Below are 60,948 nucleotides of genomic sequence, written 5' to 3' on the forward strand. Positions count from 1 at the left end.
TCAGTCTTCTAGAAACTTTGAAGTTACCTTTGATTTTTTTTAAATCTTCTTTTTATTTTTAGATCTCCCCCCTTCATAATATCTCTGGTGTTCATCCTTTCTGTATTAGAGTTCTCCAGACTTGGAACGATTATGGTATACACATAGAGCAATTTTAAGAAATGAACTGTGTGATGGTGGGGACAGGCAAGCCCCAAATCTGTAGGGCAGGCCAGTGGGCTGGAAATTCAGGTCAGAGTTGACGTTGCAGCCTTGGGTCTGAATTCCAGAGGGCACCAGGCTAGAAACCCAGGCACAGTTTCTATGTTTCCTGCTTGAGAATGATTCTTCTTTGGTACATCTCAGTCTTTGATCTTGAGGCCTTCAGCTGACTGGATGATGCTCATCCACATCATATAGAGTCATCTGCTTTACTCAAGGCCTACTGATGTCAATGTTTTAAGTGTTATTCACATCTAAAAATATCTTAACAGCAACTCTAGCCTGATGTTTGTCCAAATAATTGGGTACTATAGCCTAGCCAAATTAACACACAAAATTAACCATCACACTTTACTTCCGTTTCTATACCTATCTTCAACCCAGGCTCTCATCACCTCATACGTGAAATTATTAAATCAGACCCGCACCCACCCCAGGCTAGTTGCCCTCCATTTTTCAACTCACCTTTCTTACGGTATTGCCATATTCCTATAATATTTTTTTTTTCTTGAAGTTCTTCATTATCTCACCCAGGCTACTAACCTGATTCCCAGCTACTCATGTACTCGCCCTTCTATTCATGGTGATTCTTACTCTTCTCCATGTGAGTGGCTCATTCTGTCCTGGTCTCATTATAGTTGGGCTGCCATGCTTCCTCCTTTAATTTTCTAATACTCTTTCTACTATGGTTTATTCAAATTATATATGCTCCAATTCCCCTGGTGATCTTATGTCTCTGGAGCATGTTATCCATCCATCACTAGTAGCTTCTGGTTTGGCAATTAGTTGTTCTCTAGTTGTTTGATATATGTTATCTTTGTCCTCTTAATGAAATTGTAAGATACTTGAATTAGGAATTGTGTTTCATTTTTCTTGTATGCGCCACATCACCTGGCACAGTGCTAACCATTGGTTGCATGAAGGATATAACTGGGTCATTAATTGATTTTGGCAAAAGAAATCTGTAACATTGTGCAATTTAAGCTTAAATTATACATTAAAAAATGCAGCTGGGAACTAAAATAATATATAATTCTAGGTCCTACCTTTGAACTACTGAATTAGAACCTCTGAGGGTGAGCCCAGGAAACTATTTTAAACTATATTTTTAAAAACTTTCCCAAGATGAATTTGATTTTGCAAGTGTGAACACTGGTATTCAGGAATTACTAGAAATGTTTAAAATTGGTCTTTTTAAAGACTAGCCCCAGAAGGCAACTAGGTCTCTGAGATTGAAGCTTCTGATAGTGAAGAGCTGGGGCTCTATTCTGATTCTTCCAGGAAGTTCAACCAGGTTCTAAATAGAGGAGTGCCTGGGCTATATTAACCTCCAACGGAAAACTAGGCAAGCCTATATAGGAAAGCCTTCCTTCAGACAAAGTTCCTGAAGTTTTCAGGATGTCCAAGGAGAAATATCCACTCTAAGAGAGCATATCTATCCCTAATTAGGCAAGGACCCTTTAAAATTCTGGAGTTCGACACAAGGTAGCTCATAGCACAAATTTAATGTCCATTAAAGGAGCACATCTACATAATTTTATCATTAAATAGTCTAAACACTAGGCATTTACAAAGTATGTCTGATTTAATAATCTTTGAAAGTGAAATTGACTTGGTATTATGATTTAAAACTTTATTTAATGTTTTAATATAAATTAAAACTAATGTTTTATTCAAGATGTGCCATTGAGTTATGAAAAATGGCATATATTTTACCTTGAATATTGAGTTCTTCTAATCGATAAAATTACTTTTCTTAATTACTCTATTGAGAATCACATAGTATGTCAATTTATTAAACTAAAGGGAAATCAATAGAAATTAGATAATTAATGATATATGAAACTGTAAATGAAAATTTATGACTTCACACAAGTGGCAGCTGATTTTGATTACAAACATGAGTAAGAATGAGACCTAAAAATTAACTTGTCTTAACTGTAGTGTAATATGATAAACTTAATATTAATATGTTGAAATGTAATTAGGATTTATTACATTCATTAACAGTACATTTACATAATATAATTTATAGAGGACAGCTGGAGCAATGTTATTAAAGTAAGAGAGAGGAAAATTATATATATCCAAATGCCAGCATTGGAATTGAAGCTAACAACATTATATACTTCTCCACAAAGGATTTCCATTGGCTAGCTATTTTAGAATAGCATTGCTATAGTTAGCTAGTTACTATTCACAACCATCTCTGCTGATCTCTTGGGCTAATGTTCATAGCTTTTTTTCTTTTCCTTTACTATATCATTTCACTCCTTTAAAGAAAGCCTATTTTAATATTAGAAGGATACAGGGTTTCATTATAATAAACATATGTTACTGGTAATATTTAAAAAGACGTATATATGTACATATATATGTATATGTATATACACACACACATGGTGGAACAAAAGTAGATTTATAGTTGTGAGCATGCAAAACACAGAGATTATTCTTATATTATTATTATTTATTAATTATTGTATCATTTTCCATATGATCAACTATAAACCTACTTTTGCCACACCCTGTTTGTATATTCCCTACTATATTAAGTAGATACAGAGAATTAAAGTGAGTCAGGTATTTTGGACCTGTATTATGAGAGGAGGAACTGCTTTGCACTAGAGGTCACAATCAATGGCCATATGGAAAACTGTACAGTAAGATGACTGACTCTCCAGAAGTTTTAAGAGGGAATCTGTAGACCTTCCATCTTCCGGGAGATGATGGTTCTGAGTGACCTCACCCTTTATGCTTGGATATTATTGAAGCACACTAGAGAAAAAAAGTGACCTGACATTAGACAAGACAGAAATGGAGAGGTGTCCAAGAAAGAGTTAAAGGGAGGAAAAAAAGCAGGGATAAACAAACATGTGGGCATGTATATATATACACTGAGTGGCCAGATTATTATGATCTCTGAACACATAATAATCTGGCCACTGAGTGTATATCCTATATAATAAAAGGCTAATATGCAGATTGTCCCCTCGACCAGGAGTTCGACCAGCAGGCAGGCCAGCCAACCGCCCATGTCCCTTCCCCCTGGCCAGGCCGGCTGGACCCCACCCATGCATGAATTCATGCACTGGGCCTCTATTCAGAGATCATAATAATCTGGCCACTCAGTATATATATATTTCATCATGTGATAAGGGCTATGGAGAAAAAATAAATATCTAAAGGGTTTGGGGACCTCGATGTTGGTATGTACATAATTTTTTATAGGGTGATCAGGGAAGGTCTTTCTGGGAGGATGACTTGACAACAAAACCCTGAAGGATGTGAGTGAAATAAGGCATGCAGACAAGATGCAGAGTTTACTGGCAGAGGCAACAGCAAAATGGCCTGCTTAATATTGAGGAACTCTACCAGCCAGTGTGGCAACAGCAGAAAGAGCACGGGGGAAAGTTGAAAGAGAGGAAATCGGAGAGGTAGCATGATTCTCGATTGTGTAGGACCTTGTGAGTCAGCACAAGGACATAGAATTCTGGCTGCAATGGGAAGCCATTTATAAGGTACGGAGGCAGCAGGGAGAAACTTATCTGACCTACAGTTAATAGGATCACTCGGTGCTGTGTTGAGAATATGTTATAATAACAGTAAGGGCAAAGCAAAAGCAGAAAGAGCAGTCAAAAAGCTCTTGAAATAGTTTGGTGAGGGATTCAAATAGCGTAGATTCGGGTAGAGGTGGTGAGAGGTGATCGTTTCAAAGGGTTTGCTATCTGATTGAATGCAGGGTGAGAAAGAGCAGAACTCCAAGATTTTGTCCTCAGCAATTGGAAAGATGTAATTACCATGACCCAAAATGGGGAAGGCTGGAGTGAAAAGTTATGAAGGAAGATCAGTAGCTGAGTTTTAGGGCATGTCCATTTTGAGATACCTGTTAGGCATCCAAGTGAAGAGATTGAATAAAGAGTTGAACTTGAGACTAGAGTTTATTAGTGATCAATAATAAATGATGTTTTTAAAAGCATTTCAGCTTGCCAACTTTTTATTTTACCTATTTTCTTCTTCAGCCAATTATAGGAAAACACATTCAAAATAATTTACTATTAGTGGAAGGCTTTTTATGTACAAACAAATTTACAAGTACAAGTGCATCTGCTCATCATGATACCCTCCTGTGGCTACCATATACTAGCCAAGCATCTCCAGGCAAAGTATGCAGTATTCATTGCATTGCACTCAGTTTACCAAGTTAGTCCTCACGTGATATCCATCAACTTTACACCCCCACCCACTTCTTGCCAGAGGAATGGAGTCTTAAGGTTTTTCTTACTAACATTTTCGTTTTACACATATGGACAATGCTTACTTTAAAAAAATCACAGATGAAGAATAATTTCATTCCTTAGTCCTGGACTGTGGCACTAACTTGTGTCATAAAAGCGTTTATTGTACCTTGAAAATGGTAGGAATCCTGCTGCCAGATTTTTTTTTTTTATACTGTTGAATTTCCAATGTGCTTTTGGATGGTTCTCTCTCTTAATAATACCTATTAATCATTCCATCTCAAGCCAAGTCCCAGAAATTTTGCCAGCTTCCTCTTCTGTTCCTTGGACTTTAAATTTAGTTGTACTTTAAATTATTAATGGAAAATTATTTTCTTGGAAAGAAAGTCGGTATGCCGATCTATCCCTAAATTTGCCATAACTATTTCCGAGCACACATTGCTACACAGATGATGCTCCAACCAACTGAGCCACCCAGCCAGGGGTGATTTACTCTAGTCAAAGTAGCTGGTCAGAAGGCTTTGAAAACTTCTATTTAGTTTTGTTATCTGCTTTAAAAAACAAAGAATTCTATCATGGTACCAATTATCCAATACATTTTTATGGCCTATTAGGGGTGAAATATTTCATACTCTTCATCTTATAGATGTAAAAGGCAAGCTGCTGATAAGTTAAATTCTTTATAAAAAAGAACTACTTTTCAATAGAACTACATCTCTGCCTACTACTCAATAAATGAGGCCCCCTACCTTGCTTTGGCTTTAGAACCTTTTTGGGATGCTATAGAGGTAATTTCTAAGAAAAAAAAAAAAAAAAGGCGGGAGTGGGGGGCAGGTATTGAAAAAGATGCCTGAAGATGAGGCTATGATTTCACTCCTCTTCCAGATTTGCTAACATTCCAACTGAGTGATCTCAGCAGTGTTTATTATTTAAAGGACCTCTTGTTATTGACATTTTTTCTTTGTTGAGAGAGTCATTTTCTGAACCAAAATAGAATAAAATTGGATATCTACATCGTGTGTATTTATGTGCGCAAGTGGCATTTTAGAGTTCTTTTGAAAAGGCTGTTTTTAAATGTTTTTCAAGAAGTCAGAATGGTCATGAAGGAAAGTCAGGAAGCAGATGGTATATTCATGGAGACCACGAAGGAATGCAGAATTAACATAGGGTAAAGGAAAAGTATGCATACATACAACTATAGAGGTAAGAAAAATGATTATATATTTTCTGTGGTAAAGTATATATCTCAGTCAAAACATAGGGCAGGGCAAAATTTCTCAGCCCTAGACACACAAGAGAATCATCTGGGGAGCTTTAAAAAATCCAGTACCTGAACCGCACTCTACCCAAATACATCACTATGAGATAGGGATGGGACTTGGGCATTAGAGCATGTTTTTAAAGTTCCACAGGTGATTCTGACGGGTTGACAGGCTGAGAGCTAGCAGAGAAGGACAGTAAAAGAAACCCAAAAGTGTAAATGTTTGGAATGAAAGAATAGCAACTCATTCCTCAACTGGAAAGGTAAAAATGGGCCTGTCTTAATCTCCAGAGAAGGACTGAGTTTCTCTCTTGATTTTTTAGGATCTATTATTTTTCCTCACCAAACAGGAAAAATAGAAGATTTTGAGCAAGTGAACAGGCTATCGGGGGCAGTTAATTCTGTACCACTTTGGGGAGAAGTCCTTTCCCAAACTACCTCCTCTTTTATTCCCAATAGCTTGGTTCTTCTCTACTTTCTAGGCATTTCCCCCTTTAACACCCTTATCACAGACAGGATTTACAGTCATTGCATTCTTTTGGTATCTAGTCTAGAACATCATTTATAAACCACTTTTGCTTTACCTGGGCATGTGTTGCCTTTAGCTTTGCTGAAGAAAGCATTTTCATTCATTCATCAAATATTTAATGAATACTTACTATGCGCCAGGCACTACTCTAGGTGATGGGGTATAGCAGTGAAGAAAATAGACAAAAATTGTCATCATGCAGCACTTAACATTTTATTTATTCTTTTAATTATTTGATTGACATAGGCATAGGTTTGTACATTTTGTAGCTATCTGGAGAAAAATCTCTCAATAGTTGCTCCTGAATATCTTATGTTGTTTGTTTGTTTTTTAAATCAGAAAACTTTTCATTTTGTTTGTGATCAAAAAGGGTTTCCTTGGTGATATTTGGGCCAGAGTCACTCAGGTTGCCTCCCATCACCCAGAGCCAAGGAGGTAGAAGTGGGTAAAGCAGGATAAGTGGTGATTGAAGGAGATTTGACTTTGGGTGTTGAACACACAATACAATATACAGATGATGTACAATAGAATTGTACACTTGAAACCTATATAATTTTATTAACCAATGTCACCCCAATAAGTTCAATATTTTTTTAAAAAGAGTCTATGCCCAACCAGTGTGGCTCAATGGTTGAGCATCAACCCATAAACCAGGAGATCATGGTTTGATTCCCGGTGAGAGTGCATACCCTGGTGTGGGCTTGATCCCTGTAGGGGTGTGCAGGAGGCAGCTGGTAGATGATTCTCTCTCATCATTAATGTATCTCTCTCTCTCCATTCCTCTCTCTGAAATCAATAAAACATTTTTAAAAATTAAAATTAAAAAAGTCTATGGCAGAGAGAATCAGACGAGGTCTGCTTAGACTGGCTTGAGTAATTTCAAATGCTAAGCTAGATCTTTCAGGGAAAATGAAGTTCCAGAAGGGAATTTTCCTAGAAGTGGCATTACTTTAAATTATACTTACATTTACATGCAGTAGGCAAGAAAATGTTACATAGCCAACAGACTTTTTTTTTTTTTACTTTCTGGAACTATTGCAGCTAAATGTGAACAGGCATCTTTTGAAGAATCATGGTGTGTTTTAGCTGCAGGAAGGGGAAAGCTTTGAAATAGAAATGGGGCAAATGAAAGCTCTCAGCTTCAGGGTTTTAAAATATGCTATGAGGATAGTGGTTCTCAGCTGGGCACCTTGTCCTGCTCCACTCAGATCCATGGAATTAAATAGTCCCTGCCATTAGGCAGAAGGCAAGACAGAGATCAGGGCAGCCTCACTGAAAAGGCAAGTTGAATTGAACAACTTGACTCAAGCAATCAAGGTAGCAAGGAAGATGACATGACTAGGAAGGAAGGAAGGAAGGTCACTGATTCTGCTGCCACCTGGTTGGCTCCTGATGATGGGGGATGAGGAGGATGTCTGTGAGGCATCTGGGTGACCTGGACCTGTATTAGAAAGTATAAATTCAGAGCAGTGAGTATGGCAGCTTTGTGGTACCAAGGAGAGCTGAGCTCAGAATAATATAGTGAGATGTAAATTGTGAAAAGGTTAGAGATAAAAGAAAGCAAGAAAAAATAATTACCATGAAAATGGTGCCTCTCAACTGAAAATGCCTTGAACTCAAGTCTTCTTTTATTTATCTTTGAGTTTTTGCATAGTGCACAAAACAAAGATGCACAGTTAATATTTGCAGAATAGATGAAGAGCAGCAGCAAAAATGGCAAGAGCTGAAACAAGCTGGACTCTGAACATGGCATAGTATTCGTGCAGCTCAATTTTTGGACACCAGAATGAATGACAAGCCCCTGGCAATGGCAGGGTGGCCCCATCCTAATGACCCTTGAGGGTAATTTTGAACGTTATGTATGAGGTACTTTCCATCTTACTTCCCAACCCTAACCCTCCATTTACGATGTGGCTCACCTACAGTGAAGCGATAGACACTGACTTAATCTCCGTAGTTAGAGTTTGCCTCCCAAAACGTGATGAGTTCCCAGAGAAACTTGAATGTGTAACCTGTTTATCGGTGCACCTTTCAAAAGAGGTTCCAGGCTCCTTGAGTTGGGAGTCATATCTCATTTATTCTTATCCTCCTCCAAATGTTTTGAGCAATTTTGAGTACATAGCAAGTACTCAAAGCATACTTATTGAATGAATTGGTAAATAATGAATAATTGACTCTAAAACAGGAATAATGACTATAGTGAACTTATTATAATTTTTAGTACATTTTTATGTTTACCCATGGTATGATTGATTTTTCCTAAAACCTGTTGTTACAAAGATTTCAAATAAAATGTCCTATGGTATAGTATTATAGTAGAATTAATGATCTGAATCCAGAAGGGCCCATGTAGGCATTAATCAAAATGCTGGTTTGCAGCAACTGGGCTGAAAAACAAAAGCCCTGGTGGAATAGCTACACAAAGATTTTAACAACAGGGACTCTGTCATATTAACAGCACCAGAAGAATAGCAGGTCATTAAAAAAGTGCCTAAATTGGCTTTTCCTGCCTGTTACCCACTGGTTAGAAATTTGAGGATGCTATATAAAAACTAGAGTTTCATCAGGAATGAGAAACCAGAGTGTCCCTTTCCAATTACCCAAGACAAAAAACAAAACAAAACACAAAAGAGTTCAACCTCCATTTCTGACTTCCATGTCTTCAGCCAGTGAAGGTATAGGACAGCTCAGAGGACACATGCTTTAATGCTATCTTGGGTAACTTTTTCTCATGTATAGTGTATGTAGTATAGTGAAGTAAGCATGGCATAACAGCACAGCATGGCATAGTGTAAATAGTGTAATAAAGTATAGCATAGTGTAGTATAGTATACCATAAAATAGTATAGTGTAGTATCCTATATAATAAAAGGCTAATATGCAAATAGACCAAACTGTGGAACGACCAGTTGCTATGACACACCCTGACCACCAGAGGGCAGACGCTCAATGCAGGAGCTGCCCCCTGATGGTCAGTGTGCTCCCACAGAGGGAGCACCGCTCAGCCAGAAGCTGGGCTCACAGCTGGCAAATGCAGCAGCAGTGATGGGAGCCTCTCCAACTCTGCTGCAGCACTAAGGATGTCTGACTGATGGCTTAGGGAGCGGGCCTAAGCCATCAGTCTGACATCTCCCAAGGGCTCCCAGCTGACCTACGTGGGACTGAGGGACGCCCCCACACACACCCCTGAGTGCATGAATTTCATGCACCGGGCCTCTAGTAGTATAATATAGCATAGAATAGTATAGAATAGTATAGTTTCAGTTTTCCCTCTATATTAAGTGGAGGCAGGTGATATTTAATAATCCTCTCTCATGCTCAATATGTTTATGAAAATTATGGTTTTACTTTTAAAAAATTAATCAGATAAAGTATGTTGGCTTTTTAATTCTTCCTTCTTATGGTTCCTCAACATACCTAGTGGTGAACTGGTGGAAAAAAGAGTGATGTTCTAGAATTTGACTGATTTCCTTTGGAAGCGTCAATAAAGACCAGTATTGGCTATCCACTGCACATGAGGCAATACACATGAGGCAATACACTAAGTTCGTCAGTAAAAGTGGAAAGCAAATAAGAAAAAACTGCAAGGAAGTTTGGAAACCTATAATTATCAAAAACAATGCCATGTAGTCCAAGTACATGCATATTAAGAGGCTTCATAATAAACACCCGATTTGGGATAAGAAAGTCTTAGTGAGGGAAAGACCCGCTGGTAGAGGTATCCTGTGAATCCTCTTTTGACGAGGTCAGGAGTATGCGTTAGGCAAGTAAAGGGACACAGTTTTGCTAGGTAGAGGCATCGCATGTGCAAAGGCACAGAGGCACACACATTGCATGTAAAGATGACTAGTGGAGGAGTAAATTTCAACCATTGCTTAGTCATTTGGGAAAATATAAGAAATGTTCTAAGCCAGACAGAGCTCCCTCATTCCCTGTGCCTGGTGCCGGCACCCCTATCATTCCTGACTGATATGCAGCAGTTACAATGATGTCATCTCACCCAAGCTACCCTGCCCTATCAGGATTGATTTCCTTGCCCTTTTCAAAGCACCTTCATGACTGGACAAGAGAATGCAGCTACCACTGCCAGGGCTCAGCCAGCCCTGAATCCCCTCACTGATCGCACACACTGTCTGCAAAACAAGCAAACAGATGCCCCGGTTCTTTCAAAACGAACACATGTCGGAGACAGAACCCTTATCAACTGCTCCAAAATTGCATTTTCACCTGAGTCTGTGGAATGTGTTCCTCTTGTTTAGGAGGAAATTATTCTGAATATTGTTTAGGGGCTGTCTGTCATCAGAACCAGTCTTTCCTTTCCTTTCCTTCCTCCCCAGTGATCTCATTTGCTACCTCTACCAAGAATTCACCGCATAAGTGACCAAGTTACTGATCTAGTCCTGCCTGCTTTCAACACGATTGATCAAGAGTTGTTTCTCAGCTGTGCCGCCTCTGCAAGGAAGTGGCTCCAGCTCTCATAGGTTGCTTGCTTGGAGCACCAGAATTTGCTCTCTCTAGTAGTGTCGGGAATCAGGATCATCTTCTCCAGAGGATTCTGAATTGTAGCATCCTTTCTCATTACAGAAAATCTTGTTGGGGAAGGAAGAGGAGCAGTGAACAGAAAATGTATGGAGCCAGAGTCAGGGGTTAGTGGAAGGAGCTCTGAACGGAAGCAGGCCACTTGCAGTCCATTACTAATAGTAATTAACTAGCCGCCAGGCAAGTCCATTCTCATCTCTGGATCTTACTAAAAAGTCTGTAAAATGAGATATTTGGGACTACATAATTTTTTAAAAATACGTTTTTATTGATTTCAGAGAGGAAAGGAGAGGGAGAGAGAGATAGAAACATCAGTGATGAGAGAGAATCATTGATCAGCTGTCTCCTGTGGACTGTGGAAATGAACCTTGACCTCCTGGTTCATAGGTTGATGTTCAACCACTATGCCACACTGGCCGGGCTGGACTACATAATTTTAAAAAGATGTTCTACCTCTAAAATGCTATGACGTTACTTCTTTCTAGATAACAAGAAAGCTCCCAGAAAACAGACTCACTGAAAACACATATTTGTTCTGAAGTTATTTTTGAATTTTCCCATTAGTGCCCTACAGGTACACGAAGGAGCAAAATATTTGGAAAGAGGAGACCCAGGATCCCTAATAAAGGTCTTGTGATTTGCTCTAAATGGGTCCTATTTAACATGCTTTCTGTCTCTCCATAGAGGCAAAGTTACAAAGAGAGGACTCAAACAATATAGTACAATTTCTTTTTAAATCTGCCTCGTTGTTTTCTAACTGTTCTGTTGGAATCAAATGCCTTAGCTGGAAATTGAAGTACTGTTATCATTAAGAAAAAATGCTGCTTTTCTATCCTGTGACAAATATTTAAGAAAAATAGTTGTTTACCCAATCAGCAGCTGAATTCATTATAAAATGGCATGAGTAATTATGGCAATTTAGGAATCTTTCTTTCTTCCTTTTTTTACTTATTTTTAGCTCAGTGGTAATTGTAGATAAACTGGTATAGAAAATGTAACATGGAACCAAAACAACTGATATAGTTCTATATTTATGGGAGGCCACATTGAGTTAGAAATGGGATTTAAAAATCTGCTAATATAAGTGTTTTTTAGAAAAGATATATGTTTTTAATAGTCTTTGAGCCAGCTGTAATGAAATATCAGGGAAAAAAAACACTTAACCTCATTACATCTCTAAAATTAGTCTCAATTTGTCCTAAGTATAGCTAAATATTCTTAGGTATTGGTGCCATCTTTCTCTGTAAAATAGGAACATGGAACTAATTAACTTTATACAGTCTATACAAGAAGACGGTTACAAAATGTGCTAGTAACAATTTATGAAAAGAAATACTGAGCAATGCAAGCATTTACAAACAAGAACAAACAGAATCCCAAGCAGGTTGAGTTCTATCCAGTAACAGAACCCTTATGTTTATCTGAGTTAAGCCAATTGCTGGTTACTAACATCAGCCATTCACAATAAGGTAAAGCCAGTTGGGTGGTTTTTCCAATGGGACACTAAGTCCTAGGTCTGTTAAGTGATGGCGGTGTGTCCTAGCTTTTGTTACTTTAGCTATGTCTTTGCTATTGCAAATCATAAAACTTGAAGAAAATCTCAGATATGTTAAAATAAGTTACTTGATTAAATTTAAATTATTTGAAATAGTGTTTAAGTAAGCAAATAGTTAATATACATTCATTTCATTATAAGAACAAAAATATACAGTGAAACCCCTCCCCCCATCTGCCAAATTCCTAGCTTCACCTTGTCCCCAAGTGAATTCTGAAGCTTAACCAATTTTTAACTGAATTCACACAAGCCTGTTTGTATGCTTAGACAACTCACTTTGTCTTTTTCAACTTGTTTTATAGAAATGTTGCTTTCTAGTGAGTGTAGGAGAGAAAAAATACTGCAGAAGTAGAAAATATCTTGTCCTGTTAGCAGTGAAAATATATTTCTTTATTTTTATAAAGAAAAGAACAATTCTCTATATAAAAAAAAATACAAACCTCAAACATTGTCTTCTTAGCAATTACACAGTTGGAAATAACTGACTTAACAGGATAATAGGAAATTACTAAATCTTGGCAGAAAAGTCGATCACTATAATTGATTTTATTTGTATATCTGTTATTTTATAATGTTTAGTAATCAATTAAAATTAGAAGCCTATTATGAAATTAACTTGAGCTGTTGGGAAAACTGTGTAGTATGATATCTGAAAATACAAACAGCTGTAGGCATTTGTATTCTATGATTTTTAAAATGTACACTGGAAACTGTGATTAGTCTTGATAAGGAATAGGGTTGTCTTTGTTTTTGAAGAGCCAGAAGTGGAAAAGACTTGAGCTAAGCATGGTTTTAGGGGTATGGTGTGGTGTGTATTTGCAGTGTGGACGGTTTAAGGTTATATAAAAATTGGTTCTAGTGCCTTTATTTTGAAGCAGGCAAAAGGTAGTCTGCTGGTTTAAGGAAATAGTGCATCTCTCCTGGAGGTGCCTCTTGCCTGATTCTGGAGAATTCACGCCCATTGGAGATTGTCTTGTCTTAGATAAAAATACATCTTAAGTTCAAATGGATGAACTAGAAGGTTAGGTTTCTTCTCTATGATGGACCTGTTTTCAGAGGACTTTCATTCTCAGGAATCATTTGAGAGAAATCCTGTTGACACCTTTGAAATTAAATAAAAAACCTGCCTCTTACCTGCTTCCACCTCAGGCCAAGGGAATGGGTTTGATCCATTTGAATGTTTTCCCCTTTGCTTATTCTGCTTTGGAATGTCCTTTGAATGATTTCTTCACAACAATAAGATCTTTTAGCTTATTTTTGCCTTGTTTTTAGTCTTAAATTGTATTGATCATTTATTCTTAGATTTTATTTATTTATCCTTCTACATTTATTAATTTTTCCTTGCATTTTATCTTGTATATTAATACTTTATATTATTTAACATTTTTATCTCACTTCATCGTTCTTTGCTATTCTTTTTATTTTTCACATTGTATTTATTTTTCCTATTCTTTATTTTGTATTTTTATCTTGGTTTTATAGTATTTGATCTTACTGTTTTAGGTAGGATTTTTTTCTAGCCAATTAGACTTATTTAATTTTTAATAGATTCTTTGATGTTTAAGCAGGAAATTAAAAAAGTAGGGACTTCTTTTCTTTCATTCCACATTTGGCACTGAGCAGATAATCTACAATTGTTGTTTTACCTAATTGCTTATTATATCTAGCCTCAAAACCAATCAGACTAGCTCAGTAGATACATTTAGTCTCACTTTTTTGATTCATGTTTCAAAAATAACTATTTACTTGGAGATTAAAAATATTATGACAACTGAATTGCGGTTTTTGTTAAATAGTTGTTTTTGGTGTATTGTTCTTTTGCTTGTTACCATTATTGAAACTGAAAAATAAGTTTCAATTCTGGAAATATTTGAACATATGGCATCACCAGAATAATTCAAGTTTATTATAATATGAAATTGTGAGCTAATGTGATAAAGTGGGGAGCAGGGGGAATGGTTACATTGTCAGAATTATAATATTTAAGCATTTCCCACAAGAAAAAAATGAAAAGTCTTTCACACAGTCAGGGAAACTATGTAGATTAAAAAAAAAATAGAGGTATTGAAAAATGGTTCATGGACCCAGAGTGGCTCATGGACCCTTTCTTAAGGGTCAGACTTCTCATTTTTTCATACAGTAAATAAAATGCTTAGCATACTTTTGAGATCCTAGCACAGCAGCAATCTCAAATAAGTATACAAAACATAATACTTTCAGCTCGGCCTTTGATTGTCCAAACAGATTTTTAAATGATTTTGTCTTTATTTTAATAAGAATTTATTGCCAGCTTTATAGGATAATTTTAAAAAATAATTGGAAGTTGGATTTTTTGTTTGTTTCTAACATTTATGTCAATTTCTTGGGAGTTTAACTTACCAATTGCATATATGTAAGTTAAAGATTTTTTAAAAATATATACAATTGTGTAGTCACCATCACTATCATGATATAAAACACATCTATCATTCCCAAAACTTTCCAGTGTTCTCCAACCCCTCCCATTAATCACTCACTCACTTTCTATCATTATAGTTTGGTCTGTTCTAGAATTTTATATAAATGGAATCATGTGGAATGAAATCCTTTTAATTTAATTCTTTGACTGAACATTATGATATTGATATTTGTTCATGTTGTGGGTGTATCAGTAGTTCTTTTCCTGCATGAAAATGTGAACAATAAGTCAACAGAGAAGTGTAAAAATGCCATGCTCTTTAGTGACAGTAAACATTTTGGAACAACTATACTAAGGAGTTCAGAAGTGTTAACTCATAGTCCTACTTTCAGCTAAAGCATCGACAGAGACATGAGCTCATTGTTGTACAAGGAAATAACCAGAAAGATTAATTGCGCTTAAACAAATTCATCTTAATTTCTATTACTCCTCCAGCATAGACCTGTTTGTTTTTTGGCACTAAATTCATTTTAAAAGGTCTCTAGTGCTTCCACTATGTGTATGTTTTGCTTCTAAAGTAGTTAAACAGCTTTTAAGAAATTCTTTCTGGGAAATGAATGGAAAAATGCTCTTCCTGGGACTATTAACAGGAACTCAGTCACCCTTTTCATTGCTTATCCTGCGGTTCTTATTAAGTAGTAGAGACAACTACGCTTACCTACACTGTATTTGTTTTATAGTATAACATTTTCTACTGCTAATGACTTAACATACAGTGAAGGTACATGCCTGGATTTCATAGGGAATGAAATTGTTAGTCAAGCTGCATAAATGCTATTAAAACAAAAACACACACACACAAAGTTATTACAATGAGAAAACAATAGACCAGTGTTTATTCTTTCATTCTTAAGTATTTACTCAAGAGCAATAATAGTGTATGTTCACACAAAAATGTGTACATGATTGTTCAAAGTAGCTTTATTCATAATAGACCCCAAATGAAAATGACTTAAATGTCCATCAATGGTTGAATGGATAAACAAAATGTGAACACTGCTCAGCAGTGAAGAGGAAAAGAAGTGAAGTAACAAGACACACAGAGCACATAAGTCATAATTCTATTTATTTTAGAGAATTCAAACTCATTTATAGTGGCAAAAATGAGATCAGTGATTGCCTGGGAAGGGGTTGAGATATGAGGAGTTGGCTACAGAGAGCCATGAGGGACCTTGTATGTGTGATCAGTATATATTTTGACTGGAGCAGTGATTTCATGGGTGCATACCTCTATCAAAACGTATCTGATGGTACAACTTAAATGGATGCAGTTTATTGTATAGAGATTATATTTCAATAAAATTACCTCCTTCATGTTTTTTTTTAAAAAGCAATGTTTAAAAACAAGAAAGGGAAGTCTTGGCCTATGAGAAATTGAGAAGTTTTGACAACAAACAAATAAAACTTATAAGACAAATGGGAACCCATAAAGGTAATCCAGGGACAGGGACAATAGTTCAAGGTCAGAGGGAGGCTGTACTGGATGCATGCCATCCATGTAGCATCACGACTTGGGTCTCAATGTCTGTGTAGGCGGAGCCACTCTCTCCAGGTGGGCATCATTTGAAGTGTGATCTCCTGACACCTTGCGAAAAGGAGCCAGCATTAGTTGCCTGGAAACAACCATACCCAGATGCTCAAATTTGCAGCAAGATCTGAGGCTCCATTCTACTGCAGGGGGAGGAGCAGGATTACTCATGCACAAGTGGGATTCAGGCCTGTACTGCCTGTGCAGGTGTAGGCAGCAGAATTGCACCACCAGCAAGGAACCGGAACCCTAAGTGTGGATACCCAGAACATGTCTAGTTCAGAGCTGTGTCCCAAGAATCTGATAATTCACTTACAAGTGAGCTACAAATGTAGACCAGATTTCCAAAATAATAATTTTGAAATGTACAGAGTAAAAGTACACAAGATTATCCCTAGGGTATGTTTAGTGTGTGAGTATGTGTGTGTGGGGGGGGTGAGTGTGGGATGGGGACGGCGGGGAGGGGGGTAATAAAATAGTAATAATGCAGATGCCTTAAAGAAGAGGAAGAAATAACCCCCAAAAATATGGAGAAAAGAGAAATAATAATGTGTTATTTTTTTAAAAAGACTAAAGTAAGAGAGAATTTAAGAAAGAAAAGAGTGGCCAGATTTTGACATTTTCCTGGGCTCAGAATTGAGTAATATTCTCTCTAATATACCTCTCTAAAGTATGTTTTCCATTAATGTCTTTATTACCATCTACCTAATGATGATTCCCCTATTTACATAAATTCTCATATTTATATGCATGCTTATATATAAATAAATTTTAATATTTATTATTATCTGACTTCTCCTCTGAGTCACTACATTAATTTACCTGTGATTTGAATCTATCTGCAAAATATGTCCACTTTTCTCCCTTCCACTGATCTTTCCTGGGTTAAACCACCATCACCATTTGTCTTGATTCTTACAATATCTCCTCACTATTCGCCCAGTTTCCACTCTTGCATTTCCTGTCATTCTCAACACAGCAGCTAGAGAGGACCTTTAAAAACATTAATCAGAACTCTCCTCTCTCGGGCTTACAACCCTCCAATGTCTTAATTAGCAAATATTTCTTATGAAGGAATAATTCATTTTCAGTGTAGGAAGGTCCTGACTGGCTCTCAGAAGACATAAAATTATACAAAGTGAATCCATTAGATTGAACTTAAGACATTGAAACAATATTTTAAAATGACCTTTTTTATATGTATGAATAGTAATTTGGGGTTATGTGAGGTGACCAGGAGATAGCTTTTTCTGCTGTCTTCTTTGGGATTTGGGATAGGACGGGGTGGTGGGGGTGGGTGTTGTATTACTACCATTGAATGAAGCTCCAAACTCTGAAACAATACATTTAAAAGCCTGTTTTTTTCTTGGCAACTCCCAAGTTAGAGAGTGTGGGTGGCAGTTGATTTCCCATATTCGTTCACTTGGTGCCAAATTCCTCTGGGTTTGATTTGATCAGCATAGCAACTCCAGCGAGTGATAAGAAGTTTAGTTGAGGAAGAATAAAATCAGGGAAGGACAGAGGTACCATCAACCTGGTGTGTTTTTGTTTTGATTTGTTGACAAATATAGACATCAAAATATTTATTTGAGAAAATGTTTATTTGTGGTGTGATTAGTATCCGTTTGTGGCTCTATTAGAGCCTCTTTAACCTTTAAAATCTTGTGAGAAGCTGTGAGCTCTGATTTACTTCTTTACAGAAAGTTCAAGGTCAATATGTCATAGAGCAGAAGACATTTTGGTTGAATCATTGACTCCTTATGTTTGACACTGAGAAAAGTGTCATTCAGGGGCGATTTGTTGTTCAGCAGATGTTACAGGAGACAGAAGAAAAGAAAATGATAAGTGTGGTGAATTGATTGCAGTAATGGCTCCAGTTTTTTCACTAATTCTTATAACCTTGCCCTTTGACAGCACCCTTCCATAATGACTCACTCGACTTGTTTTGACCAATGGGACAAAACAATAGAAAATGTGACAAGGAGAGACTTGGAAAGCATGGCCTTGCTGCTCTTGAACTCTGCCACTATGAGTATGCCCAGGCTAGCCTCCTGGAGATCAAGAGACCATGTGGAGGAGATTGCACATGCCCCAGCCAACAGTTAGCCAGCCTCTAGCCTAACCAGAAGATGACACCTGACTGCCAACACGAGTGACTTAGATCAGCATAATAGCACAGCTGAGCCCCCCGAATTGTACATCTATTCTAAGGAGGGGGAAATAATCCAAGATCCACAGAATATTTTATCTACTACTATAAACCATCATATTTGTAGTCATTCTATTAAGTTGGAAACCAGATTTGTCTGTGGGAACATCCCAAGTGCTTGGGAACTATTATAACCCTCTGCAGGAGAGCTCCCTAAATACCTCTTTACTGACTGATGCAAAAGAGCGGGGATTGTTTCAAAGCTGTTTTAATTAAAGTGCCTTTATCTTTTTTAAGTTTAGTGGGAAGCTATTTACCACGAGGCTCTTTCCATTGTGGTCTAATTCTTGCTGGCCTATTTTTTCTAACCGTATTACAATGACTCCCTCCAAGACCTCACTATAGATCACAGAAATGACCTCTACTGAGAAGACAAAATGCTGAGTTATAGCTTACAATTTGATGCAATATTTACTAAGAACCATCACAGTTTTTTAAATTCAAGAAGTCAGGTATGAGGTCATGGAGATAACTGGAGACCAAAAGAAAAACTTTATTGCCTCTGAAATTGCAAATACCTTGAATCGTGCTATCTAGCAACACAGTGGAGCAAGGGCTGCTGGGAGAGCAGTGGCTGATGAACCAGCCTGGCACCAAATAAAAAAGAATCCCACAAAATGGAAATAATAGTTCTCATAAACTACATTGAGTGAGCCACAAGTAGTTATTTTGTTTTTCAATGAAATAAAATGCAATAAAAACTTTTAAAAGAGTCACACCCAAGTATCTTATAGACATACTAGAGGCCCGGTGCACAATATTCGTGCAAAGATAGGGTCTCTAGGCCTGGCCAGTGATCAGGGCCAATTGGGGCCTTCTGGCTGCCGGCCCAGGCCTTCTTTTGTTCCGTGCTGCTCCCTGGTGGTCAGCACACATCATAGCCAGTGATCGAACTCCCAGTCTCCTGATCAAACTCCAGAGGGGATATTTTGCATATTAGCCTTTCATATATATAGAAGATACTGTACACAGTGCATAGAAGGTAATCTAGAAGTGACAGGTATTTTCCATTAATCCAAAAACTCAGTCTAGGAGGTCGAAATAGCAGAAGGCACTGTGACAGTATCTTCCATGTCACATAGGACTGAATATGTGGCTCATGAGCCTTTTCATCCACAACTGTATACACTGTGTAAAAGTCAAGTATGTTAGGAAATTCACTCATTATTCAATCATTCAACTGTCTGGATGGTGACTGCTGTGATACTGGAAATAGTACAAGTCTTTCATAGTCAACCTTTCTATGGAAGGAGTTTTCAAATCCCAACTTTTATGATCAAAAGTTTCTGTTTCAGAGATGCCAAAGTGATCCAAATCGTGTCTGTTCTCCCAGGGCATAATAAACTGGTGTCCTTTAACCACTGAGCATTGCATTTTTAATCTTCCTTACTATTTCGGTGAGTTTTGTTTTGTCAAACAATTTCTCAGTTTTGTTTTGTTTTGTTAATGCAGAATAGAGAGAATGGACAAAAAGATGAAGGAACACACTAGTACTTATTCTTGCTTGCTTGTTTGATCAGATCTCAAGTGTTCTCTTGGTCTCTCTCCCTTCCTTCCTTCCTCTCCTTTTCTTTCTTCCTCCATCTCAAGTGAGTGCATTCTCTCTCTTGGAGAGAATATGGGAAATTAATGAAGCAGAGGAAAGAAATCTTTAAAAATCCAGAAATGTTTAATTTTGTTTATGTATTAAAAAGTTGGGAAGAAGGACAAAAGACAGGGAAGTTGTGGGTAGTCTTAAGAATTGAAGAGAATTTGTGGGAATTTCTCCATGTTGAAAGGATGCAGAACAGCTGTGAATATTAGACTTGCTTGGCAAGGGGTTTGGGAATTGTGCGGGGAGCAAAAATCTTTTTGAAAAATGTCACTATGCTTTATAAGTTGGATATTTTTAATTTTTTTTTGAGGGATGCCAGGACATTTGGAATTCATTTTTATTTACATTAGGTTGTGCCTATTTAAAAATGACTTTACACAGTGATTGACATACCTGGTGTAATCTGGTAATTGTTGAGAGGCAACAAATAGGAAATGGTTTTAATTCTTTGTCCACTAAAATATTTAAACCCATTTCTGCTGACTTTCATAGTCTTTATTTAATTTAATTTAATTATTTGATTTAAACTTCACTAATGACCTCTTAGGCTGATTCCATAGATTTCTACTCTCAGTTATTAAAACATCTAGGCTAATTTTAGTCCTGCTGAACATGTCAATCCTATATCTACATTAGGGCTCATTTCTTTTTTTTTTCTTTTAGCATTTAGCTTCTCCAGAAAAGGAGGATTAATTAGGAGGAGAAGAAGTATCAGTCACATTCCAGCAAGAAACAGATACTACGCTCAAAATAGTATACATAAAAGAGAATTTATTCATGAGATATTTACAAAGGTGGCTTTAGGGAACCCCCAAAAAGGATAATGCATCGGGCTTAGTGGCAGCTAAGCCTTTACCATTCCTGCAGGGACAAGGAAGGGTCCAGGGTAGTTACTGGGGACTAGAAGGAATGAGTCATCATGCATTAGATTAATTCTAATGTATTTCTATTTCCTGAGACCTTTGGACTTTTTCCTCTCTATAGCATGAAAGGGAAATTCTGGTAGTTTGACCTCTACAAATATAGGCCCTGATTGAGTCCACATTTTGATTATTTAACCCAGCAAACTATTAACCCACTCCCTGGGCCACAAAATAATTCTGAATCTCTGGTAGAAGGGATATATGATAATGAATTTTTCCCAGTCAGATATATATTATATGTCAGTTGGACTAACACCATTGGAATATACCTTCACATGTGCTCCTTGGGGACTTATTGACATTGATTGGTAGTGTCTTGTGGTTATACTGATGTAAGGATTGTCTTCTTCCAGAATAGGCCTATCACTCAGTCCAGGCAACGTCTTATAGGTTAGAGACAATAAAAGGCAGCAAAATGTGTCCAGACAAGAATGGGCATCAACTTGAGAGTCTGCTCATTAACGTAATTACATCTTAACAGTCATTCCTATCTCCCTTCCAAGGCAGAGTGCTTCTGGACAGTCTGGATCATGAGATGATTGAGGCAATGTCTTAAATGTTGCTGCCATAGACAACTCTGGGTCTCCTTTTAAACATTCTTACAATAAGGTCAACTGGAGGTGAATGTCAGGAGGAGGCTTATTGCTTTCCAGAATAATGAAACTCAAATTCCAGATGTTTCTGGAAAGCTAGATCATGATAACAGATTTTGTGCTCCTAAAAGTATTGCTCAGCCTCTGCTTTTGTGCTTTTCTTGTAAAAAAAAAGACATCCATGTGTTCAAACATACAAGCTTTAGCAGTTGGCCCCAAATCAAAAGGAAATGTTTTCATTAGTATGTGACCTCATAGAAGGCAAAGATTAGGCAATCTTTTTCATGCTATGGGAATTCTCAAGGTGCCTAGAATTTCACCAGGAACACAATGGGTTTTCAACAAATAATGACAGTTGATAAGCATGGCAGGCTGGGCAGAGAGATGTTCTTGGATTTGCACTTGAGGACTCCTGGGTAGTCCAAGTAGCTGTGATCACTCCTCGTGTATTCTCTATTACATGTTCTCCTCTCCTGGTGCTCAGGTTATTGTGAGGGTCATCTCCACACTGCAAAGGAACCTTTAAGTCCTTATCAGTTTAGTTCATAATTATGTTTGTAATCCAGTGAAAGCCTAATTAGCTCACCCATCCCTCTATCTGCTTCCTTCCTATCAAAATTAGTTAATTCGCCCTAACCGGTTTGGCTCAGTGGATGGGTTCCAGCATCCATTCCCGGTTGGCCAGGCAGGGGGCACCCAATCAATTATTTTCTCTCATCATTGATAAACATCTCTCTTTCTTCCTCTCCCTTCCTCTCTGAAATCAATAAAACTATATTTAAAAGAAAAAAAAAAGAGGTGATGTCTTGCTGCTCTTCTACCTGGAATCCACAGCAGCTAAGGATGTGGTGTAAGGTGTGGAGAAGAAGTGTGCTGGTCTATGATCTTGTGATTCAGTCTCAGTCTTTCACTGGGCCTGTGGCCTGGGCTGTGACCGTCAGAAGCTTTCTTACCTCACCTCACCTTAGCAGAGACAGGAAGGCTAGAAGAGGCTGGCGTTGGGTTATTCCTCTTTTCCCCGGGATAGGGCTCTTGTAAAGTCTTTTCCCCTTTATAGTAGGTCTTGGTTATGGAGAATGGCCTAGACATATTTCAAATATGGGTCATATTCTCCACTCACTACCAGAAACACTAGGGGTTTGGGTTTTGGGGTTTTTGTTTGTTTGTTTGGTTGGTTTGTGTTTTTTTTTTTTGCTTGTGTGTGTGTGTGTGTGTGTGTGTGTGTGTTTCTTTTTTTGGCTGTTCACCATGAGAACCTGGTGGTATTCCTGAATATAAAATTCATGAAGATGTGGGTCCTCCTGAAGACTATGACCCCAGGAATGTTTTGTTCTCACACTAGCTTCTCGTTCTCAGCCTCTAGCAAATTTGACAAAATTACCATTCAGGGGTTTCAGTGTATGGCTCCTGCAGTTTTATGTCCAGGTAAACAGATATCAGCAGTGATTCTCCACGTTCTCCTGTCTTTCCAGATTTCAGAGTGGCAGTTTGCCCTATGACCTCAGATCCGTGGTGCGCCCAAGAAAAGACAGTGATTTCAGTTTAACTTTTTTCTGGTTGTAAGTGCAGGAATGACAACTCCATTCTATTTATGTTAGAGCTTGGTAAATGAGAATACTCTATCCACAGAGCTTTGAAAGCTCCCTCCCTCCCCGTGATCTTGGTTTAGTATTTGGGTACTTGGTAATCCCTCTTTTATGGCAATATCAAAGTTAGTTCAACCTAGGTTTGCTTGCTTTTTTTTCTCCTGGAAATATTTGCTAAATCTCTACTGCATGCCAGATACTGTTTCAGGTTATGGAGACATAGTGTGAACAAATATGTGAGATCATCTATTTGTCCTTTTGGCCAGAATTCCTACATAGCCCTGTTCCTACCAGCTCCTTCAGGCTAGACCTTGCCACATTGTCACAAAAATATATCACTTGTTCCTCCCGACTCCATCCACCAGGGGATTTTCTTTTCTCTATTCTTCACATCCTGCCCAGCCTTTGGGGCCCAATGCAACATCTACCTTGCTTAAGAAAACAGACCTTTTCTACCTATAGTGACCTTTTCCTCTTTTGAATTCTTATCACTTTGTATTTATTTATACATTATCTGTTGGGAGATTAATAATATCTTGAATTGGGAGTTGCCTTTTTAAAAATATCATCTGCATCTCAGACTTCACATAATTTGTAAGCAATTAGGATGCAAGAACATGGTTGTTTTGTAAGATAGAGCACACAATGGGCTACCATTGAAGAATTCAGTCAGACACATCATTGTCAGTCATAAAGGCCAAAGATTTGATTGAGGTTCTATGCTATATGCTGATGGCCATAAAAGCGTGAGCCTCTCCTTTTCCTTTGAGAGCATGCACTTTTTACAGAGGTCAAGCTCCATGCTTGTTACATCATTTTGAACAATTCCTCAGCCTTTTGCCATGTACAGTAAGCACTTGATGGTGAAGCTATCAGATAATAACTGAAAGTATGGATTGTGTCACAGTCAATCATTTCATTTGCAAGACAGTTTATGCATCTGCACTAAACAACTTCAACTCGTTCTTGTTAAAAATAACTATGTTTTATAGGCATTTCTATAAATACACCCAATTTTACAATGCTTCCTGTAAATAACCAGTGTGGTTTCTGCACTATCGACCATGGAGACACATATGTGTCCTGTACCATTCAGTGCCTTGCATTTGCTAAGAAGTGTTCTTGATGAATGTGTGGAATGCCCTTTTCCCAGAGTCAAACATCTGGTTTTGGCACCCATTTTCAGGCCAGCCCCATGCTCAGCACAAAAATGGAATGTACTGGGTTTGCTTGGGTAGAAATTGCTCACGCAACCCACATTTCCAAATGCAAAGGCTATTGCAAAATTCATTTAAGTTGATACTAGGTGTGACATGGAATCGAGAACAGTATCCTTATTGCTAGCTCTAGATCTTTTGCTAGTGCTACCATCCCATATTAATCATTGTGTCACAAGTTTCTGTGTGTCAAGGGAAGACCTAATTTACCAGCACTATCAAAAGTAGTAATTTCCATGTCAACAATCAGGAGAACACTGGCATATTTTGAAAGTCGTAGCAGCATCTAAGCTTAAATTTTTAAACTGTTGAATGTTATTATTACTATTAAATTATAATACTAGTAACATTATTTTAATATTATTTAATATTTTATTAACCCATGGTTAGATGTAAAAATGAAAAAGGCAGCCATTTGGGGTTTATGCTTAACTGTACTATACATTAGACAACTGTTTCCTTAAAGGGTAATATTATTAAACTCTTTAGCTTACTATATAGTAGTACTGAGCTGTAAGTTGCTGGAGGAAAGTTTTAGCTGTATCCTAGAGTTCTTCCCTCCTACTGTATCTATGTGTCACTTTTTCATTTTTCAATAAATATTTATTGAGGACTCACTATGTGTCAGTCACTATAGTAAGTGCTAAGGATATAGCTATGAATTAAAGCCCATATAAAAGTCAAGCTGGAGCAGGTGAGACAATACAAAATAAATGAACAGATAAATATGTAAAAAGTAAGTAATGTGAAGCAAACTAGAGTGAGAGTCCTGGCTGGCGTTGCTCAGTGGTTGAGCGTCAGTCTATGAACCAGGAGGTCACAGTTTGATTCCCAGTCAGGACACGTGTGGGGATTGCAAACTGGATCCCCATTGGGGCGGGGGGGGGGTGTGTGTGCAGGAGGCAGCCAGTCAATGATTGTCTCTCATCATCGATGTTTCTATCTCTCTCTCTCCCTCTCCCTCCCTCTCAGAAATCAATAAACATATTTTTAAAAAAAATAGAGTGAGAGGATAATGACATATGGGTGACATCTTAGCACATACCTGAATAAAGTGAGGGAGTGAGGCAGGCAGGCATGCAAATATCTGGGGGAAGAGTGGTCTGGGAGAAGGAAGGGAGAGAGTGCAGAGCACATGCTCTGGGTCAGAATCTTGTCCAACCTCTTCCACCAGAAGCCAGGAGAGAAGTGTGGCTTCAGCAGAAAAAGCAGGGGCAAAGGTGATAGTCAGCGTGGTAAGATCTTGTAGACCAAAGTAAAGACTTGGATTACTCCTAAGTGTGATGGGGAGCTATTGAGGGCTGTATCCCTAGAGCTTAGCAGATTCTAGCAGAGTCACCCTAATAGTAAACGTTCATTGAATGGCAAAAAAAAAAAAAAAAAGATGAAAACTCAATGGCACATTATTAAATTCAGCACTCAATAAGGACTTTAGCAGGACAAAGTGAATAGGATTATAGTATCTCATTCTTTGCTCTATATCCTCTACATTTCTCTTTTAATATGTATTTGATCTTTCTATATGTCTAGTAATTTTCACTGTCTGAATAGTTACATTACATCCCTCCTTTCAGCTACAATAGTCAGACAAGATTTCACCAGCCTCACTCCAGTTGACTTGCTATAGGAGGACTTGGACTCTGTTCCCATGTGTGCTGTAACACTGGCTTATAGTTTAAGCCCATTATTCTTTTTTCTCTAGGACACAGCAGAAGCTCTCTGGAGTCAAAGAGGGAGCTAGTTGTCTATTTCCCTTTGTCCAAACCAGAGGGCTTGCCATGTTATTCCTGTTATCAAAATTGATTTTTTAGTTTTAATTTTATTCTGGGTATCTAAAACAGAGCAGGTGGCCAAAATATGTTTTGACATTCTTAACCAACCTAGAGGGGAAAATATAGGCATGTAATTTAGACAGACATAGGCTGTAATTCTGACTGCTGGCTCATGTGTGGGGGAGGCATTAAGTGTGAGAGCTCTGTAGTTACTTAGGTGACTTTGGGAAATTTGCTTACATTTTCTGTGCTTTAGCTTCCCAAGTGGCAAAACATGGAAAATAAAAGTATTGTATTTACTTCAGAGGTGATATAATAATGAGTTAATGCTATATGTATAAAGTACTTAGGAAGTACCTAAAATACAATCAGCACAAAATAAATATTAGTTATTACTATTATTATACTGTGTACCTTTAGAAATTGCATAGTGTCTGTGACCCTCATTTGAAAATTAGGGATTATTGATAGACCTGCCTTATAATATTAATAAGAGCAATCAATGAGATGATATGTGAAACAGCTAGCATAGTACCTGACACATAATGGTAACAGTAATACTAAAATTATTATTTGAAGTGGTTTTTAGAGAAACTTATATTCAGGATATGGCTCTTATGGTTCTTTCATATATAACAGTAAAGCTCTTCTGATTTAGAATATTATTAAACTAGAGGCCTGGTGCACTAAATTCATACATGGATAGGGTCCCTAGGCCTGGCCAGCGATCAGGGCCAATCTGTGGGGCAACTGGTGGGGCGATCGGGGGCCCCTGCTGGCCCCCGCCTTGGCTCTCCTGGGGCCTGCAGGCTGGGGCAGTGATGGCGAACCTATGACACGCGTGTCAGCACTGACACGCGTAGCCATTTCTGATGACACGCGGCCGCATGCCGAGGATGAAACATTTGCTGCTCCTGAGGATGAAATATTTGCGACTAGAGTCTTGGAGTTAGTTTTTTTCCTCAAAGTGACACACTACCCGAGTTATGCTCAGTTTTTTGGCAAAGTTTGACACACCAAGCTCACTGGGCTGGGGGAAGCTCCTGCTTTGAGCGTCTGCCCCCTGGTGGTCAGTGCACATCATAGCGACCAGTCATTCCACCAGTCGTTCTGAGGTTCAGTCGATTTGCATATTAGGCTTTTATTATATAAGACACTAGATTCTAAAACCTACACCATGATCTCTTGTCCCTCTTTGATAATGTATGTTGAATGGTGGATCCCGAAACAGTTAAAATGCATTTGTTTACAATTTAAAAACATCTGATTCAATATATAAGAACAAAAGGAATTACCTCCCAGAGTTGGCCATTGTCAGGGAAGTGGGTTTGGCATTACTGCATTCTCTAGCTCACGGAGATGGTCAGGGATGCAGGATCCTTCTCCCTTCCCCTTGGGTATTTGCCAGACTTACCCTCAGGTCAGCTATCCTTGTGGCTAGAAGATATGTCACATCTAGAAAGGAAGTTGGGAAATATATCTCAGAAGACCCCAACAGACTTACCTTTATATCTCATTGGCTGAAACTGGGCCATCTGCCCTCCAATAAGTTCATCACTAGCAAGAAGAAAAGGCTCATTGTGACTGGTTTACACCAAATCAGGATTTGCCTCTGGAGTTGGGGTAGGGTCATTCTCTAGTGAGTTCTGGGGGGGAAGTGCTAGACCCCTGAACAAAACCAAGGCTCTGCTCTCAAGGAAGAAAGGAGACTAGGCAGGAGGGTTGACAACAGTGTCTGCTATAAATGACCAACAAACCTTGCAAAGCTGCTTGATTATCCTCTAACATGCACTCTGCTAAGATCCTTTGATTTTATGAATTCTAAGCACTGGCTAACTGAGGAGACAGTAGCTATTCTCGTGTTTATCATTCCAGACTATTACACAGAGATGGTTTCCAAGCTTTGGACATCTTCAAAGCAACCTTGTCTTTTTAGATACCCCAAAACAACCAGAAGTTGCACAGAATCTTCCATGAAGATCAAGAGTTCTGGGTCAGAGACTTTCTTGTTGCCAGTTGAGTTGGATTTTGCCCTCAAACCACGTTTCCACAGTCCAGGCTGCCAGTGGGACGTGGATGCCAATGTGGAAGGGAGAATTTGTTGGGAAGCTTGTCCTTTCTGCATTTGTAGTAATAGTGCTTTAAGTGGGCAGGAAATGCTAGCCTTGCTCTTTCTTTATTGAATGCAGCCTGCTATAAACTAATTTTACTTTCCCCAGAGCTGTATTTGATTTTCATCTGTGTTGGTGCCTCACATAAATGTCCAGCAGGACCAGCTGGAGGGGATTTGATACCAACAGAGATCCCTTTCTAAAAGAGTAGTTCATTGTGAGAAGCAATGAAACAGTTAAAAACTAAATAAGGAACTCTTCTTGCTGAGAGTACAAATTGTACTATCAGCACCAACCATGCACTGCTAAACGAACACATTTAGCAAGAGAGCATGAGAGAGCCAGAGAGAGAGAGAGACAGCAAGAGAGAGAGAACGCCTCCAGTTGAAATTTCTATTATAAATCTTTTACCAAAGGTGTTAAAGTAAGATGCTGAATAAAACCCATCTTAAGTGGGATTTTTTACTTAGTACTTAAATAATAAGTAGTGGGTATTAATACTTGCTTACATGGACCTAATTTCTGTAAATGAGAAACTTATTCTTCCTTATCTACTACAGTCTTTCTTCTGCCATCAACACTCTAGTATCTTTTAATATCCATTATTCATTACCAAGTGTAATAATCCTTTCTCTGTTATCCTTGTCAACCTCTACAGTATTTGATTTACTTTTTTCCTTCTTGAATTTTTCTCCCCCATCCCCCTTTGGATCTGGAGTAAATATATTCAAACTGAAAATGTCAATTCTGCATTATAAATGCAGTGTTGGAGCCAGAGGTCACTGGAAGCCAGTAGAGGGTCAGAAATAAGGGGTGATTTCTTTTTATTTATTTTTTAAAATATATTTTTATTGATTTTAGAGAGGAAGGGAGAAAGAGACAGAAACATCAATGATGAGAATTATTGATCAACTGCCTCCTGCATGCACCCTACTGGGGATTGAGCTGGAAACACAGTCATGTGTCCTGACTGGGAATCGAACCATGACCTCCTGGTTCATAGGTCAACACTCAACCACTGAGCCACACTGGCCAGGCAAGGGGTAATTTCTAATTTACATATAGGCATAGGCAATGTGAGTCTACTACTATGCCCAAAAGAAACAGACTCTTTTAGCTCAGAGATGTAGGCAGCAAGACTGGAGTTTTGTTGGGCTCAATCCAGAGAAGAACAATTGGACCAATGTTATGATCAAGTGCACAGGGTAAAGACACAAGAAGGATGAAGAAGGTAGATGGACCAGAGGAACTAGAGGGTAATCAGTAAAGCAGAGAAATCTCCCAAGTCTCAGCAAGAAATAGACACGAGGGAAATATGAATATAGTTCCATTAATAATCAAAATACTTACTTTTCTAGAGCCAGAGACAGTCTGTTGTTTGAGAGAAAGAAATTCTTTCATCACAGTGCAAGAGTGTTTTTTCTGTTTCCCAAACTGGCAGCTCCGGTGTGTAGGAAAGTTCTGAAGATGCCTGGGAAACGTAAGCGGTTAACAAGCCTGGGGGTCATGCCGCATGGCCCATGTGATCCTGGCCTCTCCCATTTTACTCAGCCTGTCATTCCTGAAGATTAATTATTCATTTTCTATGCCTGATTTGTGTCATCTTCTCTGTTCCATGATATAATAGCAGGTCTTCTGCCCGCCTCTCTCCTTGGTAATTTCATTCACTTTTCTGATTTCAAATCTACGTATCTGCTTCCAGCTTCACTCTGAAGCCCCAGTTCTGCACTCTAAAACGGCTCTCTCCACTGAGCTGTATCTAGCTACCACCCTCTCAAGGTGAGTTACCCTTCTTCAGCAAAGCTAAACTTCCTGATTTTCCTGTTTCTTTCATTGTCAGTCACCATGTCTTAAAACATCACTGGTCTTGGAATACCTTAATTCTTACTCTTATGCAAAGATCCTGCTGAATCCTAGACATTCTGACTTCTCCATCTCTCTCATATCTGTTTCATCCTCCATCCCCAAAGCCATTACCTTAGTTCAGGCCCTTAGTAAGGTATATTTCTGATCATTCCCACTAATGTTCAGAAAACTTCACTCACTATCTCTTCAACACCTCTGTCCACACTGTAATCCAGGCCATTACTGATTCCTCACATTGATTACTGCAATAGACTTTTAACAGACTCCAGTCACCTTGACTCTACTCCAGTTGGTAACCTGCGACTAGGATGATTATTTCTAAGATCAAGTGTAAACTTGTTAGTTCCCTGCTTATAGCACTTCATGGTTTTCTACTGTTTTAACATAGTTTTGAAGGCCTTTCAATATCTAGCCCCTTATTTTTGTCTCTGATTTCACCTCTTATTATCAGTGGACAACTGTCCCAACCCCTATAACCTTTTTAGGGTACAGAACAAAGAAGTAACTAGTAGCAGATGGTTCCCCGTATCAGACAGGGCAGCTCATGTGGGTAGGCACCCGCTTCCTCTTTAGAAATGGGCTCTAGGCCACTGTGTAAACAATGCCTAATGCTCTTTTTCCATGATGCCAGAAACCATGCTGGATGAAAATGAAAAATTCAGTCAATCATCTGGAGGCATCCCAAATATCCAGATGTTTGGCATCCTGGAGACAAAACAGGCAGATGATTCTAAAATACATTTTCACTTTTCCAGTTAGAATGTGTTTTGGTGTCCGGTAGTTATCAAAGCAGCAAACATGCCCAAGTGACTTTCTTGAGAAAATGAGTTCCAGGTGGAATTAAAAACACCAAAAGGCTGAAGAGGAGTGCGAACTGTGGTTATTGCACTTGTAAGACTAAGAACAATAAAATCATCTGAATTTGTTGTAAATCGTTGTTAACAATGATCTGCTTTGGTACTGGTTGATGCTTCCAGCTCTAACTAACTGTGTCAGTAGCTCCCACAACAAGACTTCCACAGACACTCTGACATTCACTAGGCACGAGTCCACATACAATGCTCTAAAATGACTTGAATGCTTTTTGTGTACAAGCCAGTTTAGTTACCTGGGAGAATCAACATTATATTAAGGGTTATTATGACTGAAGCTGACATTTCTGGACCTGTGTCTCATAGCCAAGACAATCTGAAGAGCTAAAGAAAGGCTATGGCAAAATAAATGATAATTGCTTTTGAGTCATCTGAAAAAGAAAAATAAGAAACAATTTCATATAACTCACAAATTGATAAGAAAGCAAGATGTGTTTCACCTTCTCTGAGTGGTGTTGGGAAGAGGCTTAAGAATTACATAAAGGAAGTTTATCAAGCCAAAGCAACACTGAGCAGTTAGTGAACAACCCCAGGGAAAATCAATGAAGGTATTTTAGAATTTGTGTCTGAATGTATTACAAGTGAAGTTTATTTAAGTTTATAAAGTCAACAACTAAAGCCCTTTAATATTCTACAGCTATTTGTTAGTGTTTTAATGCTATCTGGGCAAATACACACTGTTAAGGGAATCAGTTGTAACCATTTCTGACTTGGAGAACCCTTGGTTAAAAAATGGCTGTTGTCATCCTGGCCAGGTGGTTTAGTTGGTTGGAGCGTAGTCCCATACAGATTCGATCCCTGTTCAGGGCCTGTGCGGGAAGCAGCCAATCAATGGTCCTCTCTCACATCCATGTTTCTCTCTCTCACTCTCTCTCCTCTCTCTCATCTCTCTTCTCTCTCTCCCTCATTTCTCTTTCCCTCCCTCCCTTCCTCTCTCTTTAGAATTAATGAAACATATCTTCCAGTGAGGATAAAATAAAGAGGTTGCTGTCTTATATGCATGGTCTCCAAGCAATGTGTGTGCAATTACTCAGTGTTTAAATATGAAAAAGTTTCCATTGCAAAATTATCACCAGTTGCTTGAAGTTCATGGTGAGAATATCTTCATCAAGCAGAAAATTAATGGGAAAATTTTTGAGGTAAGAGATTAGTGATGTACATTAATGTGGAAAATCAGCAAACACAGAGGAGCCTACATAGGGTGTCCCAAAAATAATTGAATAATTATAAAGGCAGTGTTTATTAAAATACATTTCATTTTCAAAATTGAGCTATCAGTGGTTAGTGTGTTTACATTTTGGGGGGACACCCTGTGTTATGGTTGAACAGCAATGATAACAGCAACAGAAAACTCGTTTCAAAGTAGAATATAATCTAAGCAGAGAAGTGGTAACTCATTAAATTGCTTTCTACTTTATAAATGTTAGGTTGTGTAGGAAATCACATTGTGCTGTTTAAAACAATGTAGTATTTTTTTCTTTCCTACATAGAAAAAATGGTTGAACAAATATATCGTGTGCGGCCATTGCTACGATTGCATTTGTAGTAGCATCAATCAGTCATACATCTTTTGGCATTCACCTGGCTAGGAACGTGGATACTGAAGCAAAGGACCTTTTGGATATTCTTTCAGCTGTAGAATTCCCTGGTTATGGTGGAGAATCTGCAGGTCTGTCTGGTCTATGTATAAGGAAAAGCTAGTATTCGTGGAAACAGAACCCTTGTTTTATTAAATCTTTACAGCCCTAGGTCTTGAAGAATTTTGTAAATTCTAAGAAACAACATGTAGCTCTGCTCCTATGAGATTAGAAATAATAGTATTTTATTCTTTTAGAGGGAAGGCAAAAGTTGATGGCTTCCTGTGGGTATAACTTATTCCTTGGGAATCAGGATGTAACTGGGAGACCTGTTAATTTTCATAGATATTCTGTCCACTCACGCACATGCATAGGAGTAGTTAAGGTTCTCTGTGGAAAATTCTTTAACACATGATGTTGAGACCAAGTTTACAGAATACATACTCCAACATTTGGTTATGATTAGCTACCACTAGCATACAATAAAAATTCATTCAAAGAACTAGGGTGCGTGCTGAGCAGAAGACTGATAGTTCTTTAAAGTTCTGTTCTATTATTAAATTTCTTCTGCTTCCATATTAAACTTCAATTAAATGGAAGTTCATTGGAGTAGGTTTCCATTCAAAATGCACATTTGTCAGCAGATGCCTTTATAAACAGCTGTGGTTTTCTTTGGGTATATACAATGTCATTATCCAGACCATCTGGCCACTTTGCTGATGGTGTTTCTTATTTGGTCCCTCTCTCTGACATATAATTTATTATCTTTAATCTCCTTGGTTTCTTTACAGAGAACTCTCTCACACCTCATAGAACAAAAAAAGTAAACTGACAATTAAAAAGGTTACTGGAGATGAATAGGCCTTTCTAAAGGTCACTCTATAGCCTGGTTACTTTTCTTCTTTCTCTTTTTATTGTAAAAATGTAGCCTGGTTATACAGAAAGGTCAACTTAATAACAGAGCAAACGACATTAATATTTTTAAAAGAAATTCTTTCCAAATTTAAATATTTTCTGGGATTTATTTGTTTGATTTATTGTTTCTTTGATTTTAGAAACCTTGGCCACTTCTCAAATGATTAAGAAACAACAGCTTTATTTTTTCAGTGCTTATCATGCTAGCTCATGCTTTTCTTACCAGTGCTTTTATTCAGAATGGTATAACAATGGGAAAAAAAAGAGAAGAATGAAGGTGTTTGCTTTAAAAGCTCCATCCATGAGTAGCATAGTAACCTAAGAGTTATACCCTTTTTAAATTCAGATAAAAGAAGTAAATTTTTTAAATGCAGGAAGGTATAAAGAAGTAGGATTTACCTTAATGTGAACCCAATATACAACAAGTATCTTGGTAGTCAAAGAAAAATGTGTGTGTGTATGGGGGGAAGGGAGAGGACCTAAGTCACATCCTTATAATTCTCTTATCCTTCCTATTTAATAGAAGAGTAATATGCAAATTGACCATCACTCCAACACACAAGATGGCTGCCCCCATGTGGTCAAAGATGGCTGCCCCCATGTGAACACAAGATGGCCGGCAGGGGAGGGCAGTTGTGGGTGATCAGGCCTGTAGGGGAGAGGAGTTGGGAGGGTCTCAGGCCTGCAGGGGAGGGCAGTTGGGGAGGACCAGGCCAGCAGGAGAGGGCAGTTAGGGGTGACCAGGCCTGTAGGGGAAGGCAGTTGGGGGGGGGGCAGGCCAGGAGGGGAGGGCAGTAGGGTTGATGGGGCTGGTAGAGGAGGGCAGTTGGAGACAACCAGGCTGGCAGGGGAGGGCAGTTAAGGGTGACCGGGCCAGGTGGGGAGGGCAATTGGGGACAACAAGGCTGGCAAGGGAGGGCAGTTAGGAGTGACAGGGCTGGTAGAGGAAGGCAGTTGGGGGCAACCAGGCCTGCAGGGGAGCAGTTGGGAGCGACCAGGCTTGCAGGGGAGGGCAGTTGGGGGCAACCAGGCTGGCAAGGGAGGGCAGTTAGGAGTGACTGGGCCAGCAGGGGAGGGCATTTGGGGGTGACCAGGCCTGCAGGGGAGGATAGTTAGGGGTGACCAGGCTAGCAGGGGAGGGCAGTGGGGGTGACCAGGCCGGCAGAAGAGGGCAGTTAGGGGTGACCAGGCCAGCAGGGAAGGGCAGTTGGGGACAACCAGGCCTGCAGGGGAGGGCAGTTAGGGGCAATTGGGCCGGCAGGGGAGCAGTTAGGCATCAATCAGGCTGGCAGGGGAGTGGTTAGGGGGTGATCAGGCTTGCAGGCAGAAACAGTTAGGGTCAATCAGTCAGGCAGGCAGGCGAGTGGTTGACAGCCAGCAGTCCTGGATTGTGAGAGGGGTGTCCGACTGTCCAGTTAGGCCTGATCCCACCAGGATCGGGCCTAAATGGGCAGTCAGACATCCCTCAAGGGGTCCCAGATTGGAGAGGGTACAGGCGGGCTGAGGGACACCTCCCTCCCCCCCTCGCCCCCCCCCCCCCTGCACGAATTTCATGCACTGGGCCTCTAGTTATGAATATATGTTATTAAATTTTTATATTAAAATAATACAAAGTTTTTAGCGAAATTATATTAGAAAGCAAATAATCAGCTGGGGAGGTTAATTAGACAGAGGTGGTAGTCATTCTAATTAACAAGCAACATTATGACAATTTGGTTTGCAGCATCAAAACTGTCCATTAAAGTTTCTTTTTTCTTAATGATCAGAGGTGCCATGTTGTCTTCAGTCTTTATTGTGTTTTGTGTGAAGTCCATCACAGAATAAGAACTTTTGACTTCCAAAACTAAGTCCACAGCTTTATCTCCCCAAATCTTCCATATCAAAACTGTGCACTATCTTGGGATTGTCTTTCTGGATGTGAAGGCTCATCAGACACTGAGTGGCCAGATTATTATGATCTCTGAACGCATAATAATCTGGCTACTCTGTGTGTGTGTGTGTGTGTGTGTGTGTGTGTGTGTGTGTGTGTGTGTGTGTTAGAGGCCCGGTGCATGAATTTGTGCATGGGTGGGGTCTAGCCAGCCTGGCCAGGGGGAGGGGACATGGGTGGTTGGCCGGCCTGCCTGCTGGTTGAACTCCTGGCCGAGGGGACAATTTGCATATTAGCCTTTTATTATATAGGATATACACTGAGTGGCCAGATTATTATGCATTCAGAGATCATAATAATCCGGTTGCTCAGTGTAGATTTGCTGTGATGATCTCTAACATAAAATCTTTTGTAAGCCAAGCAACTATGGTATCTGCTGTAATCTGTCCACAAAAGTATGCTGCAAATTTTACATTGAAATAGTGACAAATTCTATATGTAGAAAGTATTTTCTTGTTATTGATGTAAAAAATATAAACAGAAATTTAATGAAAGACAAGGTGATATGGAGCCAATGGTAATTTGTATCTTCTCTTCAGACAATAGATCCTAAGTGGAAGAAAAACTTTTCCCTCATTAGGGATATGACCCTGCATGGCCCTGAATTGTTCTCTAGGAAAGGCTCTTGCCCGATAGAAGAGAAATCATGAGCTAAGGGACTAACATGCCAGCTTTTCAAATGGATGGTTCCATCTACACTCTTTGTGATACTGTGATTTAGGATAAGAAATAAATCATGATCTTTGTCTGGTTTCTGGAACTGGTTTCTTGGAATTTCTCAAATGGTGAGAACTCCAAAGGTGTCTTTTGTTGTGTTAATAAGTGACCTTTGGAAAATACTTAAAATAGGGCTGGTTGCCAGGAGAACCAACCTGTGATTGCAAGGTTGGGACTTTCAGTTCCACCTCCAAATCTCCAGGACGTTGGAGGAACTAAAGATCGGGTTTAATCATCAATGGTTGATGATTTAATCAATCTTGCATACAAAATGAAGCCTCCATAAAAAACCACAAGGATGGGGTTCAGAGAGTTTCTGGGTTGGTGAACACATGGAGATTTGAGGAGAGGGCATAAAAACTGTGCCCTTTCTCCATCACTTCCATCTGGCCGTTCCTGAATTATATCCATTTATTATAAGTAACCTAGTGAGTAAACTTGTTTCCTGAGTCTTGTGAGCTGCTTTAGCAAATTAATTGAACCCATGCAGGGGGTCATGGGGACCTATGATTTATAGTCAGAAGCAAAGGAGACAGTTTAGGCTTGCAATTGATTTCTGAAGTAGAGGGCAGTCTTGTGGGACTGAACCCTTAACCTGTGGAATCAGATGCTATCTCCAGGTAGTGTCAGAATTGTGTCGAACTGTAGGTCACCCAGCTGGTGTTGAGAATTTTTGATGATGTAAGAAACCCTCCCACCACCAGAATTGGAGTCGGAATCATTACTCCTTAAAGGTCTTTTCTAATTCCCTTATTCTGTCAATGGCTCACAATTCTTTAGTCCCATAGGCTTCAAATTGTGCTATAATTTTTAATCCTTTTAATTTCAGTTGCAATTAGTTAGCAATTCCTAATGAATCTTGTTTGTCATTGCATCATGCATTGCCCTCTCCCAACTTTGCTTTCCAAACCTCATGTCTAGGTTCTACTTAATTGCTGAATCCTCCTACTACTGATATACTGCAACCCCACTACCCCCATCCACGGGTGAATGCCTGAAGCTGCCGATAGTACCACAGCCTATATAGAAAGTACTATTTGTTTTCCTATATATACCTGTGATAAAGTTTAAACTACTCTTGTGCTTGGGGGAGCATTAATAAGTACTTGAACACAAATACTGCAATACCTTGACAGTTGATCTAATAACCGAGATGGCTATTAAGTGACTAACAGGCAGGTAGGGTATACAGCGTGAATATGATGCACAAAGGGATGATTCACTTTGGCATGGAGCAGGACTTTATGAGATTTCATCACACTAAGAATAATGCACAACTTAAAACTAATAAATTGTTTATTTCTGGAATTTTCCACTTAATATTTTCAGATCACAGTTGACTACAGATAACTGAACCCATGGAAAGCAAAACCATGGATAAGGGGACTACTGTGCTGATAAAATGCTAATTTATCACCTCACCCTATACTCAGGAACCTTCAATAGTCCCCTGTTGTGTGATGGCAAATTTTATTTCTTTGCCTAGCCGTCCACATTCTCCTAAATTTGTCTCCAAATAATCTACAGCGATTGCTTCCTTCTCCTCACAGTGAAGTTTTGCTCTGTATTCAAGCTCCACTTGTCAGCCATTCCCACTGTGTTCTCTAAGGTGACCTCACACGATCCCTTGTTCTCTGACTGCTGGGTTTGGCCTACAGGGAGTACTTATTAAGGAGTTTAGTGTAAAAGACACTTGCCTTTAAAATAGAGCCCAAATAAAATTGGTTTTTCTCTATCCTAACCAGAATTGCAGTGAATTATGTAGAATTTCAGAGTAAAAAGAGTTCATAAAATTGATATAACACAACCTTCTTCCAAAGCAAAGCACCCTTTAGAGTGTCCCTAGCTTATGTTCCCTCTTTTCCCAGAATTTCCTTGCAGCCTTCAGCAGCTTTCACTTTTAGAAAGTTCTTTTTTATATCAAACTTTCAATCTCTTCAGAGTTATATCCACTGTCCCTATCTCCTACTATAGACCTTTAAAGCTGAAAGTGCAATTTCTCCTTATTTCAAACATTTTATGATAGCTATTACTTTGCCTTCCCTTCTCGAAGCTGGAAATTGTGAAATTTATGTCTGAACGTATTTTTAAGCTCCACAGAGCATGTTGACTCAGTCTTCCTTCTGGTGCTCACTACCTTATGAGAACACTAGTTTGGTAGGTGCCCTTGCTACTGTGTTGGATGCCTGAACCCTCTGTCATTGTGAGCTCCTTAGAATCAGGGGCTGTGTCATTGATCTTTGTATTCCCAGTGCCTGGCCCATTTATTTCATTTTATTAATTTTTAAACAAATCGATGAATCCAGTTACTCCTCTTTTAATGTTTTGAGTGTACACCTTCCTCTCAGAAACGAACTCAGCAGTCAAATGACATCTGAGATACCCACTGTTGACTCACGTGAAATGTATTTTAAATTAAGTTCAAGTTCTTTTTTTTTTTTTTACATATTATGTACAAATGATAACATTCCTAATATGTATTGGTGCAGGAGCTTTTCTTTTTCTTATCCAAATATAAGAATTGATTTTATCTATGTTAAATTTATTCTTGCTGAATCTATCAAACTATTCTTTTAGATCATCTTGGATCCGGATACTATGATCCATTATTTTTGTTATGCCTCCTACTTTTTTCTTTGCTAATAATGAGCAAGTCTTTATAATTCTTTCTCCAATATATTGATAAAGGTATCAATTTATTCATTCGTTTATTCAGTGACTATTAATTTGGCATTTAATAAATACAAGCACTGTTCTAACTGCTGAGGATTCAGTGGTGAGCAAAAGATGGTCTCAGCCCTCATGAAGCTTATATTCTATGGAGGTGGTTTTCCAATGTTAGCATATATCAGAATAACCGGGAAGACTTATTAAAATATAGATTGTTATACATATAGAATGTTAAAATATAGATTATTAAAATAGTGCCCACCCCCAAAGTTTCTGACTTACTAGGTATGATGTGTGTGCGAAGTGAGATTTTGCATTTCTAATAAATTCTTAGATGAAGATGATGCTGTGGGGTCAGGGCCCACACTTTGAGAACCACGGTTCTAAGGAGAAATATGCTTTTAAATACTTGCCTGTCCAGTGTGACTTAGTGAATTGAGCATTGCCCCGTGTACCAAGAGGGCATGGTTCAATTCCTGGTCAGGGCACATGTTCAGGTTTCAGGTTTGATCCTCAGTAGGGGGCATGCTGGAGGCAGCCAATCAATGTTTCTCTCTCATCCATGTTTCTATTTCTCTCTCCCTTTTCTCTCTAAAAAAAATCAGCAGAAACATATTTAAAAGATTTTTAAATGCTAATGACTTACTTGTAAACAAATATGAGTTCAAGAACTGAGAACGGATCCTTGCTTATAGAATATCCCAAGGTTTATTTCATTTTATATGGTATTTGTAAATATAACAAAAATAGTAGGTTGACAATTAATTATGGTAAAAGCAATTATCTACTATATTGGGGAGGAGTCAAGGGCATACTAATAAAAAAGTCAAACTGCTCTTGAATAAATTAATCAGTTAGTTTGGTTGAAATAAAATATTTAATTTTATTATGTAACTATAATGCTTTTTAGAAATGACTATTGTATTAGATTAAATAATAATCTCTCAAGTGTTTTGTTCAGAAACTAGTAAATCTCAAACATTCTATTAATATAACTATGAATAAATAAATGAATGAGAATCAGAATGACAAGTGATTTTCAGATAATTGATCCATTGATAAGTGGCAGAATCTGGACTTGAACTCAGATCTCCAAAAGGTTACAGAGTCAACTGTATATTTAGAGCAGTGAAGGCTTATTTCTAAGTCATTATAGTCTCCGAGTTGAATATGTGAGTTGCCTAAAGTTTGAGCACTGGTGTTGCTTAGTGGTTGAGCTTCGACCCATGAACCAAGAGGTCACTGGTTGCTTCTCGGTCAGGGCACATGCCCGGGTTTCAGGCTTGATCCACAGTGGAGGGGGTGTGGGAGGCAGCTGATCAATTATGGTTCTCTCTCATCAGTGTTTCTATCTATTCTTCTCCCTTCCTCTCTCTCTTTAAAAAATCAACAAAAACATAATTTAAAAATAAATAAGTCAAGTTTGACCACTTACTTTCACAAGCACAATAAGGCTTAAGCAGCTTGTGAGATATGGAGAATGATACATCTGAATCCCTTGGGAATTTCCCTTAACCTCAGATCATTAACTATTTTTTGTCAGAAAGCCAAAGAATTGAACAAACTCTACTGTTAACAGCTGGGATTTGGCCAACTGACTTAAGGAAAATTCAAGGCTTGGCCCACCCAGATAGGATCTGTTTGGCCCAGCTAAAATGTGCTCAGTCTCTGCGGACTGCCCATCTAGAAGAGGTCACTGAGGAGATGTGTGGTGATTTTTAAAGGTTGCAGCACAGGGTCCTTCCTATAGCCTGCATTTAGGTGCCATGCGTCCAAAGTGATGATATCATAGACCTACCACAATGGTTTGTTTGAAAAAATCCAGTGTGCTGTTCTGGGGATAAGCCTAATAATTTGTAAATCAGCTTACTAACTACTGACCTATAAACCTGCCTACACACTGTCAAAACTTCTAACATTTATTAGTTTATCAGATGGCTAAACACCCAAATGATTTGGCTTTCTTTATGTCAATTTCTTACATTTTTTGAAGTAGAAATATTGTAAGTTTTTGTGTTTTTAGTCCTTGCCCATTTTGAGCCTGCTAATAGCTCTCCCTCCATTATTTTATTGATAACTTATCTACCTTGGTAATCTCTTAAGTTCCACAAGGATGAGGCTACTTACTTTATATTGTTTAAATTAAAGTGAAGTGAAATCAATGTTATGTTGAAACTCTCACACCCCTAACTAAATGACTGTAAGAGTCTGGGTGGTTGTATACATTCAGAGGGGGGAGAAGAGGTTTATACGCACGGTGACAAAGTAGGCTGCTATGGACTGAATTGTGTCCCCCCTAAATTCATATATTGAAGCCTGCCTCCCACCCCCCAATGTGGTAGTATTTGGAGGTGGGACCTTTGATAGATAAATAGATAATTAGGTTTAGATTAGTTCATGAGGGGTGAGCCCTCATGATGAGATTTGATCCCTTATAAGTGTAGACACCAGAGAATTTGCTCTCTCTCTCTCTCTCTCCCTGACCTATGAGGACACAGCAAGAAGGCAACTGTCTATAAGCCAGGAAGAGAGCCCTCACCAGAAACTAACAACTATGCTGGCACCTTGATCTTGGGCTTCTAGCCTTGAGAACTATAAGAAAATAAGTGCTTGTTTTTTAAGCCACCCCATCTGTGACATTTTATTATGGCAGGTCAAGATGACTAAGACACAAAGCTCTTTAAATTAAACTTTTAGATGAATTAAACCATCTCAACTAATAACACTCTTAGAATTTTTCTGCAAATAAAACAGACTCCATTTGATTTTTTAAAAAGCCTAATTGTACTTGAACTTGGGACATTATGAAGACATGATCTGATTGTTAATTTTTATTGTGTATCATTGCAGATCCAATCTTTAGAAATAAACAAGATGACTCTAAAAGCAGTGTCCAAACTCATTAGCAGTGAGAAAACAGGGGAAAACATGCATACCCTCTCCTTTCTTCTGCAAGAAAATCATTGTCACCCAGAACAATGCCCAGAATCATAACTAATTAAGTTGGACATGCCATTCTTGAAGTATATAATTGAAATGCCATAAGTACTCTCCTGAACTACAGCTGTATCTTAACAGAACACGATAGGAAACTAAGTTGTGTAAAAGAGTCCAAGGGCTTAGGAAGATATTGATTGGCAGAGACCCAAACAAAGCCATCCTCTGAGTCAGTCAGATGTTCAGATTTCCAGTAAAGGTCCCACAAACAGCTACCCCAAGTGCATTGACAGTCAACTGCCAAAACAACAGCTCCTCTGTTTTCCAAAGCAGTACTTGTGTACAACCCATAAACAAACTGTCAGAGACGTTGTACATCTGGACAGCACAGTTGCAAAGTTAAATTTGGTTGGGAAAAAAACACACAACTATACCCCTGGTTTTAATTTGGGTGGAATTTTGATCAGGGAAAGAATCCTATTGTGGGCACTTCTAACGTTTCTATGGACATGTGCAACAATGCTACGAACTGCCAAACAAGAGAAGGTTCTGATAAATAAAAGTGACACTTGGAGTAAAGTCAAGGAGAGATGGAAGGCTTTGTTTCATGGAATGTATAGCAACACAGACCAGCAACATTCATGATCACATTATAGACTTGGGGTTTTAAGATTCATCTTATAGAAATAGCTTTCTTCTTCTTCTGTGTGCTCCTAACATTTAGGTGGGCTGCTACCAAGGGGGTGATGCTGCCTGCTCCATGAAAAGCACTGAGCTGTTCCTCCTGCCTCACAGAACAGTGGTGAGTTTCTCACTGTTAGAAAGGAGTAGCCACCATTTCCAAAGAAGCCCAGATCCTCTAGCACCTTCACTAATCCAGAGTATCTGGAGCATGAAAACTGTCTACCGAATCCTTCTCTTATTCCTCATATCGTTGAGGTCCATTTTTTTAAAATCCAGTGTCTCCAAGGCACTGATATCAGAGAACCAAATATCCCTTTCCATCCCAATCCTTTTTAAGTGAAAAAATAAGCATATTCATAATGACAGGACTCACTGGAGAATATTTGTAATTGAGGAGAAAAAAGAAAGTGAATAACTTTCATGATGTTGCATAAGTGAACCCACATAAAAAATCTTTCCTACTTGTCCCCTGAGTAGGCCATGGTCCACTGCATAATACAGCTGCCTTCTATTCTGCTGGTGCAATGGACTCTTGATAGTTTCCATCTGCAGTGAGGACCACCTCTGAAGTCGTAAATTCAGCTTACTGTCTGAGGAAGAGTCGGAGGAACCTTCAACACTCAATTACTAGGTGTCACCCCTGAACACCTATTTTAGCAGCTTTTATCACCATTCTGACATGTGGCTACGCTGAAGTGTTTCAATAACGTGGGCTCAAGATGTTGGCTTTTTAAATTTGAGTAAAGCCAACACACAAAATTCAAAGTTATAAACAGATGCATTTGAGAAACTTCATTTTTACAAGAGTTGAAATTTTGGCCAAAGAATTACCACAATTTTCCTAAAGAATGACAGCTCCCAGTGTTAAATGTACTAATCTATAGAACCTATTTTTAGTTTATTTGTTTTTAATTTACCTGCAACTGCACAAGAAGACAAAAATATCACCTTTTATATTATACCAATATTTCATACTCTTTAAGTATATTGATTCAGATTATTTTAATAACAATTTTATAAACAATATAGAGCAAGACTTGTGCCAATTGTAGTTGTATAATCTGAGAAAAAGTAAATGACTAGTATAAGTTCTCATTGATTGGGAATTAAAATCAAAACTCAAATTTCAATTTCAAGACCTGTGTGCTTCCTACTACACATACACAATGTCTACCTCTGAATATTTTTCACCTAATACCACATTGTTATTTAAAGATTAAGGATCAGGAATCACAAGTATTAAGGATTATGAATACTAATTCATACTAAAAATAATGGTGTATCTATAACATACATATTTTAAAATATCACACTGTTTGTTTTTTACCTCTACATATCTTAACTAGACCTTAAGCATAAGCACTGGCTCCATCCCCATGTGGGAAATACAAAGACCTATAGATTTTCTGGTGAATTAGGAAAAATTTGCTGTTAATCTCATATCTACTTGTAAACCATTTCTAATAACTGGACTTCTTAATAAGAAGCTATAATCCTAAATCCATGTTCCAAATCTCTTCCCTCTTGTCCAAGTTTCTGTCTTACTTTAATGCCAGGCACTTTGGTTCCTACAGTTTGAGGGACTTTTCTTGTTCTGATAGGCCTATATCTTCAAACAGCACTCATGACTCCATGGCCAAGCACTTTCACTGTTACAGCAAGACGACCTTGATGCAGGTGTTAGTCTGCCTGCTGGGATCAGGAGGGCTACTTGGTGAAAATACCATGAATTTTTTAGTCTGGCCATCATGGGTTTGAATCACTCACTCTTCACTTTTAGTCATTAGCTTTAATCTCTACAACAACTCCATGAAATAGGTTTTCAATTCCCAGTTTACCAATTATGAAACTAAGGTAAGTCACTTAACTTCCTGAAGTCGGTTTCCCAATTCATAAAATACTACCATTACTATTATTTAACCAGGGCTACTCTAATGTTGACTGGAAAGTGAACTGCCTTCCATCATTGCTTCCTGGCTTCATAGATTCCCTACAGCTCCGGCAGCATGTATCATGTCTCCAGATCCCCTTTCTTCTTGATCAGCTCTACTTTATGACAATATGGACTTCCAGACACCCCAATACAAATTGGCAGAACAAAGTAGAGAAGTCTTGATGAGCACTCTCTTGGCATAAGTCTGAACAGCAAGTACATGCTATAAAGTGTGAAATCTGAAACAGTTATCCACTTACATTCAATTCAGACTTCCTTATATCATTGCCTCCTCTTTGTAGTTAAAATAGACACATGTTTGCTTTACCTTGCCTTATTTTCTGTCATAGTACTTACCAGTCATTGCTCTCTAGCATTATGCTGTAGGCCTGTTTGTTTATTGTCTGATTCCTTCTCATAAACAAAGGCTTCTCTTCATAAACAAAGGCTTCTCCTCATGAAAGGATGGTTGTCTGTTTTGTTCACCTCTTTTCTCCCGGCATATAGAGGAGTACTTGGAACACAGTAATTCCTCAATAAAGTTTGTGAATGAAGAAGGAAGGGAGGGAGGGAGAGAGTGACAGGGAAGGAGGGAAGGAGGGACAGATGGAGAGGGAGTATGCTTGGGATAAGATTGGAAAGATAGCCGAAACCGGTTTGGCTCAGTGGATAGAGTGTCGGTCTGCGGACTGGAGGGTCCCAGGTTCGATTCCGGTCAAGGGCATGTACATTGGTTACGGGCACATCCCCCGGTGGGGGGGGGGGGGGGGGTGTGCAGGAGGCAGCTGGTCGATGTCTCTCTCTCATCGATGTTTCTGGCTCTCTATCCCTCTCCCTTCCTCTCTGTGAAAAATCAATAAAATATATTAATAAAAAAAAAGATTGGAAAGATAAACATTTTAATAATTTTGATAATAATGATATCTAAGACTTATTGAGTGCTACTCTTGTTCTAGCCTAAAATTAATATGTGTTAATTAATCTAATGATGCAAATACATATTATGAGGTAGGTCAAATTGGGAAATTGAGACACAAAAAGGTTAAGTAACCTGTTCATGGTCACACAACTCTTAATAGTGGACTTAGCATTCAAACCCAGGAAATTTAACTTCAGATTCTGTGTTCTTCATCTCCACAATGTATTGTTTCTTTTTAGTGGTATTTAATTAATTCACAGAATATTGCTATTGCTATTAAAGCAAGTATCTTAACGAAGTGATTCTAAGACATTCTCAGCATTGTTATTGAATTCTATAAACTCAAAAAATCCTTTTTCTTTCGGCAAATTTACAATAAACACTTGAGATAAGAGGACTTGGAAAGAGAGAGAGACCAAGCTAAATCATACATTTCTTGTCCAGACCTGATATAAACTAATAAATCACAAACAATTCAGAGGACATCCTCATGCAACTCTGAGGGTATTTCAAGGAACCTCCCCATCTGGAATCTGTGCTGATTCTTTTCATATTGTATTTCCCTAAGGATGACTCACAGGAAATTGAGGTTTCAGAAATATGTTGTGTTTTTTATGGCATGTTTCTACCTTCACTGCAGAAGTTTTAAAGATAGTGATTTTGTGGTTGTGTTTTTTCCTATTAAGTTTAAAGAAAGTAACTCACTTTTTCAAGTATTTTTTACAATTTCTCTAATCATAAAAACATTTATACTTATGTGATAATAATAATGATTGATGGTGATGATAATCCTGTTGATTGTGGTAAAAATATTCTAATAAGTGGGGGTAAGAAGAAGATGAAAAAAAAACACCACAATAACTCCTGGATAATAGATAAAATTGCAGTAAAAAAGCCACACACCAGTTGTTGGATAACTGCTTTGTGTACAGCTATGCCACGTATTGTGAGGGGTATAAAGATACATGGTCTGCTGGAAGAGTTGGAGGCAGACCAGTTGTCTCCAGCAGTGTGTAAAGGTGGTAGCTGTGAAAGCAGACATAAAGTGCAGTGACCATATATTCACTCAGAAATGATTGATTCCAACTGGAGACTCACTAGAGCCCTGTGGAAAAGTAGCATTTGAAATAGGTCTTAAGAGATTGTATAGACTTTGTAAAAAAACACCATAAAGAGTAAAGAAGATATTTGTAAAGGTGGAGATGGTGGAGGAGGGTGCATGGAGAAAGCAGCCAGCTCAGAGGTCTTTCTTTTTTCCCTCCCTCCTTCCCTCTTTCTGTCCCTCTTACCCTCCCTCTCTTCCTTCCTTCCTTCCTTCCTTCCTTCCTTCCTTCCTTCCTTCCTTCCTTCCTTCCTTCCTTCCTTCCTCACCTTATATGTCACTAAATATGTAAAGAGCCAAAGAAGAGGTTCACAAATTTCTCCTCAGTACCTAGGGTGATGCCTGCTGCATGTGATACTCAATAAACATTGTTGAAAAGATTGGGTATATTGGGTACAAATGGGAGCTGAGATAGGTGAACAATTCTAATTTGTGGATTAAGGGGAAAAATTGCTATATCACTTACCACATGGAAGTCAGTTAAAAAAACAATTAAGAGCCACCAATTGTGTAACTGCAAGAGATAAAAGGATGAACAAACATTTACAGAGGAAGGTTAGTTTTTTTACTATCACTCTTAATAAATTCTGAGACATCTAGGACAGGAACCATATTTTTATTCACTGATAGGCATTTTATTCAGTACCTATGCTGTGTCAAATGCTGCATTAAGGATTGTGGCACAAAAATAAGAGATATAGTCCCTGCCAATGCTGTGCTTATGATTCATGGGGAAGAAAGACAAATTTATGTGTATGCTGCTGCTGATTATTAGATCATATCTACTGCACTATGCGAGGCAGTACAAATATATTGTTTGGTGTACCCATCTTCTGAGGCAGGTATTACCACCATTTTACAGAGGAAAATTTGAAACTTAGATAGGCAAAGCAACTTGCACAAGGACAGATATTAGCTTGTGTAAATGGTAGAGTTGAGATTAAAATTTTCAGACTCCCAAACATGTGCTCTTAACTGTTCATTACAAACTTTAGTGGTTGGGAACAGTCACTTCCCAGATTGGTGCCTATGTTGAGCCTTAAAGGATGATGAGGAGTTTATACGGAAGAGAAGGAGGGGGGAGAATATTTGAGGCAAGTAAACGAGTGTCTTATGAAGACTAGAGCACATGATGATTTGGGAAAAGTTCTAAAGATGTGGTTAGAGAAATGGAAACAAGGCATCATATAGGAAGCACCAGATACCTAGGCTCAAGCTGAGGCTCACCAACTTTGCTAAACATTAGAATCAACTGGGAAATGTCTAAAAAATATAAAAGACTGGTCACCTGTCCAGACCAGGTGAAATGCAATCTCTAGTGGCAGGGTCGGCATCCGTATTTTTGAAAAGTCCTCTGGTGATTCTAGCACAGTACTGGGGTATAACCATTGAGCTGAAGGACTTTTAAACAAGAAGTGTGGTAGAAGGGTTAGAAGGGCCTACAGCACAGGCAGGGAAGTCTGATAGAAGGGGGCTAATGAGTGACGATGAGGGCCAGTTAGGGGCTAAATGGAAGGAAGTGAGGGATGTGACAGATGACTAGGGAGTAAGTAGAACACTCAGGTTTAGTAAGTAGAACACTCAGGTTTTGGTGTCCATTGGGATGCCCAGGATGAATAAGGTAGAAAAGTGACTCTTCAATTTCTAGCTGGAATGACTGTGTGGAAATTAATGCCATTTATTGAAATAGCAAATACAGGAGGACGGGCAGGTTTGAGGGAAAGATGCTGAAGCCAAAAGCCCGTGAATGAGACTAACAGGAAACAGAAATGTCACAGAAAAGCCAGGGGATGTGATACCACAAAGGCCAGGAGAAGAGGAGCAAGTTGCCCATATGCCCAATGCCTCTGCAGGAGGGAATAACATGATTTTATAGAATTCATTGGACATAGAATATTTCCTGTCTCTAAACAGATTCCTGCTCTGGATTTATAAAAGGAATGGGGATAAGAACAGTACTAGAAGTGCCAGTCATTAAGTCAGTGTCCCCAGCTCCAGACTCATCCTTCTATACTCTGCTTTTTGACTGCTGGGCTGAGCTCTGCAGACCACACTGACTTTGCCAGCTGCTCCCTAATGAGGCTTTATCAACAAGGGGCACTAGAGGGAGACTGCAAGGCTGCAGGAGGAGCAAGCCACACTCTGTTCCTTGTGAGGGCAGTCACTGTGAACATCACTTCTTAATTGTTTCTTCACCCCCCATAGCAACAGCTTTTTTTCCCCCATAGCAGTAGCCAAAATTTGTTTCCAGGTTTTCCTGCACTTGCAGAATCAGCTTCAGCATGTCTTGTCCTAGAAACACCATTGAGAATGTTCTGATGCCCCCTCTCCAGAGTCCTGAGTCCCATGCCCAGAGGGCCCTTTCTCTGGGCTCAGATATACCAGAACTAGCTAAGCATCATCTCCTACTCTAATGTCTACATTTCGGGTCCATAGAGTCCCTACCTAATTCCAACCTCTTCCCCTTGTTACGTCAGCCCTAGGGGTGGTAGCTACATTCTGTAATAGATATCTTAGTGTTCTATTGCCAAGATTTCCTTTACCTATGTAGGAACTTTATAACTAGTTAACAATTCTTTATATGTAATTTTCTTGGTTCAAATAGTAGTGTTGGGTCTGTTATCTGAATGAACCCTTACTTGCATAGAAATTGGTTCTAGGAGTCAACTTAGGAATCAGACCCTCAAAGTTATTTTTGGATTAGTTGGTCATGTTCTTGAGCTTGAATGTAGTATTGAGTTCCTTGCCCATTGGAAATAGGACTCTGATAGCCCATGGCACGTAGTCTCATTACAGTTAATCAAGTTGCTACCTGTGATTGATTGTGATGAAGTATTTACTGAAACAAGTGCCTTGGGAAATGGGGACTCAAGTTGTTACTGCACTTGATTCTTAGGGAACAAGGACAACTATAAGGACCGTGGAATGAGATGATTTTAGTGAGTGCATTGTTTACAGAATAGAAATGATAAACAGCTCTTTAAACTTTCATCTCAAGTCATAGTCAGAGAACGACATCACATGCAAACTGTACATCAATACTCTAACTGCACCCTCCCAAGAGGGCCCAGAAGACAATCCCTTCACTAAGCTTTTGAGAAACACAGACATATAAAAAGTACCTGCAACTTTGTAAAGATCTGTAATGATTCTCTTTTGTAAGAGAATGTCTAACCTGCCAAAGACAGAGAACAACACTCAGTATCATTAAAGCATCATTCCCAGAAGGACACCCAGCTACCTGGTAACAGACCCATGACATTGAACTCCTTCCCACATAGCTACAGATTTGCCCTCGCTGGCATAGACACATATTCTAGACATGGATTTTCTTTGCTATACATCATGCTTTTCCTAGAACCACCACCATTCATGGACATACAGAAGAGTTGTGTTTGTTTGTTTTTTATTTGTTTTTCATCTGTCATGGTATTTCACACGGCATTTCTTAAAAAGAAAGAAAGAAAGAAAGAAAGAAAGAAAGAAAGAAAGAAAGAAAGAAAGAAACTCAGTTTTCCCCAAAAAAGGTAGCAATGAACTCATACCTATTGTATTAATTGATTTTGCAACATTCCCTCATCACCCCGAAGCACTGGCTTAATATAATGTTGGAATAGCACATGGAAAACTCAGCAGTGGCATCAGCTGGAAGGCATTGCTTTGAAAGGAATGGGGCTTTATCTTGCAGGTGACAGTGTGTGACCAGAATACTCAGATCTGGGAATCCAGGGATGGAAGTTGGAGTGACTCTTCTCATTGTTACACTGAATAAGCCACTCACAGAATTTTTTATTCTTTTTCCTGTAACTTTGAGCACTGATGGTTTAGGAATTTGGTTCCTAAGTGAGATATTCTTCCACCAGAGGAACAATAATGGTTCCACTGAATTGGAAGGTCAGACTGTCACTTCACCATTTTAGGTGCCTTGTGCCACTGAATCAACAGACACAAGCCAACGTTACTCTACTGGCTGGGAGGCTGGGGTGATAGAACTCAATTTCTATGATGAAATTAGATTGTTGTTCTACAAAGGAGGCATGAAAGATTATGTCTGGGACATAGAAAATTCTTGGAACACCTCTTAGAAATTTTAAGTACAATCATAAAAGTTAATGGAAAACTATTACAACAATGGAAGACAAATTCACTAAGGATTTAGATCTTTCAGGAATGAATTTAATCCCTTAACCAGGGAAAGAACCTTGACCAGCTGAGCTGAATCAGTGGACATATGGAATGGATTAGAAGAAGGAAGAATAGAGTATTTGAATGGGACCATGACTGAATTCAAGGAACAATATGTAGAGCCCCCAAATGAATACACTAGTTATTAGACTTTGTATCTTTTCGTTTTGAGGAGAGGATGATAATGTCTCCAATTGTAAGCAAGATAGTTGTGTGGTCTTAGGGTGGGGGGGAGCATCTTTAGATGTATAAAAGTGAAAATATGTGTAGAAGGTCGAGTGGATGCTAAGTAGACAGAGGGGTAGACTGTGTTAGTTACTGCCCCTCAGTTCCAAATCCACACTTGTGCAATCTGCTCCTTGATGCTGGGCCTGGGCCTCCATGAACCCCATTTCTGCTTTGTCACGGGGCTCTATGTTAGGCTCTGCCAATAGAGGGCGCCAGAGATAAATTATGAAATTAGGTCAAGAAATGGATGCGAGTTGCTCTTCCTGGCGGCTTCCTATGTGCTATTTTTCTGCTTTTCATTTCTGTGAGAGTTACCCCAGAAAAAATTCCTTATCTCAGAGTGGGAGTTCCTTCATAGAGCAGTAGCTGGACTCAGTGTGCAGTCTTTTGAAGACTCACAGAACCAGCTCCCTCGTGCCTCCCCTCAGAAACTTCACTTTTTCTCTTCAGTAGCTGGGAGAGAAAAAGATATTCGGGGGCTGGGGTAAACATTCTGTGATTTTTTTTAAAAAAGCCTTTGAGGAAGGAGGCAGATGTATCTAGTTTTGCTGCGTGACTGAAATCCCTCTCTGTGCCCTTTCATCCAAGGCTGCAGTAAAGATTATATTACAGTTCATTTTGGCCATTTGGTTATGTATGTCGCCTCTATGCAACACTTAGCTGAGACTGAACAGATGAGACAGCTTTACAGTAGTTATAGTTTGGAGCTACTGTGTGGGAATTGGACCCCATGTCTATTCTCTGCAGCATCCCAGGCACAATAATGACCCCAGAACTGAGCCAAGAGGGAACTTGCACTGTTATTCTCTGGCTCCTCCACTTTTGGAGCAAGGGAACAGGGATAGAGTCAGCATGGAGTGGAATGGCCCTCTGAACCCTAGAAGCACATTGCGTAGGCAGAATTATTTCAAGTCAGGGCTTCCATGATGTAATGGAGAGCAGAGAATTTGACTGTTTAGTGTTATCTGTGAGTTCAGTAAATTAACCAACTCTCAAAAGCCTGATGTAAATTTTTCTGGTTAGTTTTTCACCCAGATTTCAACAGATTTATAAGTTTCTTAAGAAATTAATCATGCCCTCGCTTGTTTGGCTCAGTAGATAGAGTGTCAGCCTGTGGACTGAAGGGTCCCGGGTTCGATTCCAGTCAAGGGCACATGCCAAGGTTGCGGGCACAGTCCACAGTGTGGGGCGTGCAGGAGGCAGCTAGTCAATGATTCTCTCTCATCATTGATGTTTCTGTCTCTCTCCCTCTCTGAAATCAATAAAAATTAAAAATAATTAAAAAAAGAAATCATCTCTGGAGAGAAAGAAGGTTTTTGGCAAACATGTTTCAGTTAATTAATTTCAAGATTTTCCTCCGTTTTGCCAACTGAAATGGACCTCATGAACGTGCAGCTAGTCTAACCAAACTTTGGATTCCCTGGTAGAGGACACTTGTTATCAAAAACTGATAATCGTAGGAGGAATAAAACACAGGATGTAAGTAAAGGTTGAGAAATTATATAATGGCAATTAATCCAAGAGGTTAGAAAAATACGGAAACTTCAGTAGAGTGTTGCAGTGTCCAGAACTAGAAATTTTTCAAAGCCATAAAAATTTGGGGTGGCTAACATGACCATCTTTAGAAGAGCCTATGGTTGAGTAGAGGGTTTATAGTTACACATAAAAAAAGACAGCCCTGGCCGGTGTTTCTCAGTGGTTAGAGTGTTGGCCCCAGCCCCAATGTTGCAGGTTCAATTCCAGGCTATCATCCAAAAGACCCTACCATTTCTCAATACCTAAACTATGTCATGAGCTATGCTTGCTATAGGAACTGAAAAAGATTCCTGACTGCAAAGATCAAGGTGCCAAGAGCAAAGACCAAGGTGCCGAGTGCAAAGAGAAAGATGGCCATGAACCATCATGTACAGAAAGGACCATGTGCAAAAAGGGCCAAGTGCAACAGAAGACTAACTATCATGTCTAAAAGGATTTAATTACTCCAGCCACAGCCCATAAGTACAGAAGCTTCCTCCCAGTCAGGAAGAAGTCACCCTTCTCCCTTCCTTGATCAAAGAATAAAGTTCCTGCTCTGCTTTCCCAAACTCAGTCTAAGGCAGAGGTGGAAAAGTGGGCTCCTTCTTGACGTAGGGCAGGATTAAAGAAGTAGCAGGAAAGCTTCACAGCGTGGTCTGTGTTGAGTAGTCCTTACACGTGTGGAAGAGCCAGAGCTACCTACCCTCCTACAGCTCTACAGCAGATCTGCTAAAAGAGCAGGAATTTGGGCTCTGGAAGGATCTGGGTTATTCCCCATGGGTAGTTTCCTGAGGCATTTTTGTAAAAGAAGCATTGCTGGCACCCACTGAGACTGGTGTACCACAGGAGTACCATGACTCAGCAGTAGGGCTTTCTGGAATTAGCATAGTATCTCGGGACAGCCAGCTGCTGTGGAGTCTGACAGGTCTGACATTGCTATGTGGCTCTCCTGGTGCGCTTTAGGCATTCATTCATTATTAGCATCCTGGTGAGAATGTAATCCTGGGTGAGGACAGGCAAGACTATCTGTAGACATCCAGGCTTACCAAGGAACCTGACCTGTGGAAGCTGATGCTCATTTGTAAACTGGATTTTTGAAGAAAATACTCAACCCAACAGGCATTTGGGGACAACCTACCCTGGTGGAGGCCCCTTCCAAAGCCTCTGAAGCATAACAAAAATTAATAGCTTGTGACCATTTTTCCTGCACATCATTTTAAAAAATCTGATGTATCAACTCTTTTAAAAGTCTGCTACATCTACTTCTTCCACCTGCCGCACTCCCTCTCTTCTCTACCCCACTTCCAAATGTATATTCCATCTGTAAAAAGCTTAAGCCACTGTGTGTTGTAGATGAACAAAATAAAACAAAGTACCTGTCTTTAAGGAACTATAATTCAAAACCTGAAGAAAATATGCATTATTTAAATTATGTATGGACTCCCAAGTAAAGAAAAACATGTTCTCTGTGAGAAAATTAGAAGATATTCCCATCTCAGAGCATCATCACAGGACACATATCAGTAGACCAAGATTGTTTAAGATCTTTTCCCTTTCCTCTTTGTAGATCTCAAATATAAACATCTCTTATTTCCAGTGACCCGTGGCTTATACACAGGAAACTCAATTAATCTTGACTCTGTTCTTTGGACAAGGTTTGAGGGGTCATTACTAAGTATACTCAGCTCTTAAGGTAGACTCGAGACTAATAGAGCTTTAGGATGGAGTCACAAATATTTAATCAACTACAGTTATTTTTAGCTAGCCAACTTTTCCATTCAACAGCATTGGATCAACCTTAGGTTTCTCCTTAAAATTTCAGAAAGATTTATGAAAGCCTAGTAACTCTGGAATTCTACGAGCAAATATGAGTTGTTTCAGTCAATCAGATGGATTATTAGGGATTTGCCTCTTATTCTTACCTAAACATTTATTGGACCGTGTGACTTAAGCTGGGCCTGTGTGATTGCTCTAATGTCATTTATTAAATATAAGTGCATACTTGCCAGACACTGTATAGCTGTAATGAACATACAGGTATTTACAGGAAGAAGTGTTAAAGCATTGAGAAGCTCTGAGAATTTAAGTAAGTTAGAGCAAGCACAAAAATCAATGTAATTGTGAAAGTTTGCTTTAGCTTCTGAATAAGGCCCCTGGCTATTTCATTATGACACTCTAAGAGGAAACATATTGAAGTCTGGATCAGCCCAAGGCATAACCCAAAAGGAATTAATGTACCCCTGGCATCCTCCTTCCAACATCATATCATTTTTCCTGCTGTTTTTCCCCATCAGTCAAGATTCCTGCTGCCCCAGGGCCTTACCCCATGTGGTCTCCCACCTTGGCCAGCCCCTGTCCTCTGGACTGGAATTACTTTCCAGGCTATGACAGAATTTCTGTCTGCTCTCCCTTTCCCTTGGAATCCTATGGGATTCTTTAATGGACTTTTCAAGTGTTAGTGGATTATTACCATATATGTTTCTCTCTGTTGCACTCAATAGTGTTGGGGAAGTATATAATTTTTTCTTGAATATAATATCTATAATAATAAAAGGGTAATTGTCCTTCTGGACAAGGCCGGAGCCGGAGGGAAACAGCCCGGGTCCCAGGTGCCTGCCGGCGGCCGGAGGGAAGCCCAGGTCCCGGGTGCCGGAGGGAAGCCGGTGCCAGCAGCTGGGGGAAGGAAGGCCTACTCTTGCATGAATTTATGTGCATTGGGCCTCTAGTAATATATAAGCACACTGTACTATGTATGTTTTTATATGGCTTGTGTTTTTTTTCCCCCCATATAGGCTTATTACTATAAATTTGGGGTATATGATATATGCTTGCTAAATAATGAGTTTTTATATTTAACATTCGAATGTGTACTTTTATATTTTCCCATATATTTGCAATGCTTTAATATTTATAATATTCACATCATATTTGACTGTGCTTTTCTACTTATAATCTACTAAGAATATACTTTATTACCAGTTTTTTAATAATAGCATTGTAGCAACAGTTCAACTTTGAGCCTCACCTGAAATTTAGGTAGGTCTAGTCGTGTCTTGCTCACTGGTGTTCTGCGCCCAACAGAAGCCTGTCTGGGTGGGGGCCTGGAAGAGAGGTGCAGCATGATGATTTTAGCATAGCAACCGAATGCCAGGATCAGAAAGGAGTACTGCCTTCAGTTCAGCTTGTTAGCTGTCACTCAAAATCTATACCCAGCTCAGCCAGTGTGGCTCAGTGGTTGAGCATTGACCCGTGAACCAGGAGGTCAGCATTAGATTCCCCGTCAGGGCACATGCCCTGGTTTCAAGTTCAATTCCAAGTAAAAGCCGGGCAGAAGGCAGCTGATCGATGATTCTTTCTCATCATTGATATTTCTATCTCTCCTCTCCCTTCCTCTCTCTGAAATCAATAAAAATATATTTTAAAAAAGAATCCATACCCAGTACAGCGATGTGGACTCATTTTTGTATATGGGAGTTTACCTCCCATACATAAAAACTAACAATTTTTTAAAAATTCAACTTCTCAGTAAACTATTGAGGTCTTGAAGTAAAATTGCTTTTGGGGATAGTCTCCATTTTGCTACCAAAAAGTGTCACAACTTAAGCAAAGAAAGAGTCACCGATGAGTGTTTCATAAAAGCAGCAGAGGTAACACCTAGTGAGAGATAGTGGTGCCCAGTGAGAGACACATAAAGCAAAGACGAGGCTCTCCCGGACACTTGGTTATGGGCACATGGGAGACACCTCTGGGAATAGCATTTGCCAGAAGGTGAGGAAAAGACCCCAAGAATTTCAAGTTCTTACTAATGATGTGGCCCCATTAGCTCCTGTGATCTAATGGTGACTGGGGAATCTGGTTACATAATCAACACTTCTAAAACATCTTCATATTTACAGATATTTTTTCTCTCTAAAATTATTTCCCCGGGCTAATATCCCAGAAGTGAGAAGAATGTGTAAACACTGGGGTCACATTATGTCTCTTATGAAAATGCATTTACTCTGGGGTTTTCAAGAGACAGTCCCTGTAGGAGACCAGTGGGAAATATGTTTTGGGGCAAATGAGACTTCTGAAACCACTAATATTCCAGGCTATATCAATCTTCCTATTCTTCATTCTCAGAGGGCTGGCACTAATTAAAGTCTCCCCTTACTAACTTTAATGGATCAAATAAAGAGATATGGCTTCTGAATAGATATAATTGGATATATTGTAATTACACCAACTTATTTGAGATGGTTACATTTAATTTAGTTTCAGAATCAGTAGACATATAGATTCCTGGTACATTTTATTTATAGTCAGCATCACCCTTAGGCTATCCCAGAACCTTCTCTGCCTCTGGGTCAGGCTTGACTTATATAGTTTTTTCTTATCTAATAATATAGTTCCTTGGGATGTGAAAGGTAAATAATGCCTTACTTGCAACTGAGCAAAGAGATTGAGAATATGATTCTTAGCAGCCAAAGCAAAACTATATAATCATACAGAGATTTTAATTCATGCACTTTTTTTAATTTAAATTCTTCATTGTTTAAAGTATTACATATGTCTCCTTTTTCCCCCATTGACCTCTCCCTGGCCACTCCCACCCCCCAGCACATGCCCTCACCCCCTACTGTCTGTGTCCATTGGTTTTGCTTATATGCATGCATACAAGTCCTTTGGTTGATCTCTTACCCATCCCCTCCCCTCCCAGCTGCCCCTGCCTTCCCACTGAGGTTTGAGGTCTGTTCAATGCTTCTGTCTCTGGATCTATTTTTGTTCATCAGTTTATATGTTGTTCATTATATTCCACAAATGAGTGATATTTATCCTTCTTGGACTGGCTTATTTCACTTAGCATAATGATCTCCATGTCTATTCATGCTGTTGTGAATGGTAAGAGTTCTTTCTTTTTTACAGCAGCATAGTATTTCATTGTTTTGAGGTACCACAGGCTTTTAATCCACTCAACTGTTGATGGACACTTAGACTGTTTCCAAATCTTAGCTATTGTAAATTGTGCTGCTATGAACATAGGGGTGCATATATCCTTCCTGATTGGTGTTTTTGATTTCTTGGGATATATTCCTAGAAGTGGGATTACTGAGTCAAATGGGAGTTCCATTTTTTAATTTTTTGAGGAAACTGTTTTCCACAGTGGCTGCACCAGTCTGCATTCCCACCAGCAGTGCACAAGGCTTCCCTTTTCTCCACATCCTCACCAGCACTTGTCATTTGTTGATTTATTGATGAGAGCCATTCTGACAGGTGTGAGATGCTACCTCATTGTTTTGATTTGCATCTCTCAGATGATTAGTGATTTTGAGCATGTTTTCTCATATGTCTCTTGGTCTTCTGTATGTCCACTTTTGAAAAGTATCTATTTAGGTCCTTTGTCCATTTTTTTATTGGATTATTTATCTTCCTTTTGTTAAGTTGTGTGAGTTCCCTATAAATTTTGGAGATTAAACCCTTATCAGATATAACATTGGCAAATATGTTCTCCCATGCAGTGGGCTCTCTTGTTTTGTTGATGGTTTATTTTGCTGTGCAGGAGCTTTTCATTTTGTAGTCCCATTTGTTTATTTTCTCCTTAGTTTCAATTATCCTAGGAGCTGTATCAGTAAAGATATTGCTACGACATATGTCTGATATTTTGCTGCCTATGGATTCTTCTAAGATTTTTATGGTTTCCTGTCTTATTTTTAAGTTCTTTATCCATTTTGAGTTTATTTTTGTGTATTGTGTAAGTTAATGGTCTAGTTTCATTTTTATTGCATGTATCTGTCCAATTTTCCCAACACCATTTATTGAAGAGACTGTCTTGACTCCACTGTATGCTCTTGCCTCCTTTGTCAAATATTCATTGAGCATAATGGCTTGGGTCAATCTCTGGGTTGTCTGTTCTGTTCCATTGGTCTATATGTCTGTTCTTGTGCCAGTACCAGGCCGTTTTGAGAACAGTGGCTTTGTAATGTAGCTTGATATCTGGTATTGTGATCCCTCCAACTTTGTTCTTCTTTCTCAGTACTGCTGCGGCTATTCAGGGTCTTTTTTTATTCCATATGAATTTTTGGAGAGTTTGTTCTAGGTCTGTGAAATATGCTGTTGGTATTTTAATGGGGATTGCATTAAATCTATAGATTGTTTTGGGTAGTATGGGCATTTTAATGATGCTGATTCTACTAATCCATGAATGTGTTGTATTCTTAAATTTATTTATGTCTTCCTCTATCTCTTTTTCAATGTACTGTAGTTTTCCGAGTATAAGTCTTTTATCTCCTTAGTTAAGTTTATTCCTATATATCTTAATTTATTTGGTGCAATGGTAAATGGGATTTTTTGTTTGTTTCTCTTTCTGTGAGTTCATTATTGGTGTATAAAAAAGCCATAGATTTCTGGGGTTAATTTTGTATCCTGCTACATTGCCAAATTCATTTATTAGTCTAGTAGTTTTTGGATGGAGTCTTTAGGGTTTTCTATGTACAATATCATGTCATCTGTGAATAATGACAGTTTTACTTCTTCTTTTCCAATTTGGATGCCTTTTATTTCTTCTTCTTGTCTGATAGCTATGGCTAGCACTTTAGTACTATGTCAAACAGGAGGGGTGAAAGTGGACATTCCTGTCTTGTTCCTGTTCTTAGGGGAAATGGTTTTAGGTTTTGTCTATTGAGTATAATGTTGGTATAGGTTTGTCATATAAGGCTTTTATTATGTTGAGCTATGACTCCTCGTTCCCACTTTGCTGAGAGATTTTATCAAGAAAGGGTGTTGGGCCCTAACTGGTTTGGCTCAGAGGATAGAGTGTCGGCCTGCAGACTGAAAGGTCCCAGGTTCGATTCCGGTCAAGGGCATGTACTTTGGTTTCAGGCACACCCCCAGTAGGAAGTGTGCAGGTGGCAGCTGATCGATGTTTCTCTCTCATTGATGTTTCTAACTCTCTATCCCTCTCCCTTCCTCTCTGTAAAAAAGCAATAAAATATATATTTTTTAAAAAGGGGGTGTTGGATTTTGTCATGCTTTTTCTGCATCAGTTGATATGATTATGCGATTTTTGTCTCTCAATTTGTTTATGTGATGTGTAACGTTTATTGATTTGCGGATATTGTACCAGCTTTGCATCCCCAGAATAAATCTCACTTGGTCATGGTGTATGATCTTTTTAATGTAATGCTGGATCCGATTTGCAGAATTTTGTTGAGGATTTTAGCATCTGTGTTCATCAGGGATATTGGCCTGTAATTCTCTTTTCTTTGTAGTGTCTCTATCTGGTTTTGGGACTAGGGTAATGCTGGGTTCATAGAAAGAGCTTGGAAGTATGCCTTCCTCTTGAATTTTTTGGAATAGCCTGAGGAGGATAGGTTTTAGTTCTTCTTTGAATGTCTGGTAAAACTCCCCAGTGAAACCAACTGGACCAGGGCTTTTGTTTGCTGAAAGTTATTTGATTACTGCTTCAATCTCATCAGTAATTATTGGCCTATTGAGGTTTTTTTTTTTTTCCAGAATATGTCCATTTCATCTAGGTTGTTTAGTTTGTTGGAGTAGAGTTATTCATAGTATTCTTTTACAATCCTTTGTATGTCTGTGAGGTCGGTTGTTACTTTACCTCTGTCATTACTGATTTTGTTTATTTGGGTCCTCTCTCTTTGTTTCTTGGTGAGCCTGGCTAGAGGTTCATCAATCGTGTTTATCTTTTCAAAGAACCAGCTCTTGGTTTTATTGAGCTTTTGTATTGTGTTGTTTTGTTTTGTTTTGCTTTGTTTTGTTTTTGGTCTCTATGTTGTTTATTTCCCCTCTGATCTTTATTATTTCCTTCCTTCTGCTTACTCTGGGCTTTTCTTGTTGCTTTCTTTCTAATTCTTTAAGTTTTAGGGTTAGATCATTTATTACCAGTTTTTCTTGTTTTGTTTTGTTTTTGTTTTTTGTTTAGGTAGGCCTGTAGAGCTATGCACTTCCCTCTCAGGATTGCTTTCACTGTGTCCCATAGGACTGATACTTTCTCTATCCAATCAGAGCAATGCAGCTGTATTCCCTCCCACCATTAGCATTTTCACCCACCAATCAGAGTAGTTTCATTATGACTAATCAGGACACTGCTGTTTGGCCAACAAAGCTACAAGGATTTTGAGTTCTCATTTGTATAAGGACAACCAATCAGGGGCAAGGGCAGGGTCTTCTCTCTAAATAAGTTAGCTCCTCTGTGGCTCAGGGGGCCCACTTTACCTTTCCATCAAAGACTGAAGACTGTGTTTCTGGGCTAGAACATCAAAGACATCTCAGCAGAGAAGAGTTGTCTAGCAGGAGAGCAGCCTTGCCACAGGGCTCCTTCATCCCAGAGCCACCTCACAGCTATGCTGTTCCACAACACTGCTGTTTCATAATTGAGCTGGAACATTAGCTGTTCCACAGCCATGCTGATATCACAGCCATGTTGCTTCACAATTGAGTTGTCTTCACTGAATAAGGTTTCATTTTTCACCACACCCCAAATTGAGTGCTCCTCTTGGCATTGAATTGACGCCAACAACCATCAGTTGATATAAGTATTGTTAGAGCTTTAATGGTTTCCCCTCAAAAGAAATGTTGAAGTTCTAAC

General features: G+C 38.9%; 1 long non-coding RNA gene across 2 annotated transcripts; it reads right to left on the reverse strand.

The window, feature by feature from the left end:
* Positions 1-7,282: 7,282 nt before the first annotated feature.
* LOC129147969 (uncharacterized) lies at positions 7,283-60,642 on the reverse strand. Of its 2 annotated transcripts, XR_008555178.1 has the most exons (5): positions 60,576-60,642; positions 55,390-55,465; positions 29,665-29,785; positions 27,499-27,658; positions 7,283-7,670 (listed from the first exon to the last, which is right to left on the reverse strand). It is a non-coding gene; the product is annotated as an uncharacterized LOC129147969 (long non-coding RNA). The 2 variants fall into 2 exon arrangements; XR_008555179.1 differs by lacking the exon at positions 29,665-29,785.
* Positions 60,643-60,948: the final 306 nt, after the last annotated feature.

The sequence above is a fragment of the Eptesicus fuscus genome, chromosome 22 (genome assembly GCF_027574615.1).
Source record: "Eptesicus fuscus isolate TK198812 chromosome 22, DD_ASM_mEF_20220401, whole genome shotgun sequence".
NCBI lineage: Eukaryota > Metazoa > Chordata > Mammalia > Chiroptera > Vespertilionidae > Eptesicus > Eptesicus fuscus.